Source organism: Electrophorus electricus, chromosome 3 (genome assembly GCF_013358815.1).
Source record: "Electrophorus electricus isolate fEleEle1 chromosome 3, fEleEle1.pri, whole genome shotgun sequence".
Lineage (NCBI taxonomy): Eukaryota > Metazoa > Chordata > Actinopteri > Gymnotiformes > Gymnotidae > Electrophorus > Electrophorus electricus.
The window spans coordinates 12,233,737-12,305,825 of NC_049537.1; the positions used below are offsets into that span (position 1 = coordinate 12,233,737).

General features: G+C 41.6%; 2 protein-coding genes across 7 annotated transcripts; one reads left to right on the forward strand and one right to left on the reverse strand.

Annotated features, from left to right (window-relative positions):
- Positions 1-13,794: 13,794 nt before the first annotated feature.
- Positions 13,795-39,200, reverse strand: LOC113577975 (R3H domain-containing protein 2). 6 transcript variants are annotated; one of them, XM_027010911.2, is made up of 25 exons: positions 39,006-39,200; positions 38,589-38,836; positions 37,025-37,066; positions 36,420-36,509; positions 36,164-36,287; positions 35,161-35,239; positions 34,491-34,550; positions 33,292-33,432; positions 32,804-32,912; positions 32,574-32,669; positions 31,639-31,670; positions 30,591-30,644; positions 22,533-22,765; positions 22,017-22,252; positions 21,678-21,779; positions 21,082-21,360; positions 19,439-19,568; positions 18,974-19,140; positions 18,324-18,481; positions 18,090-18,190; positions 16,904-17,049; positions 16,665-16,809; positions 16,303-16,403; positions 16,017-16,101; positions 13,795-15,130 (listed from the first exon to the last, which is right to left on the reverse strand). In XM_027010911.2, the coding sequence occupies exons 2-25, from the start codon at positions 38,751-38,753 to the stop codon at positions 14,790-14,792; spliced, it is 3,216 nt and encodes a 1,071-aa protein (XP_026866712.2). In that variant the 5' UTR covers positions 38,754-38,836; positions 39,006-39,200; the 3' UTR covers positions 13,795-14,789. The 6 variants fall into 6 exon arrangements, with proteins under 6 accessions (XP_026866712.2, XP_035379931.1, XP_035379933.1 ...); XM_035524038.1 differs by having other exon boundaries at positions 31,639-31,688; XM_035524042.1 differs by having other exon boundaries at positions 15,041-15,130; positions 16,021-16,101; positions 31,639-31,688.
- A 21,312-nt stretch (positions 39,201-60,512) lies between these two features.
- On the forward strand, positions 60,513-62,281 carry LOC113577990 (inhibin beta B chain). The gene is made up of 2 exons (XM_027010935.2): positions 60,513-60,927; positions 61,512-62,281. Exons 1-2 carry the CDS (start codon positions 60,513-60,515, stop codon positions 62,279-62,281), a joined length of 1,185 nt encoding a protein of 394 aa, XP_026866736.2.
- The last annotated feature ends 9,808 nt before the right edge of the window (positions 62,282-72,089 follow it).

Below are 72,089 nucleotides of genomic sequence, written 5' to 3' on the forward strand. Positions count from 1 at the left end.
GAAATAATACTTTGACAAAGTTGCAATTTTAAAGAATAATGTCTAAATTTAAAACTACATTCAAGAATGTAGCTTTTCAGATCCACTTGGAAAGTTCAGAAATGAGACAGCTTCAGTTCCAGCAGAGAAAAGGTTACAGAATGTACATGTAATGACAAAACCTTCATACTGATACAGGAGCCTTCGGCTATTACCTTTCACTTCCCGGACACACCAAGATTCTTCTAATTCTACCGTGACCGTACATCACCATACCTGGACCATACACGTGCATACAGTCTGCTTCCTGTTGTCAAAGAGATCCGAGTTCCTGAAGACTTAAATAACGGCTTCGCTGGACCAGATAAACTCAGTGGGAGGCTGAAGAGGAGGACTGTAGTCCTCAATAATAAAACATTAATAAAACAACTGAAGGGAAACAACCATTTTAATAAGGTCTGTGTTGGGGAGGTAAAAAAAAAAGAAGCCTATTCTTTAGGAATACTACAGTGATAAGCAGTTAAAATACATACATTATGGCACAAGAGTGAAAGGACAGAGACACACCAATGGTCTGGACTAATGACGAGGTACAAGGATATACAAAGATAAACAGATAAACATATTCTGTTATTTAGGAAACAACACCTGACTCTCTAAAGAAAGAGCATGAGAGAGAATATGTGTGTGTGTGTGTGTGTGAGAGAGAGAGAGAGAGAGAGAGAGAGAGAGAGAGAGAGAGAGAGAGAGAGAGAGAGAGAGAATGAATGGGTTCCATTGTGCAGGAAACCTCCAGGCCAGCCATTAAAGACAAGAGGCAATCACCATTTCATCAACACCCCCCCCCCCTTCTCTCTTTATCTCTCTATAGCTCAACGTATCTCTCCTCTCCATTTCTTTTCACAGCCTGTGCAGGTTTCCATGTCTCTATTTCATTAGCTCCATCCTCATCTACTAAATCTCTTCACTTCTTGTTTGAAATACAGTCAGAGTGAGTGTCTGTATCTCTGTGTAGGGGGTTGCCCAATCATCACTGAAGGCAAATGAATTATCTGCATAACCAAATGATCTCCTTTCATCTCTCTCACACGCAGACACACACTCACAGAGACGATGTTCTTATTCTGCTTCTAAAGCAAGTCTGACAGTGCCATCCTCCGCTCGCTCACACCTCTGTCTCCAGGGCTGACCACATTATGAAACAATTACCACTTTAATTGACACTTAATTAATCTAAAGCTAATTTAACCTTGACAGTCTAACCTTGAGATACACTTCAAGGGGGGAGAGAGAGAAAGAGAGAGAAAGAGAAAGAGAAAGAATGAGAGAGAAAGTATGTAAGGGAACAAATGATTAAATATTGTAATCTTTACATGTCTCTCGAAGAGTACTGAAATAACAGCCATATCTCCTCACTGATAGGTAGAAAGTGGAACAGACAAAGTGTGCGTGTGTGTTCAGCAGCCTCCTGTCTTTTTGTCCATATCATATTTAAATAAATCATATATGACCAGTTGGAATGAATTATATGTAATCATGTCAATGAGAAAATGACAAAGCCATTTCCTCCGCATCTTTGAACTTCTTTTCCCACATACAACTCAGAGAGCAGGGAAGTAAACAGAAGCTTGTTGAGTCCAGCATCACTCCTGGCTAAGCCATGTTGTGATCAAATCAAGCCAATTTCCAAAGTACACCCTAATAGCTTTGTTTACACGCCACACGGCCTTGCAGCTCCGACACCAGCCACAGTTGGAGCAGAAACACGAACGATGAAGAGGCCAGGGAAGCAACACTGCAGTCCAAAAGCCCCAGCTCCAGATGCTAAAATACGTGCCTCACACCCTTCTTTCTTTCTTTAAAACCCAATTTTCCCTATCTTATTTTCTCTCTCCTTTCTTTAAAAACACTATTTGCCCAGTATCATTAGCTCTCTCTTGCTTGTTTTTTCTTGCTCAGACAACGGGGGAGGAAAAAATGAACAATAATGTAGAGAAAGAGTAAGAGAACACACAGAAGTGAGAGGAAGCGAGAGAGAGAGAGAGAGAGAGAGCGCAGAAGTGAGAGGAAGCGAGAGAGAGAGAGAGAGAGAGAGAGAGAGCGCAGAAGTGAGAGGGAGAGAGCTGAGGATGCATTTGTCTCCTGTTTGTGTTTCCATGACGAGACAAAGCTCTGCCTTCACGCCCAGCCGAGTCGCAGTGATTAAAGAGACGACAACCAAAACCATCTGCCAGTCACAGGCATCCGTCATCGGTCCTGCACACCGTCAGCATCTCGCCATCACTCACACACTCACACTGACGGCGCATGGGGGGCGCAGAGGGGGCTAGAGCGGGGGTGGGGTACCACAAAGAGATGACAGAGAGTGTACCGGCACGCGCACTCCTGCACCGCATCCCCCGAGTACTGCCGGTCTTATGGCAGGCAGGGTATAGATGACACTTCTTTAGAGCTGGAGGAAGAAGTAAAGGCGATGAGTACAGAGACGGAGAAGTGCAAAACGGGTGTGTGTGTGTGGGGGGGGGGGGTTACTGAGGTTTAGTGTGTGTTGTATCAGCATGATCTAATGAAAGACAGCTGAAGTTGTCCTGGTTTTCTCAGCTAGATTACATGATGGTTTACCGCGAAAGGAGCAGACGGAATGCCTCCGTGCTCCAGCTGAGTAGATCACCGCACCAGCCAAAAAGCGCAGGGTGGGAAAAGGAGAGAAGAAAAGCTGACCTGTGTGGGGTGTGTGCTGACCTGCGTGTGGAGAGAGGTCTCCGCGGCTCTGCTTCCTCCCCGGTGTCCTGGTACAGCAGTTATCCTCTGCCTGTCTTTCCTTTCATGCTGTATTATTGCCCATCTCTCTCTCTCCCTCTCTCTCCCTCTCTCTCTCTCTCTCTCCCTCTCTCGCTCTCTCTCAAAAAAGAATGACCCAGTCAGCATGGGTATGCAGAGGTCCTGTGTGAATAAAGGAAACCCCACTCTCATCCTTCATCACAAAGTCCTGGCCAGTGTGCCCATCCCTTTGGCTCTATCGAGGCCTGAATATCGATTAAGCATGCAAAAAGAGTCTCTCAGCTTGAGTTCAGCCCCTTAGGATTCTTCAGTTCAAGGAATCGTGACTTCTGCACGGACCACAGAGCACCTCAGCAACTAGTGTACTTGCCAACTATTGTACTAACGAGTGCAAAGGAAAGAGGTCTCAATTCAACTTTTGGGGAGACACTGCTCACACCACCAAACCTAACACATATGAGTAGTGTGAGCAGGAATAGTTGGGGTGGACATGTGTGCACCCCCCCAGCAAGAAAATAAAAAACAAAACTACACCTAAGGTACTAAGAGTGCGCTTCTGAATCTAATGGATACCTAGTGCACTAACTAGATGTCAGAATCTATTGTGTTAACCTGAAGCATCTAGTTTAGGCTGCAAGCAAAAGGGTGTTTATGCATATAGCATTCAGTCCACAGGACACATCTTTTGTAATGACCATAGAAATAGCACAGCTGTTATGAGAAGACACATCTCATTCAACTTTGGGAATACTTGACTAATGGATGAAATTTAATCTCCACCCGTGACAGGGTGATCTTCACAAAGGCTTTGGCCCAGAGAGATGCTCCGTCTCATATGTTGGATCTGGTCAGCTTCACCAGTGAATTATCCATTTTGAGTCTTACACACCCTGAAGTGCAATTCCACAATTTACTTGACAAATACTGGAGATGATTTATAATATACGACAGGGGTGTGTGTGTGTGTGTGTGTGTGTGTGTGTGTGTGTGTGTGTGTGTGCGTGTGTGTGTGTGTGTGTGTGAGTGTGCGTGTGTGTGTGTGTGTGTGTCGTGTGTGTGTGTGTGTGTGTGTGCGTGTGTGTGTGAGTGAGTGAGAAGGGGGACAGAGAGAGAACGAGGAGTGGGGAAGAAAGAGAGAGTTAGAGAATAATGCTATGGTTTTTTATTACTTTATCAAAAGGAGGTATTCTTAAAACATTGTGCCTTATGATACATAATGTAATATTTTTCTGTATCATCTCTTATCCTGATGACTAGCCACTGTAAAACCAAACAGTCTCCAGCAGGGTTAGAGCAATGTTTGTGTGTGTTTGTGTGTGTGTGTGTGTGTGTGTGTGTGTGAGAGAGAGAGAGTCCAGGCAGAACATTCATTCACACACAGACCCTAACATGCCAAAAAGAGGCATAACTCATATACCTGCATGCAGAGACACACAACACAGAACATGAAAACATATAGAACAACAGTGAACTGAACTGGTACACACTGCACAGTACTGCATTTATGTATTAAAGTATCACACCGAAATAGATGCATATATTAAAAGTGGATCCAAGCAGTCATCTCATATCTTGATTTTTGGGCAGCGTACATAACATGAGTGATCCCAAACAAGTTTGATAAGAAATATAAAGATATGGACAAATATATTCAAACAGATGCAATCTTGCAGCCTTAGCTCACAGAGACATTACAACTCACAGTTGAGAAAATACAGTATTTTCACTGTGGTAGATTTAGTGAATGTCTTGACAGGTTACAAAGCGTGTGCGTATGTGCACGCACGCACACACACACACACACACACACACACACACACACACACACACACACACACACACACACACACACACACACACATACTCTCTCTTACTCTTACTCTCTCTCTCTCTCTCTCTCTCTCTCTCTCTCTCTCTCTCTCATTGTAATTCCTGAATTCTATTAGACCTGGCCCTGCAGTGAGCCTGTGCTTAGCGAATAAATAATGCTAATGATAACAATCGCTCACACTGTCACACAAACTCTCACCGACACTCCCCAGGGGCACAGAGCCACACTGTGGGCAGGTGTGTGGGTGTGTGTGTGTGTGGGTGTGTGTGTGAGTGCGTGCGTGCAGCACTGTCTGTGTGGGTGAGCATGTGCGACTCCGATACCCTTAATTGCTCCCAACCCTGCAGCTTTCTCTGCAGGCCTGCATCCCTACAGGCAATGTGTGTGTAGCAACTCTTCTCCTCACCCGTACACTTTCCTCCTTCTCTTGCATTCACACACGCATACTGACATCTGCATGTCGTAATTGAGACTATATTGATCATATTAGTGACATAAATAAAGCTTATTTAAACGTGTAGAAGTGTGTAGAAGTGTGTGCTAGTGGAAATCGGGGGGGGGGGGGGGGGGTGAACCAGAGAGACAAAAAAGAGACAGATAAGACACAGACAGACAGGAGAGTGCAAGCCAGGGTGAGAAGTGAGACAGCCTCCCCTTTGTCTCTGAGCCTCGAGTGGAGTGGCAGGCTGTCACGCTTCGGCTGCACTGAGTGTCAGCGCACAAGTACAGGTGGGTCCCATCACAGCTGTCGGAACGGAGTGGGTTAGAACAACCCAGCCCACACCATCTCTCTCTCTCTCTCTCTCTCTCTCTCTCTCTCTCTCTCTCTCTCTCTCTCGCTCTCAGGTCATCTAACGAATTTCAGTTTCATTGCCTCTCCCCCATGAAAACATGGAAATATTGTTAACTTGCCTGCATTTGCAAGGCCACTCTGAATCTATGAATAATGGAGATTAATAAGCATACAAATCATATTAGATAATTGAATTCAGTCGCAGTGAAAAATGAGATGGAATAAGAATAGTTATTCTTCAACAATTTCCCAAAGAGCCATGTCAGAGATTTAATATTTCGCCTCATAGATTTAGCCCAGACTGGGCTTGGTAAAGCAGACCCGGAAAAGCAAATATGAAAGATTGAGAAAATATATGTGTGTGTGTGTGTGTGTATGTGTGTGTGTGTGAGAAAGACAGACGAGAAGAGGGAGACAAAGATAGAGGACATTAGACACACATACTTACTTGCACAATGATAATGCAATATATCTTCAATGAGGGGAAAAACATGTAAAAATAACAGATTCCGTTCTCTAATGCCGTAATGTGGTTTGGTGGCTTTGAGGGACTGGGAAGAGAAACATTAATGGAGCGGACGAGAGTGTCTGAAACAATGTGTTAAAATCAATAGTGGCTCGATCTTGCACATTGCCGTGGGAAATACTTTTATTCTATTAGCCTAGTTTCTAAACACATTTGCAGCATTTTTCAAAGTCTAAAAGTAGCTCAAAGCATAGATGGATGGATTTTCTTTAGACCCTTAATATGATTTGAAGCACCAATGGATGGACAGGCCCTTGAATGCAATCAGATGTTTTGAGTGTAAAAATGCATTACCCATAAGGCACCTGTTCTGATCTCCCCTACCTAAAACATAAGACACAAAACAGCACTTGGACCCCAGAGTTACAATGACCAGAAATAATTATAACAGGAATACACTTCCGTGGAGAAACGTGCCAATAAACATAGCAGGCTCATTTATTAATGTTTTCACTGAAGTTCTGTAGTATTCTTCAGATCCCAAAAACTGAAAACAGCTCATGGCATGGCTGACATTCCACCTTACGTGCAGCAGGAAGGCTCATTTCAGTACTGGTGTGTAGTTTTTATTCCAACACTAACAGCTCCTGATATTTTGCCTAAAAAATATCATTACCTGTAGCTCTGATGCTGGAGGGAAATAATTGATTGCCCTAATAGGAACCTCTCATGTTTGTAGAGAAATCGTACAGAAAAGTACAATCTGGGATTTTAAAAAACTGTTTCCATTTCTTTCTTTTTACTGAACATCGCCACTAATTATTGAAGATCTTTCTGAGCCGTCTCATCTGCCGACTACAATTATCGCACTCCGCGGTTAGCTAGAACATGTCGTGTTGATTCCGTTGCTTATAAACAACTGTTGTTTTTGCCCCCGGAGATCGGAAATTCTGGGGTGGTGGAAGGACTTCCATGCTTTCATTTGTGTGGTTAAAAAAGGAGAGCTAGCACATATAAGTCAGAAGGTGAACAGGTAAAACTCTACCTAGTCCCAGGAACATAATGTAAACTGTTAAAATGTTTGTATTTTTATATATAATATAATATAATATATAACCATTTAGATGAAAGAAAAAGACCCTCATAAAAACCCTGCCTAAAACAAACAAAATCTGTTAAATCGCCGTTTAACCATGAAGGCGTGAAGTAATGTAATAAGCAGGCTTGACTGACATTCCTTTCTCCAATGCTTCAAGTTTATACCTACAGAAGAAGTGCTGCTTCGGCTTTACGCAGGGGCTCAATCGGACATTGTTTTGATTATAGTAGGAATCAGATTGTCGTAAGATGTAGAGTGCTGGGATAACTTTAGCTCAGTTGTTATCTTTCGCCCTCCAGTTTGGAAGGACTTCAAGCGCGCAGTTTTGTTAAACGCGACGCGACAAGCGACGTAAGTTTTGTGATTGAGCAGGATAAAACTCATTCTAGATTTAACCAAAATTATGAGCACTCAGTTTAAATCAGATGGGGAGAAATTCTGGGGAAGATCATGTCGACATTGGACAATTAAAATTATTAATATTTTGTACATATTGTGCGCTCACAAGACCGGCATTAATCTATTTACAAAGCACACGGATTTGGGTACTTTGGACTCTAATATCTCATCATCTGTGCCACCTAAACATTAATAAATGTATATTTGTCCAAATCTAATTTTAGAGTAAGGGAGCGGGAAAAAAAAACATCAGAAGTGCACTTGTCCTGTTCTCCTAAAACCCACATTAACGGCTTTTCACAGAAGCTGAGCAAATAGATTATAGATTTGGCCTCGGAATGAAATGATGACGGGAGACACGGTTCGAGCCCGCACAAAAGCGGCAGTGGAGGTACTGATACGGAGAGGCCGGATGAGGGAGCAGGCTCAAGGATGAAGAGCTGCGAGGTGGCGAACAAGACGCGTCAGCGACATCTGGTGTTTAAAAATATGCATTTGGCCTTACGCGTCTGTAAGAGATGGAGAGCTGGAGAAAGATGGAGAAAGACAAAAGAGAAATAAAACCAAGCACGCATCCATGCATTTGATGCATCGGAAATACAGACCATTTTCAGTCAGGAACTAAGAGCATGAATTATATGCAGTGTCCTCCATCTTATGTCTTTACTGGCAGAAGAGGCCAAAGGTCAACTATGACAAGGTAGATCTGATGCAACCCTGGCCTGTCCTCAGCATTGCTGCCAAGTGCCGTGAAGCCAGCTATCAAGAGGAAGTCACCCATATCTGACAGAGGCTACTTTCAGCCAATCAGGTGACTACTGAAGCTTAATCGTTACCTGTAAAGCTTCACGCTCGACAGCTAGAGTTGTGTGTTTGTAAGTGTCTCCATATATAAGCATACCTGAATTTTACGAGTAATTATGACTAATGCACACTTCAACCTGTAGGCACAAATAACATGGAAGAGAGGAAAGGTGTGAGAGTGAGAAATGGATACCTAGACACGCGCCCACACACAGTGAGAGAGGGAGAGCTGTAGTCTGGTATGTGTGTTTCAAATGGCTGTGAATTTTTTTGTTTTTTTTTCTCTTTAACATACTCAGACTAACAACTAAAACGTTTTCATTTACACAGCTGCTTTATGTATTTATGTGTTCTAACTGCATTGTGTGCCTTATTCAATATAAACAAAGATGAGGAATGCGAAAAGTATAAGGCCTTTTTTTCCTTTTAAAACCACGTTGGACTCGGCCAAACAAGAAATACCTGAAAAAGCATTCCATAGTATTGTGGTACACTTAATTTGTAGATGTGCTGGGGCAGTTGTGCACATGCATGCTTACACACACCTGCACACGTTCTGTTTCACCATGTGAGCATGCTCTTTTTGTTACCCACACAAACACACATTCATACACACACAAGCAGAGACAGATAACTCGGCTCTCTCAGAAGATGTCTGTAGGAAAAAAGCCAGATCACAGGTGTGCGCAGACATGCATTTAGACACAAGAAACTGTCACACACAAATGCATATGTTTAATTATAGCAGGTGCTGCAAACATTTATTATAAAATGTCGATATTTAAAAAAAAAAGCTTAATCGTGCATTCTAACAAACACAGATACATTACTGTACTCTTATTTATGTGTGAGCGTGAGTGCTGTGCTTGTGTGTAAGAGCATGTTTTGAACCTGGTCTTTCTTCCGTGTGATTTGGCCCATCTCATGCTTGCCCACGAGTCACCTTGCACACTCATGATGAACACACATGATGTAGTTTGGCAGGAAGAGGCCACATCTCTTTACCCTCCGACAGTTCACATCACTAAATATCCTCCTCACTCCAGCTTAGAGGCAGTTACTCCAGTCCCATTCTGGAATGCATGATTAAAGGCAATTTTATTTCTTTCTTCTTTTCCTTTTAATCTGCTTATCGTATTTTTGCTACATTCCAAAACGGGACTGCAAAAGAATTCATTTGCCCTGAACCAAATTGCATGCATTGTATATAAGCTCATGTACAATAGAAGTGTTCAACCCTGTGAAATGCTCACTATCTGCCACTGTAACATGATCTCATGGACTGGAACATAAACATACACACGGAGTTAAACAGGGACTGACATAGGAGGGAGAGGGACAGGGATAGGGAGAGAGGGAGGGAGAGAGAGAGAGAGAGAGAGAGAGAGAGAGAGAGAGAGAGAGAGAGAGAGTAGTGGGACTGTGAGAAGAGTACCAGTTTACCTCACTGAGCTGACCTCACCTGCATCAAGAGTGACAGATCACTGTTTGGATCATGGTCAGATTAATTACATACCTGATCCAAGACAGTTGTTTAAAGGTATGTACAGCGCTTCAGCAAACATCCCTACATCACCATCAGCATGTAGACCCATACCTGGCCATGTGCTCCTGCTTAACCACTTCCTTCCCTAGCTCTGCGCTCAGAGTGCTTTTACAACTACTGTGTTTTCCTTTGTGGTTATATTGTCTGCTGTCATGTTCAGTTATCTCTTACTTTCCTTTTGTGCACCTTCTCCAGATTTAGGCTTTGAATTCTGTTCTTCCATCATCATCATCTTTATCTTCATCATCTATATGAGTGAAAAAGTTCAAAAGGAAATGGTGAAGCAAGGAATGCTTTCACTACTGGCTTATGTCAGTGGAACACCTGATAAGTAAGAGATAGAACTTCTTTGACCGCATGAGATGTTGTGGCAACAGGAACTGTTGCACATAGTTCAATAGTCTCATGGATTCAGTCTACCTCACTATTTCTACATCCTGACAATTAATATTGACTTGTGGCAGAGGGGGCCTAGACCTCCAGAAGCTCACCACCATCTCCTGGACAAAATGTATATATTTGTTTTTTGTTTTTTTCTATTTGGACCACCAGCTCCTGAACCTCCAGAAGCTCACCACCATCTCCCGGACCTACAGAAGCCCACCACCAGCTTCTTGGTTTTGTTGATATGTTGTTGTTGTTTTTTTACACCACTCAACAAAGTTATCAGTGTGCTTGTGGTAGAGGATAACATTCTCTAAATAGCTTAAATGTATTTGTCTTCTTATCTTACTCTCACTTTTGCAACCTTAATCTGTTTATCCTCCGACAGCTTTTTACCCTCCTTGTTGGCTATGGCTCCGATAAGTAGTGTCGCCAACACCAGGTTAGTCTAATGAGACTGGACTAGAGACAGACAGAAAAATACAATACATTTCAAGAATATTGTACACGATGATCCATAGGCCTGCCTGGGAGGGTTTGAAATGACTCAGACCTGGCTTCAGAGGGCATCATTAGGGCTGGCGAAGTATTGAGGATATAAACAACTAACAGAAGGGAATCAACTCTAACTGTGGCATTCTGGTGATGGAGGAGAGCTGTATGGCTGCATGTCTGTCTAAAACCAGCATACTTAATATGCTCTAAAAGATGTACATGTAATCAGAATACAGACATTGCAACATTTCATATAATGCAGCATAATGTACAACATAGGCAGTATTAGAACACAGCCTACCATTTCACCAAACCACCACCAATGTAGCAATGTGTCTTGCAATTTATATACGCCTCAGTGCAAACTTGTTATAGACAGCAAAGCAAAACCAATAAGACAAGAACAGACAGCATTTGGGCCTCCTAAAATGAAGGAAAACAAGCACACCATGGTGTTGGTCTCTCACAGGCCAGCACACAATTATGTACAAACACACGTCACAGAACTTGGGCTTCTTGTAGTGGGTTTTAAACTTGTCAGGCTCGACAGTCTCAGGTGCAGGGGGTCCTCTTTCTTCTCCTTACACACACACACACACAGATGTGGAGGCTTGACACATTCCTCTGACACTTGCGTCAATGTGATGAAAACCGGGTCCCACACATGCAGCATTACCACCGTATTGTGTTAACACAAAGGTGCTCATTATTGGACAAAGTCTGGCTGCTTAGTTGTCTTAAGGGGAAAGGAGAAACGTGGAGACAAAACATCTAGCAATAATGTGAGGGAGTTCCCGCAGTGTGAACAGACAGCTCTACAGTTTCATCCTGTAGGAGAAGAGCTAGGCCCAGCACTAAAGGATTCATGACAACACCTCTTATACCACTTGGTATCAGTGAAAACTTTCATATCTTCTTCACATCCAAGCGGTGTGTTTGGAATTGGGTGGCAGGACATTTAAGGACATCAACAGGATCTTTATATTTGACATGTTTCTTTCTGACACCTAACTTGTCAGGGGGCAGGGGTGTGTCTGGACTCAACAGCTCTCAACAGGAACATTGCTGTAATACTGATGCTCGGCCTAATCCCCAGAATCCCTCAGGACTGTCCGATGTCTGAAGGTGCTGCTGCGCGCAGTGGGTGAGCCATTATGCCTCCCAGTGCTCGAGCAGGCACTGCCTGATGCTTCCTCACACCCTCCTCATCAGATACAGCATGCATCTAAAGCACACACCACACGGGTCTCAGAATGCCTAACTGCGACCAGTAACACTCTCACCAGAGATTACAGGAACTTGGCATGGCTCCTATATTCCTATTCATACATATTTAACAGCAAAGAGAACAACCAATCAGATACAACCAGTTGCCTCCTCATTGCGGCTTCGGGAGCAAGCGGCATTCCATTAAGCACGGAAGGTTCTAACTATATGAGCTGACATCGTGGAAGAGGAATTGGCCTGTGGGGCTCTGTGGGAGTTTTGTGTGTGAGGTTAGAGACATAGCGGAGCATCAGGGACCAAAAGCACAGTGCATTCTCCTCCTTTGTGGTATCAGATGTGCGAGGGAGGTGGTGGAAGACCAGGGAGTCCTTGGCCGCTGAGGCCAAGTGAACAACACAAGTGGAACATGTTATTGCGTAGAGTGGAGGCTTAACTCAAGAGCTGGATTTACATATAGCACTGAAGGGGTGTCGATTTATGGTCTGGCTTTAACAACCTCCTTTAAAAAGAGTAAAATGGCAGGACTCAAAAGTCTCATACTGGGTCATAGGTTATTGTGGAGGAGCAGCAGAACTTTTTTTTTTATATATAGCACCAATAGAGGGTGCTATAGGCATAAAAACTAAGTAAGATGGATTTATCATGTAAGGTATATGATGTAACTATGTTTCAAATTACATTTAGCTCAAATGTGCAGTTTCATTTTAAATCTTACTAATAAGATACATGGTATGTTTAGAACACTGCTTGAAACTAGGCATACTTCATGAGATTGGAAATTACCAAAATTCTTCTTAAAACATTCATAATTTGACTAACACCTGGCAAATGTTAAACATCGCAAAGAAACACTTGAAATATGTGTAATAGATTCTGTTCAATTTTACCAAACAATGATTGAATTCAGTTCAGATTTTGAGGCAATCTCCTTTGGCTTTATTCTTGGACTTGGAACTACAAGTCCCAGAATAAGAACACCACACTACAATCACCTCATTTCATTTTCCACATAATTAAATTTTCTGTAAATTATGCCATGAGGAAACACTTCATTCCACATCGGTGTGAGGAAACCCTCCTTTGCAAGTCAGCATGACTGAAGGTGCGTTTCCATTAGTATATTTATCAAATGGGTACCACGTCTTTAGAGCACAAATAGACATTATCAAAGTCCTCCAAAACAGATGACAAATCCTTGTCCTAATTATTCCAAGAACCCCACTCCACATATATTCATCTTTCTTCCGGTTCTGGGAAACCAGTCATGTGATTCTCACACTGTGCCAGTAGAGAACTCCATGGTCATGCTGTCTTGCCATACTACACAGCCATGCTCTGATTCTACACTAGCTGCAATTTCAGGGTTCAAAGTGGTCTTCAGAATTCAGCCTAAAGCCTCTTACCCACCCCCAACAGATGGGGCACTTGGGGAGCACCCTTCACATTTGGGGGTGTGGGTGGAACATGAAGAGAATTTTAAACAGCTGCACCTGTCAGACATTTACAGTGGCCTGACAGAAATGTACAAGCCACATGGAAGACATCTTCCAAATAATCTGACTTACCAGCCTAAATAAGGCATCACTTGGGAGACCTGATCAAGCACAAGAGGTGCTACCAGAAACATCCATACTACTGAAGTCAGCAAATTAGCCATGGCCATATGGAAGGCCACTCTCAGCATACAGCCACTAAGATGGGTAGGGCAAAAAAGTGGTTTATGTTATGTTAGCATTGTAATGTTTGTTGTGCCCAGTCTTAAATTAGGTGGGCTACAGGGACTGTCAACTGCAGTTATCAACAGCAAGTTACACAAACAAATCTCCAAAAAATGTACGATTTATGCACAAGTGACAAAGTGAATTTGATATTTATATAACTGCATCTAATCCTATTAACAGCTCACTTTTGCTCCAGGTTGTCTGCTTGCTTTCTTACTCACACCAATGGTTGCACCCGCCCCTCCGCAAAACAGACAAACACAAACCGATTTTGTCATATTTTATATTTTTAAAAACAAAAAACAAAAAAACAAAAAAACAGATTAAATGGAATTTACAGTAGACATTTGCAATCATTGTGCACTTTTACATACCTCAGAAAACTTCCTGCACAACTCAAAAAAACAAAACAAACAAAAACAAAACAAAACAAAAAAAACGCAAGAGAAACAATTAAGGAGGCAGAGGAGGGAAGGAGGTATGGTGGGGAGAGGGAGAAGGAGAGGAGTGAGGGTCAGGGAGGTAAGGAGCTTTAACTTATCCACTTGGGGGGGGAGGGGGGAGAATCACTGAATATATAGATTTCTTATAATCCTTACATCACTTATATAAATATATCGAACCGAAAAAAGGAACATTATTTCATCTGAGAGAGAGAGAGAGAGAGAGAGAGAGAGAGAGAGGAAAACAGCGCAATACAGAAGTCCACAACAGCATTAAGGCAAACAGAAAGCAAGAGAAACAGTAGAAAGAGAAAGTGCGTGAGAGATGGCTAGAGCATCATAAGAAAGAGGGAGGAGAGGAAGAGTGAAAGGTCAGCAGAGAGAGAGAGCACACAAGAGGAGCTGCATATGAAGACTGGTGAGAAATGGAGGGACAGAATAAAAGGACAAGAAAAAGAAGGGGAGAGGGTAGGGGTTCTTCCAAGTTCCTCTGTCCAGAACATTATGTGCTAACGCTGCATTTACCACTTTATGGCCTTGTGTGTATGTGTGTGTGTAAGGACATATACAGCAAAAGAGTTACACATGCTCACATCTTATGTGCTCTTCAAGTAATTCTCAAAAAAATAAATTAAATTAAAATTACAAGGAAAAAAACCAAAACAACTGAATCACCAGATCTCTTCCCTTGTAATCTCCTCGGCTTCCTCTCAAACACCAGCCGCAGATCCATATTCCCCCTCTCCACTCTCCTTCCCCAATCTTCTCCCTCTTCCTCGCTCCATTCCTAGCTCCCTCCCTCCCTTGTTCCTTTCCTCCCCTCACTGTGAGCTTGCTCTCTCCAGCACACGCAGGTCATAGTTCTTTTTGGCAGCGCGAAGTTTGAACAGGCTCCCTCCGCTGTTGTTCAGCTTGAAGGAAGCGCTCTGGGCGGCCATGGTGTTGGGGAACACCGCCACAACGGTGTAGAGGTGCGCTGGGTCGTGGGCCTCGCTCTTGCCCACTCCACTTCCTACCCCACTGGAGGGGCCCCGGGGCACCTGGGGGTCCTTGAGCCACTGGATCTTGGCGCCACAGAGCGAGAGCTGGTTGAAGAGTTTCTCGGCCTCGGGGCGAGAGATGCCTTCGGGCAGGTCCGTCACTTCTAGCACACGATTCACCACTGCAGCGAGAAACAAGTTGTACTTATTCTCTCATCGACTCTCTGCAGATTCCTAATCAATACTCAAGTCCTGAAGCGAGTCTACACTCATTGTTAAAAGATAGGCAAAGATGGCAGAGAAAGTCAGCATCGATTTCCATTGGGAGAAATGAATGTGCAGGACACTGGATGAGGCAGGACTAAAAGATGTCCTAACCACTGTTGGTCAGCAGAAGGCTAGTGCGCAAGTAGTCTGTAGTTTCTGTGGCTGCAACATGCAAGAGTTAAAAGTATTTTACTGCAGTGCAACAAGCGCTACTCCACCACGCTTACTGTTTCACACCAGATGCAACTCACTGCAGTATTTTGCATGTACAGGGACACAATGAAAAATATTTAACCTGTGACGATGGGAATGGGGATGACCTTTACGGTGCTCGCATGGGAATAATGATAGATATTTTAGTTCATTTATTATCAACCTTTCCCACATAATTTAATCTAAAACAGCTTCTGTTCTGAGATGGTCAGTTTTTACGATTGAAAAGATCAAATACAGTTAAGAAAAGTTAACTGTAGTCTAGACTTTTCTTGATGTCTGTATTAATGCTGCTGAGTAAAAATAGAGCACAAGGCCAGCGATTTTACAGCAAGAATACTTGATTTTTACCATTTCAGGGAAGAAACTGCTGGCTTTCCGAGAGCAGCAAACAGCAGAAATAGAACCAAACCACATCTTTGCACTTGCTGTGAACTTTACCACTGCGCTGCCGTGTGCTGCACACAGCCAGTCTAAAAGATTACTCTGCAAGCTTAACATAATAGCATATTGCTCGCTATGGGTCTAGCGTAAAATGGACTTGCATGTGTGTCTCTGTGTGTACATAAATGCGTGCGCGCGTCTTACCCACATCAGTAGTTCCCAAGTCGGTAGAGGCAGATTTGAGTGTCTGTTTCTTCCCTCTAGCTCCATGCTTCATTACTCCTGGACCCTACGGATACACACAGAGCCAACTCAGCAGTTTCATACGGCTCACATGGAGAAGAGAGAAAAAAACAAACAAACAAAAAAAAACAACAACTGAAGAGGCAGTGCGAGAGCGCCATAAACAGTAAACTAAGTGAGCTTGCTTCATTAGAATTGAGGCCCACTGATAAAAGCCTGAGGCACAACCTGCCCACCCATGCTTCACCTGGTGGGAGCTATAGGAGGACTGGTTGGGGTTGTGCATGATGGGCGGAGGACACAGGCTGTACTGCAAAGGCTGTCCCAGTAAGGAATACCGTCCATCTCCTGTAACATAAACCCAGAGCAAAGGATTCAGTACTGGAGAAGAGACAGCGGCAAGGAGGAGATCAGAACACACTACATCAGTAGGGCAGTTGGGGAAGAAAGAACAGAGTGCATGGTTTTCAACAATCTGTAGTAGAAAATCTAATCAGGCCTCTGCTGGCAGGCAGTGAGACAGCTGCACATCTTGTGCTATGCATACACACTAGTACCATATTGTACAGACACACACACACACACAGGAACGTATGCATGCGCAGGTACCTTGTGCTGGTCCACCAGGCCGAGGAAACTGGGAAATGAGCGGCAGTGGGCCGAGCCCAGGACAAACACTGTTCCCACTGCTGGATGGAGAGGGAGTGGGGGACTGGGTAGGAGATGCCAGAGGACTGCTCAACTGAGTACTGACCTACAGAGAGACAGACAAAAAGAGAGAGAGAGAGATTAGATAGTATGATAATATAGCAAACACAGGAGCCAGAGATGTAAGCACATGTGTATACCTGTGGCTCAGGCTTGCTGGGCCTTTGCTCCATGCTGTAATACTTGCAGGGATTCCACTGCACCATTGGAGGATTCTGAGTAGGCTGTGGCCCATTTGGAACACTCAACTGCATCACCATGACACCTGGGCCAGGGGGTGGCACTCCTACACGCACGCACGCACACGCACACACACACACACACACACACACACACACACACACACACTTAATCTTTGTACATTAGTCTACTTATATATGCCCTAATTCAATCACACTGGCCTTTATAGCATATGCTATAGGAAGCTGCAGATATTCACCCAAAATCATGTGAATAATACTCATATGTTTGATCACTCATTTGATCACCTACGCACCGCTCCTGCACTTGTAAAGCTATTAACATAAAAATCTGCTGTAGATTCTCACAATATTTTGGTAAAGGCAAATGCAATGAGACAGCAGACCCCACACTGTCCACTGCCACATGGCATCATGGGAAGGCACATCCATGACATCAGTCACACAAGACTAAATCAGGTAAAAGGTGAGAGTGAGGATTTGGGGAAAAGGTCATGCCAATAAGCACTGTTACCTCATTCACCCCAGAAGGTCAAGAGTTCACAGCACGAGGCTGTACAAACAATTTACACTGGGACTACAGCTGCCAGCTGTCAATGCAGTTTACAGATTTAGATCTTTCTGGGAATGTTTCACAGTTTCACTGACTTGTTTGCAGTAAATTGTCATGTTAATGGTATTTGGGCTGTAGCATCAGAAGCAAAAATGGGTCTCAATAGACCGATTTCAAGTTTCATTCTCAAATAAATGGCCTAATATATTTGACCACTGTCTAAGATAAACAGATGAATATTTTATTATCCATGTTCATTTACTGGCCAATGCTTTGTTTATGCTTTGGAACAGATCACTTTGACAAAGCTGATTCCACAGAAACATTCTATGATCATATTTTGTTCAGTTACATAATACATATTAATTTTTAATCAGCAGACCCATTCTCATCAAAGCTGGGTGCTTTGAGTAGATGTTTTGCTGTAGTATAGTCCTTCTGTGTTGTTTGTGGCCCACAACTCTGATGCAGTGTCTAATTAAGAACAGACTGAAATCACCACTACATCAACTCACAGTTAGAAAATGGTGTGGTGAAAGTGTAATGTGCTTGCGTGCAAGACTGCTGGAGAACCTGAATACTGCTGCTGCATTTGCTGAGGGCTGCATGGGGAAGGAGACTGGGTCATCTGGTATTGATCAGAACTGGGAGGCTGCAGGTAGCTTACGGACGGGCTAACACACATACAAAATAAATAAATCAGTACATCACCCAGTTCTGCTTTGCGAGTAGATGCATCTACAGAAAAGTCTTGTGTACATGTTATAAGCGTACGTTGTGTATGCTTATTTTGGTGGCAATGTGTACCTTGTGCTGTTCTGTTGTGTGGGGGTCAGGACACTGTAGTAGAGTGGCATGGGTGCAGCAGCTGGCATAGCACCCTGTACAGACTGGCTGACGGGTACCATGACGGGCTGCTGGTATTGCTGCTGCACCACAGGCTGACTTTCATTAGCTACAGGCACCTGGGGTGAGCACAGGAGCGTTACAAACACACAGAGACTGAAAACGACATATATATATATGTGCGCGCGCGCACACACTTACATTTTATATACATACATATTGTTCTTTGTAAAAGGTATCTAAACCTCTTAAAAGACATCAGATTTGTCTGAATTACAAATGACACTTTGATACAGTACTCAACCCCTGTGCTGTAGACGATCCAAGTTAACACCAATGAAAGACACTACCCTAACGAGAACACAGTTGGCTTACTGTTGTCCTATTTCTGTGGGTTCAAGGAGCATTGGTCAGACCATGAATCTGACAGATGGGGACAGGCGGGCAAATAAAACCAAAGCGGTTAAGGGCGCTAAATACTTCTGAAAAGCACTGTACACAGTGACACACACAGTGACACACACAGTGACACACACAGTGACACACACAGTGACACACACAGTGACACACACAGTGACACACACAGTGACACACACAGTGACACACACAACCTGATAAGAGGGCATAGGCGTGTACTGGACCATCATGCCCTGCATCTGTCCACTCATGCCTGTACGTTGGGAGTTCATTATACTGGCACTCTGGGGCTGCTGAACACCCATCATGCCCTGGTATGCTGGCTGTTGACTGGCCATCAGAGGAGATGGCTGGAGAGGAGCTGATTGGACAAAGATGATAAGCAAAAGATTAAAGTTCCCTCATACGTGTCTGAGTTTAAGCATGTATGGCAAATGTCTGACAATACAGTATTCAGAGCTGAACATCATGAGCAGATATATAATGATACTTTATACAGACCTAATTAAACACAAACAAAAATAAGTTAAAAAAAAGAACTAAAAAAGGGTAAGTGATTGAAGACAAATCTTAATGTTCTCCTCTTCAAAGTTGTTTACAATGGAAATTTTTATTGAGAGGGAAGGGGAAAAAAAAAAAAAAAAAAAGTTAGAACAGACCAGAGGGCTGTGTTGGTGGGGGGAGAGGTTGAGAGCGTTGAGCTGGGTACGACACCTGGTGGGAAATGGACCGGTACTGCTGCCCTGAACTTGGGTACTGCCCACCAGCTGAGTAAAACTGCACCTGGATCTGGGAGAGAGACACACAGAGATTAGGACTGGCCCATGCTTGTCTGTAACCACTCACCCACCCCCTCACATGCGGAGATCGATCTCGCTCTCTCTCCATTCTAAAACAAGATATTTCTTTAGCACCGCGAATATTGCAGATGCTCATGTTTACAGATAGAAAGCTCACCGTGACTCATTCTGCAAGACTGCTACTGATTTACAATGTCCACCTCCAGAGCACACAGGCATGCACACACGTACACACACGTACACACACAACCGCGCACAACACACTGTGTACATCCTTCGTCTTTTTTCCTTTTGGAATGTAATCATCTTATACAGAAGGCTTGGAACTCACTCCCTCATGTTTATCAGAGCTAAACCTCTCCACAACTGTGAACTGTTAGCACTGAAGGAGCTTGTGTGTGCATCATTGAAAGGGAGTACAATGGCATGAACCCACACCAGCAGGACAATCACCAGGAAAAAATAAACAAAGAATAAAAGTACTTGAGGAAAAACCTCAATGGCTCCATTTTAACACCTTTTTAAAACACACACAAACTACTCACACCTCTAAGCTGAAGCCACCTCTACACTTGGTGCATACACACACACCCAACAACTCTCACCGGAATCACACTATTGATTGTTCCCACATGCACTTAATTATCTAACAAACCATTTCTGAGACTCCATGTTCTCAGTTCTTCCTCTTTCCTGTTAAAGTGTAAAACAGATATTTTGGGTGACAATTAGCCTAGCCAAAAGGAAAGGCAACCGTTTCCCTTCCTCAGAATGACCAGTCCTTTCTGAGGCTTTTAAACAGCCATGCATTCTGTCTGACCTCACTGTCTGCCTGCACTTGCTTTTCTGGCAGACTGCCTAGTGGCCTAGAAGAGGCATTTTCAGCCAGTGACTGACGGCTCTTCTTTGCGGAAGCATGCATGCGTAAATGGCTGTAGTGCAGCCGTTCCGTAGCTAGCTAGATATCCAGAAATGTTAGCTGTTAGCAGACAGCAATAAACATCTTTTTGCCTATAAAAATAGACTGTTGTTCTCCCACTGTGCACATAATTAGATGTATGGGAGTACTGATTGTAAGAATTAACATTCTAGCTAACTTTTTAGTAACATGGGATGTTCGTGACTACTAAAGACAGATAGAATTGTTTCTTTAGAGATTTCAGATATATTGTTGATACCCATGTGAAATATGCTGTGCAGTGGAAACTAGACAATGCTTAGGGAGAACTCACCCACTCACTCACCCACTCACTCACCCACTCACTCACCCACTCACTCACCCACTCACTCACTCACCCACTCACCCACTCACTCACCCACTCACTCACCCACTCACTCACCCACTCACCCACTCGCTCACCCACTCGCTCACCCACTCGCTCACTCACCCGCTCACTCACCCACTCACTCTAGGTATACCAATCAGATAAACAAATAATCCAGCCAGAGAAGTCGGACTAACTGCAGGTATGAAAGTGAAGTGGAGATGGGCTGTGTGGTACCTGCTGAGGTGGTGGTGGAGGCTGCATGTAGCCCTGTGCAGGTGGAGCTGTCTGCAGCACAGGCTGGGTGGGGGGAGGAGGGGGTGGAGGGGGGTGAGGATGGGGTGTGGGAGGCTGGTACCCGGAGGGTGGAGGGGGCATGATGTAGCCCGCCTGAGGCGGGGGGTGCTGGGACAGGACAGCAGGGGGAGGCTGGTAGAGGCCGGGGGCCTCCGGAGCTTCGCTGGAGCCCTGGCGGCTCAGCGACATCTGGCCGAAGGCTGGAGTCAGCTCATCAGCCTGGGACAAACGGAGAGAGAGACGCATGGGAGCGGATTAAAGACACACTAGTACATGTTGGTACTGTCTGCACAGGGGTCTGGATTACCACAGAATGATGTTACAGAGAAGCAGATGTAGGCTTAGCATCATGTTACAGAATCTGTTAAGTATGAAAGCCACATTCCCATTTTCCCCCATTAGCCATTACAGACGGACAGAGTCCTGATGACGAGCAAAAAGCTGCGCTGTCTGAGAACCTGCCAGCATCGTATGACTGAGGAAACGAGAGACGACGTCAGGGAGATGTGAAGGGGAACAGGACAGGGTGGTAGTACCATGTTATACTGCTGAGAAGGAGAAACGGGCAGGATGACCTGAGGGCAGGAGGGGCTGGAGTATGAGACAGGCTGCGGAGAGGGTTGCAGAGACGCCACCGGCTATAGAGAGAGGGGGCAGACGGAGAATGCAAAAGAAAGCAGGGAGAGAGGAAAAAAAAATGGATGTTAGAGGTGGGAACACCAAAGGAGTAGATATAGTTGAGAAAGTAGGGAACAGATCATGAAACATTGTGTGCGAAAGATCCACTATTAGACAGGTGTAATACAGAATGAACCAAAAAGATTAAGACATCTGAGTCGACTGTAGTCTAGGGTTGCTGTAATAAGCCCACTCACCTGGGGCAGCATGTGGTTGTGGTTGTGACTGTGGCTGTGGCTGCTGATGGGGTGCGGTGGATGGGTGTGGGTGTGCGTAGGGGTGGGTAGCAGGGCAGTCTGTGGAGGTGGAGGCGGGACTTGGCTCTGGGGCTGTGGGGCGTTGGAGGGGCAGTTGGAAGGGCAGGGCAGGAGACTGCGTCCCTGCTGGGGCGGCTGAGGCTGTGGGCACGTGTCCGTGGTGGTAAGAGGAAGACCTGCAAAAGTGAGGTCAGAGGTCACCCAGGCCTTTCTATTTGTATGAAAAGCAAAATCGTGATGAATTATAATGTTTGCTTACTGTGGCATTGAAGAATATTCTTCCTTGTGTATAGACAAAATACATATCTTTAAATCATATACAGGCTTGTGACTTGGCAGCTCGAGTACTAAATTGTGTGGAAGAAAGATTTCTACAGCAATCACCAGCTCAAACCACCAGCCGCCTAAGATTTGGCTGTGTTTATGTGTGGCTTGCAGACCCACATGTGCACATACCTGTGCGTGAGCCTCTGGCGCTGCCCTGTGAGCCCTTACTGCCCAGGCTGTCCCCGCGTGTCAGGATAGAGATGCCACTGAAGCTACTGGCCTTGGTAACGGGGGGCCTCAGTGTGCGGTTGGAGCTGTCCGAATCCGTGCTACTCCACGGACGCGGCTCCAGGCTCTTCATGTCGCTGTCTGTGCTGCTCTGCCGACTGCTGGAGGCCCTACTTGAGCTCTCCTTATTCCCCCTGGAGGCAGGAAGGGCAGGGTGGAGAGGGAACCAGAAGGGAAGAGGAGAGGAAGAGCAGAGTGGATCTTATTTACAAAGGGCCAATGAGGAATTCAAGCACATCTCATCTCCAGAATGGTACATTCAGATCACAAATCTCATTTTGCATGTGTTTAAATGAGGAAGGGAAAAAAAGAAAAAAAAAGAGAGTTAAACACATACATTTACATACAAATCTTCAGACACACCACCCCCCACTGCACATCCCAAAAAATAAGTGGTAAGACATCAGAAAGGTATCTCAAAGAAAACTCTGAAACCAACAAGATTAACACGACAAGGCCCCAGTCACACAAAACACACAAGATGCACACTTGGAATATGCCTCAAGTATTGGTACAGCAAGCAAAACGCAAACAAGACAACATGAAATAAACAAATAGAACTTACAAACATGGAGACAAAACCTCTAAACATCAATTCATGCCCTTTTGACAAACAGCAAAATGCAAACAACTAAATACACTCACGCGCACACCAACACTACCATTTTGTTTAACTGTTAGCATACACACTCATTTTCTGTGTGCTACGCTGTCCCTCCGGACAGGAGCAGCTGCCAAGAAAATCAATAACCAATCAATCATGTCATTTTTATGTCGTCATTTTCATAATCCAAAATTTCCTTTAGTGACATTCCACATGTAACACTTAAACTTAAAGTACTATCTGGAAAAGCAGATGTGCCAATTGCATATTTAGCAGTTGTTTTTTTCCACAGGTTAGGGATTAATATAAAACCTTCACAGTATCAAAGCCAGACAGCTGGATTTCATGTTCTAAGCCTACCAGCTTCTAGATGGTTTATTTTCTGGGTATGCTGCATAAATCACGTAGCTCAATTAAACAAGTAAAACTGACATTTTGCTAGTTTAATTGGACAGTGAGACTTTGCAAAATCCCTTACCAGTTCTCACAGACAACACTCTGAAACCCCCTAAAAGGCAGCTTACATACAAATCAAAACAAACACTTACCTGAGAACACATGATTAAACTTGGCTTGTCTTTATCTGAGAGCTATAATTTGCTATGAAACAGACAATCTACAGTACCCACTGAACACAAGCCATGTCCAAATCGGTGACGACGGTGTACAACGCAGGAATAGTGGGACTAACTAGAACTTGAGTGTTCTGGTATGGACCCTACGGCATCTGTGGTGATTGGCGTGCCAGCCAACTTTCTATACTGAAGAAAGCCAAAAGCTGCCCTATGCAAAGGAACAGCATAATACCAAAACAGCAACTTTCTCCATGAGCATATTCTATGTGCATGCAGTTTCTGGCACAGAAACAAGCACACGTTTGACACCAAGTGCCAAATGGTTGTCCATCTTTTTCTACCTACCAGGACACTGATGGGTGTTTTTGCTTGCTGTTTTTTTAATGAGGTTTGACCGTGTACACACAGCAGGATATACCACAAAGTAGTTGCAAACTTACATAAGGTAACAGTGTTCCATACAATTGAGCTTTATTAGTGAAATTTATTCATTATACCCAGTTCAATAAAACAAATCATTACTACTACACATTGTAGGTGGTTCTCCTCGTTTTCCACATGACCAAATTTTCACACTTTCCTTTTGCTCTTTGTAATCTGAGTAACAAATATTCTAACTGCAGGAAATTAAAAATGGTCAATGATTTTTTAAACAATAGTATTTTGCATAACAAATGTTTTAACTTTAAATATCTTTTCATACTATGGTGATTTTCCTTTAATAAAGTGCTAGCTATGCTGATGAAAACAACCTAACAAAACTAAGAATGTTTGGAACAGGAAGCATCATAATTTATCAAGTTAACAGATTAATGCCATTATGGTTTAAATCAAGGTAAATTTATTCAAGGTAAACTTAGATTGAGGAAGAGAGATTGGTTTAGGATAAAACCTGCCTGATGATAACATTGCTAGCAAAAGTCGCTCAGTTGCTTCAGTTCCCAACCTCTTTTTAAACACACTGCCCTGCAAGTCTGCAAGGTTTGCCTGATCTAAATTCAAATTAATATTATCTTTGCAAACCTGGTCCAGTTCATGATAGTGTTGGTAAGCTGGAGGATGCATGTTGGGGCAAGAAAATTTTGAAAATGTACAGGAGAGTGGGTCACCACTAAAGTTCAAAAGAAGTTGCAAGATCAATTAAAAATAATATTAGCTTTACCTTGGGTTAACATGCCCAATTCCGTTACCAGCCTGTAAATGTAAACATTCCAGGCTCTAAATATTATGAAGGCCTTGTTTAACTGGATCAGATGTGATGTTCCCAACTCTAATCCAAGTTAAACTATGCTGGACCTAATTAAATCTCCCATAAATTAACAAATGTTTCATAAACAATCAAAATAACTTTTTTAAACCTATTTATTAATAACTACATACAAAACACAAAAAGAACAAAACAGTAAGAACTCCATGAAAATCTGTAGAGAACGCAAAAGAAATCAGTTAATTTAAGTATGATATTTATGATAACTTGGATCCAAGTTCTGTGATGATTTCACTAATGTTAAGCAATTATGTAAAATTACAACAGGGTTGCCAGCTAGAACATTATAATTAAACACAAATATTCAATAACAAATCACAAACAAGAAAATATTAGCAGTGACAATATAAATGAGTAATATTTATTTTTAAAGAAAAAATATGCCTAGAAACAAAATATTCAACTTAGAATTTGAAATATGTACATACCTATAGGGCTAAATTTGGTGTACAGATCATCATAATGCATAATCCATAATGTATAGATTCCTGTTGCATGTCACCGTCTTCTGCAGACCTCAGCTTTCATATTCAGTCTTTCGGATCAAAATTCCACCAATCAGGGCAGGTAATCAATTTCGGACCAACTGCACAAGCACTACACTGACACTGTGTTGAAATACAAGTGACTGGAGTTTATGGAACACAGTTACCTTACAATAAAACAATAGTCTCACACACATGCACGCACGCACGCAATCCAGATAACCACCAGACATACCGAAGCACCGTGAACACTCATGTGCCTACACAGGGACAGACCGTCGTGCCATTTATCAATAGGACAGTGATATCAACACTGCTCAGAACGTGTCCTCCAAAATTCTTTTTGCATATACAATGAAAGTGTAGTGATGTGTTTTGCACAGAACTGCAGTTAAATGAATAACTCATTCTATTTTCACTAATACTGACTGACAAAAATGACTTATTATTATTATTAATTTATTATTTTTTTAAATTAAAGTGCATGACTAATATCAAAGAGGTTACAAGGAGCAGGACTTACCCAAGATGAAATAGAGGTACTCTCTGGAAGGACTAATAAACATGAGGAAATGCTACACTGACTTTATAAAACTGGGAAAAATGTACAAAAGGAAAGCAACAGATGAAAGGTGATATTGAAAACCTTTTTTTTTTTAATATCAGCTGGGATATGGACATACTCTGGTTAGACTCAGAAGCTACAAATTCCACTATGATGCAGCAGAATGTATTTTGAGCCTTTGCCAACAAACAAGAAACTTTATTACTCTTACTAAAGCAGCTAAATAACTGGTCCATCCGACACGCCAACAGATAAAGACAGGACACAACAAGGAACATCCGTGTCCTGCGAATGGAAGAAATCCTGGGTTGGACAACAATATGATGGCAGATTCATCAGGCCTCCACCACAAACACCTCAAAACACAGTGGGGTCACACACACTCACCCGTGCTTCTGGTGTAACTGTCAGTAGAAATACAAGTACTGGTGAAATCTGTTTAGGATCTGGCTGCATCGGGGGCTTAAACTTCAGCACAAAAGGATGTAATAAGATGCTGACATATTGACAGAATCAAGACCATTTGTGCAAAAGGAGAAGCTCTTTGCCCTTATGCTCCCTTAATGATCGATATGGAAGAAGCAGGAGATGTGGGGCCAGTATTCCCTCATGTCAGCGGCAGGTGAACAGCACTCAACCAGTTGATTGCGTTGATTCTAATGCAACCAAAACAAGTAGTGACACTTTTCTGCGCAAGAGTTTCAAACCCAAATAGAACAGATCATGCCTCCAAGGAATTATCGATGCACCAACATATAATCTTCATCTAACTGTACAGCAGGCTACTGGTTGTGTGTCATGTGAAATTAAAGGCATTTTAGGAACAAATTGGGCATGTACATATCCTGGATTAGGTGAAATCCACCATCTTTCTTGATAACCAAAGAGTAAACTGAGTAGAACCTACTGGACAGATCAGATCTCCAGAATCACACCTATATGAAGAACGAAATGATTAACAGAGACTGGCTCCAAAACAACTGGAGACCTTGTCACTATTGTCAAGAACACTACAACTGTTGTCATGACAACCCAATGATTTGCCCTTGCTCTTTGGTACCAGTGCTTTCATGAATGAGCAAACCAACAATAGGCAGGTGAGCGTTCCTGATCATGGCCATGCTGACAGAAGTTGTAAGAGACTATTAGCTGGTGGTGAAGGGGCCCTGAATTTAGGAGGCTGTGCAGAAACATGCCAACCATGCCAACAAAGCCAGCACATGCTGTTCCAGTGCTTTTTTAGTAGCAGCACTGAACAGTTGTCCAGATAACATGGGTAGATGTCCAAAGCTACTCTTTCTGGCCTCAGGAAGTAGGCACAGGGTCAATCTTACTGTACATTCACATTTTATGCTTTTAGCAGACACTCTTATCCAAAGCAACTGGATATCAAATCATGTTATCAAATGTAGTGAAGTGTAAGGTCATAAGTCTTGCCCAAGGACTCTTACTGGTATAGCATAGAGCACTTGCCTCAATAGGGATTGAACCCCTGTCCCCACAGAAGAGGCAACATCGTTACCCATTAAACAATACCAACCACATTGTGACAGGCACAAGGCGGCTTTGCATTAGCCCCAATCTAATGCTTTGCTTATGGTTCAACACATCTGCACTCCACATTTATATCTACAAGAGATATACACATGGGACATGTAGCTGCGGAATGTATGTACAAGCACAGAGAATTCAAAGTCAGCACAGAAATTCTGCAGACTGCTCTAAACCAATGAAAAAACACACTAGTCTCAAACTGGAAGTTTGAGAGGGAAGGTAATTTAGATCCAAACGAGTCAAAGTCTATTTAATAGTTACCAGCAAGGCAAATGCTCTACTAGACAGTAGAAGTGTAGACAAAAAGCATTTTAAGCCATGCAATGCAGGGCAAGAAGCAGAGTCTGGTATTCTAAACAAGGATTGACTTAAGAAATCAGTTTATAAAGTGCATCAGTAGACAAGAGATCTCTATCAGGAGAATAAAAAGGCCATCTGGCTGAAATCAAGGCATACTGTGGGACTCCTTTCTGGAGATGGAAAAAAAACATTAGCAGAGGCAGCAGAATCTGGCAGATGTGCCAAACAGAAAAGACTTTATTTGATCCATGTCCAATGATGAACTTACATGGCAGTAAGGTGCCATGCTGGGCATTTCGTTCAGTAAGGTTTATCAGAATGGGAAAAATTTGAATTGATTTTCAAAATCAGTCTCATGGCATCGTAATGCACCACGTTCCATACAAGAGTCAGATAAAACTTTAGAGCTTGTGGCCATCATAGGGTTTTACTGCCTTAGGCACAGTTTCCAGTGAGCCACATGAGGAACTAACAGCTAATATGAACAGATTTGCAGGAAAGTTTCAACTAAGGAATGGAAAACTAGTACTAGGTCAAAATCACAGCCACAGACTGAGCTGAAGAAAAGCAGCAATTAGCTTCGATGCTAATGTGCAAGAAGCTAACGCGACAGGGAAACCAAAGCCCCATGGAGCCTTCCAGCCAGAATGTGTGTCAGGACCGTACAACAAGGTAGTCTCCGTAACATGCTGGCAAAACCAGCAGGATTCACAGCAAGCAAGGGAGTTTCACATTGGAATGAACCAGTGGCAGCACTATCCAACATGAGCGCAAATGAGAGCTTCAATACTCACCCACAGACAAGTCGACATCTGCCCTCAGCCTGTGAAGGACAAGACAGGTTCCTGAAAGTGAGATGAAGTCACTGGACTGCACACTACGCAACCACACAAAACAATCTAATCTACTGACCTGTGCTACATAAGAAGAGGAAGAATATACGTGTTCTGGGTAAGGAGTGTGTTTATATTGCTTGTTGCATCACACACACCATGTCACTGCATGTTTTCTCAGCTAGTGTGCAGGTGCAGAAAGAGTATACAGTGGGTTTCGCATAGTCATCCTCATACTTGCTACGAATTACTTTGCTTCCGTAGAACTAGTCTGCTTCACAGTCTATTGATAAATGGTGAGATATTCCATCGCATGGTTCAATGTGACTGATTAAAACATTCAAAAGAAGTGTTAACATTTTTTTAAATAACTTACTGCCGTCTTGTTAAAACTAAAGAATATTTTATGAATCTAAAAACACTTATTTCACTGGAAATCCACTGAATTAGTCAGCACCTTCCAGTGTATACGTTATCTTTCTTTCTGTTTGATACTGACTGTGGACTTGTATTAAGTCTATTTTAGAACTCTGAAAGGCGCAATCAGCCAACACAGTTGTATGCCATGTTATCCAAACAGTACATATCTAAAAATTCTTATAGGATGTTTATCAGGAGATTGATTTCCACTGTCAATTTGTTAAACCTGCCCTCTCTGATCAATGTCCTAATCTCTGAGAAACCTATATTCCTCAATTTTGAAGAAAAAGAACAAACACTTTCCCCCCCTAACACACACACACGCGCGCGCGCACGCACACACACACACACACACACACAGTTGAAACAAATGGTGTAATCAATTTTGAGATCTCGACTACAGGAGACTTTTCTAGTCGTTGTGTAACTAGGAATGCAACATGGCTAATGCTACCCTGGATACATTTTTTAAAGAAAAAAAAAACAAAAAAAAAAAACAAAATTTTGTGTAAGGATATGAAAGATTATATTCAGATCAACGTATTGCAGTCTGTTCTTACCAACAGAGAAATTGTACGATATACTTAACAGAAATCATGAGGGTGGAATCAACACTAGTTTAGAGACAATATAGGCTGTTAGCAGTGCATTTTCAAAAATAGATAGGCCAGCTGTGTGGTACAAAAAAGGCAAACCTACAGCGTGTGTGTGTGTTTTTTTTTTTAAAGTTGGCATAGTGCAGTGAGTATTTTTGTGTTATTAATGGATAAGCTATTTTAGACTTGCTGCTTGCACAACCCATTGCTGAGATTCACTTCCAGGAGACAGAGAGAGCCAGGGAGAGTACCCGACATTTTCCCTCTATTCTCTCATTCTGCCATGCTCTCTCTGAACAACAAACTAAAGTAGTAATTACAAATGGGTCATTTGCCTAACAATTCACAACAGAAATTTGAACAGCACATTACTGGCAAACTTATGAGAATGACAAGAAGACAACAAACTGCAATAACTCAAACATGCGTTAATTAGGGAGAAGACTGTTGCATCACCATACAGAAAATGACAATTCCAGAACATTCCCCACTGCAACCATAGCAACCAGGCTCAGCCTTGCACCCCCCCCCCCCCCAGACACACACACACACCAAAGTGCAGGTGCATACCAGAAAACATGTGCAAAAATGGTTGTGTTTTGAACAACCCCATCCCACCCCTTTAAAGAGATTTGGTTCAAATTCACATAGCAGCCATGCACGGGCCACACAGAGCAACCCCCACAGAGCACCGAGCTGATGCCAAGCAACACACGGTCACCACGGAGATGCGCATGGTAACATACAGCACACTCAGTACCTAAAGATTTGCCTCCTCTTATGAGAGGAAGAGGAGTGGACTTCAGTGGACAGTCTGTAGGGTCACATCGGGGGGGGGGGGGGAAAGGCTGCAAGTTACGATGTGTGTGTTTTAGAAGGAATGAGTTAATATGCGTGCTTGTGATCAGCTTTAAAAGCAGGTACTACAACTTTATAAACTAAAAGTGGCATGGAACCCACAGGACAAAATTAAAGCCTGCTTCACACATCCAGAGAGACCACAACTTATGAAGCAAAGAGGATTCAGAATTTGTCTGATATGGACCTGGACCAGTGACTATGTGTCAGGGGGGCGGAGGAGGGAACATAAATAAATAAATAAATAAATAAATAAATAAATAAATAAATAAACAAACAAACACACAAATAATTTAGGGGAAAAAAACAAAAAACAAAACAACAACAGTATCTCCTCACAAGCCCATCAGTCTTTACCTCTTTCAGCACTCCAACCTCACCCTCTTCTCATATCAGCAAAATCCTCAACCATTACACCATCCCATGTGCTCTATATTTCTGTAAAAATTCTGATATGCAGAACATGCATTTAAGGCACCTCTAAAATAAGGTATACTAATATAAGAAGTTGATAAAGTCTTATTATAATTTATATGAGGGATATAACTTGTTTGTTGTTGTAACGAATTTGATGTAATAGTTTTAGTACAAAAGAAGCGGGAGTCCTAATTTACAGATGGAACAGGGGTCTTACTTACAGCTAGAACTCTGTACTATACTCATTTTCATTTGCAGCTTTATCCACACATCTCAACATTATAAGGTGGGCAAACATTAGGCCAGTGACACACCAGCAATTTACTGCTAGTGGGCAATGCTGGTTGGAGGTAGAGGCAATGAGGGAACCATAACAACCTGCCAGAAAGAAACCCATTACATAAAAATCCCACTGTCAGTACTATACTGGTTCAGCTAGCTACATTGCCAGTGCATCATTAGCTTTAGACTTGTCCCCAAAAAAAACACAATGACTCAAACCAGCATTACTCCCCAGTGTAGGTGCATCTTACCTGTTGTCATTGATGTATCCGTTTTGAGAAGACTGTGAAGAAAAAAACACCTGCATATTATGAAGTGTTTCACATCTGTGCTCAATCCCCAAACACTTGTTTGCAAATATAAAGGTTAGCATACAGTTGTCTGATTCAGTGAAATTGTCAAAAATATTTTAAAGTCTTCAATCAAACGAAATAAATCTAACGACTTTTTTTTTTTTAAATTCAAAGCAGATACCCGTGTTAAAACAAATATAAAATGAAAAAGCAAATATGGCAAACTGCTGATTGAAGGCTCCTATTTAAAGCTTTCTGGGCATGTCAAATGCATTACACTTCAGGCTAGCAATCTGAGTCAGTGTGGTCACCTTTTTTTACCCTTGTTAGACAGAATGATAATATAGGAAATCATAAAATATATTCTGAAACACCTCGCTGGCAATATACAGTATCAGTCAAATGTATGGCCATACCCTTTCTACTCATTTTAGAACAGTGAACCAATCAAAGCCATAAAAGAGTACACAATTTTGCAGTGAACATTGACGTGTCAGACAATTAAAAACTTTTAAAAACCTATACATTAGACTCTTCAAAGGAGCCACCTATTGCCTTTAAAATAGCGCTGCACACTCTTTGCATTATCTTAACAAGCTTTCTCAAGTCAACAGAAAGTTTCCACATTTGCTAACCACTTGTTGACTACAGTTTCAAATGAAAACTGTGTGCATAAAAACATAATAACCTGTGGTTCTGAAAATAACATTTACACATGGACATCAACCACACCATTTATATTTGTCTCAGAAGCAAACTGATCATGTGTGTCCAATCTTCTGAGTGCATAACTTTGGTTTGCTGCACAACTGCAACATTGCCGAGCAGTTTTAAGTGGAACGGAGGTCTGTGGTACCTCCATGCTGCTTGTGCCACAGCGCCAGCGTACTTACTTCTCGAGCAAAGATCCGATCTCGCACCCTCTGATACTCCTCCTCCCTCTCCTCAATGGACTTACTGCGACGCCCATCCTGGAGGGGAACACGGATCTGGGATAGAAAGGTGGAAAAGCACAGAACGTGTACTTGGGTTCGAAGAAAGTGGAGTACAAGGAGGGGAAAACTGCACTGCACCATGCAAATCTACAAAGCAGCAAAATCATATGCAGGATTGAAATGTTCACCTGGTTATCATCTTTGTCCATGCTGGCATCGTCCCTCTTCAGGATAAATTTCTTCTGGAAATCCATGTTCCTCTCATCCTTAATGTGCTCTGAAAATCTCTGCTCTGGGCTGAGAGATAGAGAGAGAGAGAGAGAGAGAGAGAGAGAGAGAGAGAGGGGCTGATTAAGGCAAGGTGAAGCACTGATATTTTAATCTTGTAGCACACTTGTGTTAGCATGCAACCATAAGCATATAACTGCATATTGGTTATAGTCCCTCGTTCTATCAGGATATACACACGATGGTCAACAAGACTTGCTTAGAAAAGTACTCAACATTGATAACAGTGGGCAGTTATTTCGAAAATAAGGACACATGGCAACAGATTTATTAGCTACTTGGTTTTAAAATATGGGATGGCTATACCAGCTTGAGGAAGTGTGGAGTGAAACAAGGGATTAATAAGAAGCTGTGACCCATTTCCCAGCACTGTGTGAAAGCCCCTTACATGCGCGTGTTGCTTGTCTTGTTGATGATGACTGCTTTGCCAGTTTGGTCCACGTTGTGATCCATGCCAAAATAAGCTGCTACTCTGTGTAGCAACATGCGATGGTACGAGGTCATCTGAGGGAACTTCTTATACTGGTTACTGGGGGGGAAAAAAAGCAAAAAGATGTATGCATAAGTCATTATTCCATTTGATTGGTGAGTAGAAATTCATTGGGTCACTATAAGAAGACATTGATTACTTAAATGTTTTTTAAAAATTGACAAAAACCCCCCCAAAAAAACCCAACAACCTCTAAAAACATTACTGCCAGCAATGCAAAGCTTCAAGCCACCAGCAGGGGGCCATATGCAATGCATTCAAGCAGCCCCCATGCACATCTTCCACAGACATAACCCCCCGTCTTATCCTCCAGGGTTTCAAACCTTGTTTCTATGTGAATTTACAAATCCTGTCAATTCTGCTTGCTCACCATTTTGTAAAAACACCTTTCCATTTAGGATATGCTAAATGCTGAGTAAACAGCCAAATTACATTAGAACACTTTCCCCCAATGAAAATATCCAGAAAGATTAACCTCGCTATCCCCCCTCATTTACTTCCTGAAATGCACCATTACTGAAATTACTATGCTCAATACTGAAAATATAGCACCATTTTAGAAGCACAGTAGATCAGAATGTCATATTGTTCATGTTCAGTTTCTAAAAACAGCTACTCAACAGAGATTACAGGAACATTTCTTTCACATCCAATCTGTATGAAATATTCCTCTACACCATGTACAGCTTGCTAAGGCACATCCAGAGCAGTTGCGGATGTATTTTAGTGCACAGGGAGAAACGGTGGCAGTGAATCTGGCAGGAGCATGCTTTTAGTCCTGTCAAATAAATCACAGCTCAGTGAATATAGAAAAGCCCTGTTTGGTACATCCATATAGGCCAATATGGACAGAACTATTTATAAACAGGTTTATCTGAATGTTGCAAATTTAAATTTTTTTTTAAAAACATTTATGAATAAAGTATACCTTGCTACATGCAAACATCTGATAAACAAGATGCATTTGCTGGACCGTCAACACCATCTCACTGGTGATTTCCTGACGGCTAATGATTTAAAGATCGCTAAATAAGACTAAGATCACAAGGCTCTAGGAGAAATCTGGACTCCAAGTGAATAAGGTGAAACACACTCACTTGTCATCATTAATGAACTCCAGTATATCCTGTTCCAGCTTCAGCAGCATCATTCTGTCCCTGACACAGAGGGCAGAGCATAAAATGAGAGCAGAAAGAAGAGTTCCGCTGACGACCAACAACAGTAGCCTCTCAAGAGCTGTCAGATAAAGTTAATAAGAAAAGTACAAAAGTCTACAGTGGTAAACTACATGGGTAAAACGCTGAACAGCTGGAGCCATCAATCTGCATAAACCTAAATCTTATCGATATTATTGTCATTGAGGTACAAGAATCTACAATGGGGGTGGGTTATAGAGCAAAAATCTAAAAATTATATATTATTTAGTTATCATTTTTATATTTTTGTTCTATAACCAACCCCCCTTGTAGATGTTCATGATAAACACAGGGTGGGATTACTTTTAAAAAATGGGAGTACGGCCACTCTTATGACTACCCTTACATCACCAGCACCACAGATGCATGTTTTATGTGGTGTGACCACAAAGTTTTAACTTGCTACATTATACCTATATTATTGTCTGATATGTAAACAGTGAATCATGATGAGAATACCCACAGCTTCAGTTAAACAATATATGCAGGGAAGCTGAAGATGCAGTAACATGGTTTGGGCCATCAAATGCGGTCATGCATCATCACTGTGTGTGCGCTGAATCATTTTTACCTGGGGTTGTTTTTCAGTGTGTTCACCAAGAATTCGTGCACATCGATGCCTGTGGAGTCTGTGTACTCCTGACTGGAGTCTGCAGTAGGGAGGCAAACAACAGCAAGTCCCCATAATTCCAACCATCCCCAGTTTCTGAGGGCAATGTGGATTCAATTCAGTTTCATAGCATATTTTACAGAGGCACTGGTTGTGTGCACTGCTCAAAGCAAGTAGGCAGTAAAGCCACATCTCATCTCACGTCGGTGGCCATTTCACTGACAGTAAGTACATTTGGATGACCCTTCCCTCCACCCACACAGCAACAGAGAGAGCACTGGAGCAGGGTGTCCAGGTTCCTGTGGCCTTGGATATGCATGGAGCACAAAGTGGCCAAAGTGAAGTCTTTCCTCAGCACTGTGCCAATATGCAGTAGCAGCACTAGCACTTAATGCTGGTACTGTTGGCCAAAACTACCTATTCATCTGCATCCCCTGTTAAGCTCTCCTTTATTAAACCTGAAAAGCACATCTACCATGCAATTTTAGCCTGCTGTAACCTTCACATTTTTCCAAAAAGAAAAAATAAATAAATAAAAAAACAAATAAACAAAAAAACAAACTATATAAATTTGATCTTTATATATCAAGCACCTAGCTGAACCTCCCTTTCTGTATTAAGTCTATTATTAATTCATTAGGAAAACTAAGACTGCCTGGAAGTGGTTAGCTACTAATGGCACAGTGCTTGCTGCCAGTCTGCCCTGTGTCAAGAAGACCCAAGTACTGACAAACATGGAGGCCATTCTGGATATACTGAGGAGTGGTTTAAAAAAAAAAAAAAAAAAAAAAAAAAAAGAGGGGCAGACAGCAGATCAGACCTCAGCCTTAACTTAACGACCAAGGGGCCACAACCGCTTGTTGCAGTGAGCGCAGAGGAAGCAGGTGTGGAAGGCTGAAGGAAGATCTGAGGAAGGAGCAGTTGTTCCCAGGGAAAGTACAGGTGGTGACCGATTGTGTCGTACCCCGAGAAAGCATCTTGCGTGGAGCTTTGTCCTTCTTCTCTCGCTCCTCACTCTCATATTCGTCTTTCGAGGACTTCTCCTCCTCTTTGTCTGATGGGCAGCTGATGTGGAGCTGAATAATGTCCTGGAGGTTTCAGAATCATATGAGCATCTGGGAACTTCAGTAAACAATTATGCAGGGCTCAAGAAATGAATATACTTGGTAAACCTTGAACTATTAACCGTGGAGCAGAAATAGGAAGGTGTGCTACAGTACCTGGGATTCTGGGGATCCATCAGTGGAGAACAGGCCCAAAGACTCCTCACATACTGCTAGACTCCTCACCAGCTTCAGCTTGGCATTGGACTGAGAGAGAGAGAGAGAGAGAGAGAGAGAGATAGAGACAGAACACATCAGCAAGGCTGATCAAATCAAAAGACTTAGAATAAAAATTTTTTTAGATATTAAACGCTCTATCAATATTTCAAATAAATACTAAAATTCATAAAATTTAACTGGATTTCTCAAAGCACTGATTGAATGATATTATATGAAAAGAGAACTCAATCAAAACTAACTTCTATAAGACCATGCTGCTGATTCTGTGTGCGAATAAAAGAAAACAACAACAACAACAACAACAACAACAACAAAAGCAGATGGCAGAGAGCTTCACAAAGACAGGAGAGCACTCAACATGCACACAGAGCTGGAATACACATGCCATTGCAGTGCTCACGCTCCACTCGTGTTCTACAGCCTCGATCATAACTGATTAAAATGTGTGCACATTTACATGCTCACTCCTCCGTGAAGCTTAGCACTCGAGTGGGAGAAGAACATGCAGACCTAATGGGACATTGCAGCCCTGCCTTGTTTACCTTGGCTCTTTTCCTTGTATGGCCATGGTTCTGACTACGCTTCTGAAGCACAGTGAGGAAAAGAAGAAAAAATGAGCGCACACATACTTCATAAATAATTCAATACTCAAACAATGGGTTTTCTGAATGCCACACATTTTTTGGAGATGTGCTGTGGGTTAATAGAAATATAGGAGAACAGCAAGCATCAGAACAGTGTGAGGGATCAGTGTCTGAGGGTGAGATGCATTTCTTGACCTTCATGGCTTTTGGTATAATCACATAAAAGTAAGAGCTATAACAAAACAATATTAAACCCCTGCCAAAACTGGCAAGCCTGTTTGATCTGTTCTCAAAAGATTTTGAGAAATGTAAAAAACCTATAATGCAAGTCTCAACATTGGTACAGGAATATGTGACAACATAATCCCTTTGTGTGGCCATGCCATTAGAGCTTTTTTTTGCTAATGGACAGTGATGAGGTTCTTTATACTTTGGAGACAGCTCCTAATTTAACCTCAGCAGTACACATACACTGAATGACCACTTTTAGTGAAACCTGACCTTTCATGATTGGAGCTTCCATGTATGGAAATTATATGGGAGCGCAACATAACATTTTTTGAGATTGAGGAAAAACATCCAACAAAAATGGATCCTGTAGACAAACAACTTGTCTATGAAATGGGTCAGAGAAGGATGTCAAGACTCGTTCTGATGAGCAGGAGGTGCAGTCAAGCAAATTGCAAATATAATGCTGGTGCTTCAACTACCCTGTCCAGACCAAACATTCCTTGGCATGGATGGGATATAACAGCAGACAACCAGTTCAAGTGCCAGGCAAAGAGAAAGGAAAGACTCCAGTAGACAAACAAGTACAAAAATTGGATCACTTAGCAGTGGAAAAAGGTTGCCAGGTCAGATGACTGCAGATTTCTGTTGCAGCATGCTGATGGAAGGGTCAGAATTTGGTGAAAGCAGCATGAATTGATGAGCCCTTCCTGTCAGATGTCAACAGTTCAGGCTTGTGCAGGTGGAATAATTGTATGGGGAATGTTTTCTTGGCACACTCTGGTCCTCTGATACCTGTGGATGGACATTTGGACAGTAGAGTTTACCTAAGCATTGTGGCCTTCAAAGTTAACCCCTTTATGGCAGCTGTTTACCTTATGGCAGAACTTTCAGCAGGGCAGTGCACCATGTCACAAACATCATATACTCATGGATGGATTCCAGGAACATGACAGCAAGTGTTTCTTGCTTCGCTGGCCAACACAGTCCCTAAATCATAATCTTATAGATTGCCTCTGGGATGAAGTAGAGCAGACCTTTCGGACAATGTCAATACTTCCATATAATTTGCGATAGCTGGGAGAAGCCATCCTGTCCACATGGGCCAAGATTTATGCAAAAATGATTTCAATACCTAGTGGAATCTATGGCCCGATAAATTGCTGCAGTTCTGAAGGCCAAAAGACGTCCAACGTGGGTGTGTCTAATAAAGTGGCCATTCAGTGTACATCACTGCACAACTCATCCCTCAAAGTCTCTTATTTAACTGGATGGTTCATGGCGAGGGTGTTACCTGTGTGTCTTGCAAGACATTATCGTCGGGATCGGGGCCGTTATCGGAGGCTGCGTCCTTGCCGGGCGTAGTGCTGGCTCCTTTACCACGGGTGCTAGCGAGGGCCTCAGAAGCTGGCACACTCTCCCCCTCTCTCATCCCATCCAGGGGCAACACCACAGACATGGTCGCTCAGGCAGGGGGCCAGAACCCAACTCTCACGTGCGCACGCACGCACACACACACACCTTGTGCACACACACAGATGGCTGAGAGGATAAGAGGACAGAAAGCAAGGGGAGAAAGAGAGAAATTGGCTCTAGTGCATGCACCCACTCTTATCTTTCCAATAACCTGATAAAGCCAACTCATCGGGGGGGAAGCACCATATCATACTTTAATAACATACATATGGTATTCTGTAACATTCAAAAGTACCTGGGGGCTGTAGTGTGTTGGTGTGTGTGCGCTGGGTGGGGCTCCACTCTGAAGCCCCAGCGACAAGTTGTAGGGAGGATGGTGCTCAAACAGGGAAAGGAGTTGGCGAGCATGCCATGGCGAGAGTGGGTGTGTCTCCTCACTGTTCCTGCATCCTGCACAACCTCCCCCCCCACACACACCCACACCCACACATCCACCCACCCACTCCTCCTGCTGGAGAGAGAATGGGAAAACACTGAATCAGCCAGAGAAAAGGAAAAGCGGGTGAGTAGTAACATGTGAAATGACAGAACAACTAAGTATTTCTACAGGAAAAAGTGAGCATTGTGTGAATGAGTTTGTGATGTAACAAGAGTTATATCTTGTGCAGCAAAGCATTCAAAAACACAGATTCGCATACAACAAGCTGATTCAAGAGAACGTCACCCTCATGTACACAAACCTTACCCTTGTGTGTGTGTGTGTGTGTGTGTGTGTGTGTTTGGCTGGGAAACAGTATGATCACAAGGTGCCAGGATTGAGTAACCTGCCATCTGCCATAAAACTGAACAAACATGTATGTACACACAGAAAAGCAGAAATGAAAAATCACACAAACACGCGTCATTAAAAGTCATACAATTGCAAAGTTGCAGGGCACAGGCTGCACAAGCCAGGGGCTGTATGAGTGAAGGAAGTAGAGCAGTCTGTGCTGCCTGAAGGAAAAGAGAGGAACCTCCAAAGGTGACGTCATACTGCAGAGGGGGGGGGGGGGGATGGAGTGCGGACAAGTGGGTGAGCAATGGAGCAAGAGACAGCAAGAGCAGCACACACAAAATGAGAGAGAGACACACACACACACACACACACACACACACACACACACACACACACACAGAGAGACAATGGGGAGGAGAGAGAGAGAGAGAGAGAGAGGGCAGAGAGACAGACACACACAGACAGACAATGGGGAGGAGAGAGAGAGCAAGAGAGAGCGAGAGAGAGACACAGACACACAAAGACCAGGGATTCCCGACTGCAGTGAAGACGTCATCAGCAGTCCGTGACACTGCTGACCAGCCACCCACATACAACCCTTCACCACATGCTAGCAGGCACACACACACACACACACACAGACACAGACACAGACACAGACACAGACACAGACACAGACACAGACACAGACACAGACACACACACACACACACAGACACAGACACAGACACAGACACAGACACAGACACAGACACACCGCTTTGTAACAGCAACGCTTTTATGTTACAGCTTCGGTAATGGCAACAGAAGACTGTCACAAGATGACAGAAATCCAGTAAAAGTGAATGGGGGTGAAAATGTTCATGAATGAATGATCTCTCGCTCATTCCCCTTTCCCCCTCCCCCTTTCCCCTCTCCCCTCTCCCCCTCTTCTTGCGCTCTTTCTCCCTTTTTCACAGGCACGCTGGGTTGCCAAGGCGACGGTAACGTCACTCTCAGCTGCTGCCATTTATGCTAGTGAGAGAAGGGCAAAGTGAGGAATGAAATTAAAAATAAATATGAGGAGAGAGTGTGGGGGGAAACAGACACGGTGAAGGAGAGAGAGAGAGAGACAGACAGACAGAGTCATCTGTTTTCCAGACGGTGAAAGGCAAATACCACCTCCCACTGTGTTAAACAACGTGTTCATGGGCGGACTCTGGTAACCACGGAAACCACGTGCCCTTGTTCATGCTGTCCAATTCAAAAAGAATTCAACTATATTGGCCTGGGTGAGGACACACTTGTGCAGCATACACACAAACTACCAAATGCATGGGCAATATGAGGTCTGGTTTACACACACAGAAACGCACACAAAACGTAGTGTTCAAGACGTTTTTAAGGCGACCTTCAAATGTGTACGTGCACCGGTGAATGTGTACCGTCTGTGTGGGTGCACGCGCACATTTGTAAATCTGATATACTATCATTTTGGAACATTAAGCTGTATGTATTTTCGATGTGCCAGATTGACCATATATTAGACTTTGTGTTATATTTTAGAATAGCAGTGACAATCATACCTGCTGCCACTTCATCAGCATCTCACGAAACAGCCCCGATTATAATGGTCACAAAGGTAATCATAAATAGTACACAAAGTCTACTATTACTTTCTGGTCTACCTGCTTGTTTTGCATTTGAAGACATGAAACTGCTGTATACTTTTAGTATACAGCAGAACAAAACAAAAGTCATCAACGAGAAGCACCAATGCTAAACGTGGATGTTGAAAACAACAGCTGCAGCTAATCTCGGCGAAAGACGCACGGGTGTCGTCCACACACCACGTCACTCGCTCACATCGAAACAAGCGGGAGCGAGCTAGGGCGCGGTGGCGTCCGTGTCCCGCAAACAGGCCTATTTTTGACCGTTTTCGCCACATTGCCTCCCAGGACCGAAAGTTCCTAGTGTTTGTGCCGCAGACTCTGCGTTACAACTGGAAAGTCGAGCTGAAAAGTATTTCTAAAAGCGCAAGGCCAGCCGCAACTGCGGTGCATCACTAAACCATTTCTGCATACTCTGCACCGTGGAGACTCTGAGGAGACTCAGGAGTTCATCTCGAACACGAACGTGGCTTGTTACGGGCTAGCATGGCCAGGGCGGCCTGCCGTCCCCAGGCAAGGCCAGCACCACTATAGTGCTGTGATGAGAGCCTGCCCTCCTGATCACAGTCATCGTCACTGGAAGTCGTGACTGACCCACTGTTGAGGCAGTGCATCAAAATTTAAAATTTAAAAACATTCTGTGCTTGAGCTGAAGGTTAGTCAGGAGGGAGGGAACAGAGTGTGAGGAAATAAAGGCACAAAGAAAGCAAGGCATAGGGGAAGAGCGAGGAAACCCAATTCTTCTTTCGATTTATTCTTTCCATTCCCATTTTCTGCTGCAGTCTGCTGCATCTCTTTCTGTTGGCTTTGGCTCTGTCGAGTCCTGGCTGCGGGGAAGCCGCGCTCTCCCACACAGCCGACTTGGTCTGGCTGAGAGGATAATGAGTACCGCTGAATGAGAAGAATGGATGTGAAATTATTTTTTAGCATATGAATGTGGTGGTGGCAGGTGAACATTCATTGATATAAAGTTGGGATCCATTTAATAGAATGCATCGTGACTCGGCTTTAAGACTGCGCGTGTCCTCACATAGCAACACAGTCATGTGCAGAGATGTAGTGTGGATGTTTTAGCAAGGAACAGAACATCCTTTTGAGGAAGGGTGTTTGCAGAAAAGAAAATGTACAGGGGAGCGATGCAGCAGCAGACTGATAGAAGAGATGGATGGGAGAGAGAGAGAGAGACAAAGAAAGAAAGAAAGAAAGAAAGAAAGGGAAAGAGGGATGAGTCAGAGCTGTTCCCACTGGACCGAGTGGGCTGTGAGGGGGAGGATGGCGTCAGCAGACCTGACGGTTTACAAGGGAAAAGAGAGAAACATAAAACTACACTGTAGAGAATGAGAGAGAAGGAGGAGAGGCATGAGGGCAGCAGAGGGGATCCTCTCTGACGGAGGAGAGAAAGGGAGGGGGGGGGAAGGAGAGAGCGCACAAGGGAGAGGGACAGGCAGTGAGAGATGGAGGCAGGGGGGGGGGAGGGGGAGAGAGAGACAGATAGCATTAAACTGGTCAAACCTGATAATATGCAGGACGTCCATTTATCTAAGCACTCCTGCTGAACTGCAAGCATAACTCATATGACTGGTATACATGTGCCAGTCACCAAAAAGTGCTAAACTGTGTGCTAAGTGCTAAGTGTGTGTGTGGCAATTAGAATGGGCTGAAAACACCTGTCTCCTCAAATGTTTGATTCTCTAAAAAATAAGTCTCCTGGGGTAAAACATCGACCTGTTTTGACTTCCATTGTGCAACTGCTCTACTCTCTCCTGTCGGGTAAAGAAGCAAGGTGGGGTGGAAAGGGAAAACAGGTAAAGACTGAGATCATGCGCGCGCAACAGATCGAGCATGAGCCCAAGTTAGACTGAAAGAGAGAGGGAAAAAATTCTCAATGATGAAACAGTCTGTGCAGCATTGCTATTGGCTAAGGATTTCACCAATAGGAAAGGCAGCTCCATGGCAACAGGCTCTGTCACCAAGAGAGAACCGTCATCTCCCACAACCCCCATCCGGCTTACATCAACCCTGTCCCCCAAAGACACGCACGCACATGCGCACACAAACACCATGGTGAATCACCCCAATCAGAGAGTGAGACAGTAAACACACTTGCTCAATCTCTCCCTCTCACATTTAGGCTTTCTAATTTTCTTCTTCCGGGTACACAGACAGTAATGGCTTTGAATGACCATAGAGGCTCTATACCTAGTAACCGCATGTTGCATTTTTAGGCAACATGCAAAGGCTCATGAGACGAGGACCTGGAGAAGGCATGGCTCATCTGCCAGAGACATGTCTCGACCAAATTCAAAGACTGCATCATATACAGCGCTATCAGTCAAAGGCAATCCCTAGTTCTATAACGGACATCGGTTCCTGTAGCCGTCCTACTCTATCGTTACTGAACAACCGAACATGACATGCCCACAATAGCAGAGAAGAGAGTGATCTAGTGGCTTTAAAGGGGTTGGACATATAACCAAAACGAGTGTGCAGTGTTCTACAGTGAACACTTTCCCACAGTAAACTATAAATGCACCGCCAAGCTTTAATCAGAAATTACACGTGCTACATCCCACCCCCCTACCCCCCCAAAAAAGCTTAGTGCATCAAAAGTCAAGAACCAGCTGCATCCATCCAAGTCTCATGAGGCAAGTAAACCCACACGCTGCTTACTGGGGTTAAGTGTGTGTGTGTATTTAAGATTTAGTTTCTCTAAAGCTTTCTACATTCTGCATGCTGCATCATACCATACTTTTTTCTTTTTTTCCTCAGTTTGGACAGAGCACTCTCAACCATTTCACTGCGAGTTATACTGTGTATGACTATGTATGTGACAAATAAACCAAACTTGAAACTTGAAACTTTATGAAGATAGCAGCCCGTGCCTTTGAGGAGCAATGATGAAGCACCAGCATCCATAGGCAGCCAAACATGACTCTTCTGGCATGTCAGTTTGCTCAGGAGAGAAGTCACCCGTTTACACTCTCCAATGACTGACCACCCCCTCCAACCAAAACAAAATGCTATATAGACATGAGGACTGAGGACTTCACACTACATCACAGGAGTAGAAAAATGCACTGGTTAGTTGATCTGATGGTGACGATTGAAATGCATCAATTCTGGAATGTTATTTTGATTGTAATTTTCAATCAAAAATTTGCACTTATTTTGACCAAAAAAACAAAACAGGTATTCTGAAATGCAAAATTCCAGATGTAGCAGTGCATAGCAGCAGTGAACACACCCGTGTGTTGAAGGCACAGCGGTAAGAAGCACTCTAGTTATGGCTAACATTAGCTCTTCAGCATCGAGCAGTGTCAGAAATCATACCAAAATAATAGAATCAAATCTTGGTGAAAGTTGAGATTATGATGCACTGAAATATTTCCTGAAGAACTAAAATCTACTCTCTACATTCTTAACATTACCTATTAAATCCATAATAAGAAGCCAAAATCTAGTTGAATGTAGTAGGTTTGCATGGAGATTGCAGTAGCAATTCAGTGCGTCAGAATAGTAGAAGGGGTTGTGTCTACATCAGTCAGATCTGTTGAGTTCTGAAACGGCAAATGCAGAATCTGCCCTCATTAGATCCACTCAGAGTGCCCATTGGGGCACATGGCTCAGGCTAGAGTAACGCCCTGCATGGCACATATGCATAGCTCAATATAACTCAGACAAACACCTCCCACACCTCACATGCCTCTTGGGTTAGAGAATGGGGTGGAATTATACAAAGGCATGCTGGAGTAGAGAGAACCATTTACTGGACAATATGGACCATTTTGCCACAAAAAGATACCATCAAGACTCTCAGCAACAAATAACTCTGCATCATAACACCATTAGTGCAAATTCTTGCATCAGTACAAACTCCATGCAGTTCCACATTTGTGATACCATAGTTGGGTTATGAAAAAGGATATTAAAAATTAGAAATGTATTCTAACTAAACACAAAGCCTGCCCACTCAAAAATATGAAAATCATTAACACTCAACATCACACATGTGAAACCAAGACCTGCACAGATATTACGATCATAGTTTCACATTATTTTATTGTACAAGTTTTAAGAAAGTCTGCATTATAGGTCATATCCCAGTGAGTATTAAGCAAAATCAGTCTACATCACTTAGGCCTTCTTCACTAACGCCACCAGAGAAAACATGCAAATAAACTTGAACAAACACCACCAGCTGTAAGTCCAATATGCCAGTTTGAATAAAGTCATATTGTGCTATATTGCTAAACCTGCGTTTAAACAATCCAGTTACATGACTGTTTAGTAGCTGTCAAAGTCCATAGTGTAGTGAATGTGAAGAGATGCGAGAAGAGCACAAGCAAACAGTGACGTAGAACTGAAAGCTGTAAGGCTGGAGCCCTTGTGGGATGTCCGGCACTAAGGCCATTACATGCAATGGCAGGTCCACTTCTGCACTGGCTGTCCCATGCAGGCTATTCAACAGTCCTGTTCCATGGCTGAACCTAAGCACCTGCATCTTTCTCAGTGCAAATGAAATGGACTTTCTGCAATCTAAACAAACAAATTTTGTAGGTGATAATACCTTCCGGTACAACCAGCAAGCATTTTGGATTCTGGATACTAAACAGACAGGATGCTATAAACCAAAAGCAATAGGTTTAAAAACACTGCACTTTAATTTTAGACCCCATTATGGCCCAGCACTAATGCTCAGCTTGTTATCCTGGGCTTCTGATTATCTAGTATTTGAACACTCACTGGTGGCCCTGGCACTTTAGTGTTGCAGAGTTGGTGCAGCAGTCTTTTGTGACGTAAATGACCCGTCAGTGCTGGCGCTGCATCTCTCTCATACAGCCATGCCATCTGCTCAGGTACCACTCTCCTCCAAATGTGACAGGGGGAGGGGGGAAAAGAAAAATAAATAAACAAAAACAATAAAAAACAAACAAGTGAGGGGTATACACTCACTGTACCCCTCCCATAAGTGTCTGTCCTTTCACCATCTCCTTGTTACCAACCCCCCCCCCCCTTATGCGCAAAAGTGTTTCTATTTTCACCCAGTATTCCTGCTGCTTCAGCTGTAGCTTACTCTTGTGTTCTTGAAGAGAAAAGGCATGAAATATCCTTTGGTGAACCCAAAGAGTGAAATGAACAGCAGAGAAATTGGTACACATGCTATAACCTGGAACAACCTACAGTTGGCCACCGCCTGGCATGTGAGTGGTGGGCAGGTGGACTGGGCACACAGAGGGACCAAAGTACCCACAGAGGCTCAAACATGCATCACTCATTGGACACTCCTCCACAACAAGGCTGAAGAAATCCTCAGAATGCAGACACACATGGGCCACTACTGATTCATCTAGATCTCTTGAATGACTCTACGTGTGAGGTCATAGCATGATTCTAGCTGGCCTGCGACAACTCTTGACCAATAAACAAACAAACAAACAGACAAACACAACTGTTTCACTAGCAGGCATAAAGTGATGGATTCCAACACATGAGGCAGCCAAAGTACACTTGCCGCTTGAAATCCCACTCGGGACCTAAATGGAGTTCAAATCAGAATTGAAGCCTAACCTGTGAGAGTAGTCCTTCCAATGTCTTTGCTCAGAGGAGTTTGCACTGGGCTGTCAGGCAGCAGGTTGCTTGCTGCTGGGAAGAACACTGCAGTAGCTGAAACCTGGAAACTTTGTGAGCCAAGTCTGACTGCATGACTTGCCATAGTTAAGCATGTAGATGGCAGTTCAATTTATAATAGGACACTGTTCCATGTCTCATGTACTATACAGGGAGCAGGGAAACATGTACAGAGTTTCTAAAGAGGGCATGTCACAAGTATTCTGCTGACAAAATGCAAGTTCCACGATACTCTCACCAACAAAGGAATTACATGGGTAAGAAGCTGGCATATATAACTCAAGACAATCATCCAACCTCAAACTACATATCTACGGCATTTAAGCCAATAAAATACATAACTTATTAATAAATAAATATAATTTTTTTTATCCAACATTAGTTCTCAGACCATGCACCCAATATCCAAGGTTTAAAAAAAATATATAAAAAATAAAACTAATCCTGTAGAGGACCATTCACAGGAACACAAAGTCAGGTTTACTCCATCACCACTTCTTTCAGAGTGGTTTTGAGGCTGTCTATGCATTCGCAGGTCAATCACTGAGACAGGAAAAAGGTTCTTAGCCATGCTAAGATAAAACTGTTAATGACAGGGCAGGAAGATCTGTGGTGAAGGCAGAAAAGGGCGTGAGATGCAACATCCAGGAGGAGAACATCCGAACTTTATGACTGGGGTGTGCATTTGGTCTCCGAACTTGTGACCTCATTGACTTTAAAACCAATTACAGAGCTGGTCATCCCAGAGGTTAGTATTGATTGGATTTCCCCATCCACTCATGTCCTCATTTACTTGCAGTGAACAAACTCTACTCCCCCCGCCCCACTGTTGTTCATCGGCGATAGCAGCTAACCGACACGCACCCTCTCCACAACAAATGTAAATTCCATAATGACAACAAAGCTTCTTACTGCCAATATGTAATTAATGAAATAATTTCAGTCCCTGTAGCTAACTGAGAGAATGAAGCGTAACAGGGTGGACTGTTATTGTTAATTATACAGGCTAAACTTCAAACAATAAGGCAACAATTCAATTTAAAAAAATAATGCAACTAACTGATGGCCTTTGAATGTTGCTTGCAGCTTTTTTGCAATTGAAAGATCTGATGCATTTTGAATAACATTTTGAAAAACAAAACAAAAAACAAAACAGTGCCACGTGCATCCTCAGTGCAAGGGGAGATGGGAGAGAGAGAAAGCTTCAAGAGGAAACAGGTCTGAGAGACTGAAGGGAGGAGATGAAAAGGTAGTTTAAAAGGGGGGTGGGGGAAAAGAAACCCAAGAGTGTGTCGAGGCCATGAGGACTGCCCACTATTTATAGTAGCGGATTTTTTATTCGAGAAAGCGTCTCCGTGCTTTGCCTTTCTCCCTCTCGGTGTGCTTTATGCCCCCCCATTTCCTATTACCTCTTCGTTTCTCCCTCATTGTCCCTCTGCCTCTGTTCCAGTACACAGTGTTCAAAAATAACCTGTGTGAGTGTGTGTGCACGCGTGTGCTTGTTCATTCGCCTGTGCTAGGCTCAGGTGGAGGTGCAGAGAGAGATGTTGATGGCTGATGCTCTGCAGGGGTAGAGAGATATAGAAAGAGAAGGAAAGTCCAAATACAGACAGAAAGGGTAGACACAGCTACTGAGACAGGAACTGAGGGAGGCTGCTTTTATTTGTGCATTTGTGTGCAATTGTAAACGGGCTGAACAGGTCTTTGGAAAATTCCCTTATTGGCTCTCCATTCGCCACCCCCTGATATTGCTCTTAATTTATTCCTTCTCCAAGTTCTCAAGTCCTACACACTGTCTCACACACACACACACACCCACCCCCCTACCACTCTCCCTGCGACGATGTATATGACAATCGTACGGCAAGTTGACGCCTCTCTCTCTCTCTCTCTCTCCCCCTCTCTCCAGAGTGAGGACTGCAAAGATGCAGGAAAAGGGAATTCCTCATTACCTCAGCAAAGGCCCTGCCACCCTCCCCCATCTCTCTCACTGTGTGTGTGCACGCGTGCACACGCGAGAGCAAACGGGGCGAAAGCAAGTGCACAAGAACGTGAAAACGTGATGCCACACCACACGTTTTAAACTCTAGCGGCAAGATGACGGCTTTGGAAGGTGTCCGTTACGGTTATCCCATTACAAAATCATTCTACAAGCTGAACAGACCAAAAAGAAATAGCCAAACTATTCTATTTCATGCAGACAAGATACTTACACCCTGACAGGTCACCACCCACCTCAAGTTCAGAACACATGGTTTTGTGCACACACGTGCAAAACTCAGTACATACTGAAACTCAGATTCCACCAGAGCATTACGACCCTGACCCATTTTCTTCCCCGCTTCTTGCTCTAACTTGCACACAAGTTAGCTAATCACTAAATGTTCCAGAATGCATCTGCACCACTTGCTTAAAAGAGGCGATCAAACACAAACCACCATTGCTACATAACTAGCTCTATTTTTGAAATCATCTTTATTGAGCTGGCAGGAAAGCAAAACAGCAAAGCCACACTAAGCAACTCAGCAAATGATCATAGAGGTGAAACAGAGGCATGAACAGACAGGCTTGGAGTGAAGAGATGATGCGAGGCATTAACCACACTGCACAATAAGGTACCATTAAAGAGATATTTAGCATCCATGCATGTGTGCACCTGCACACGCATGCGCGCACACACACACACACACGCACGCACACACGCACACTCACAAAACACACACCTTACTGCGATGAGGGCTGTATTCGTTGGGGATCCCAGTGAGCGTCAGGTGCTCAGTGTGCTGAAGTGCTTTAGCGATAGCAGTGTGCGCGGTGGCGATTGCAAACCTGCAGGCACACAAGCACACGAATGCAACCCATGCCTGCAGAGAGAGGCAGACCTCCTCCCTTCTCCCTATTAGTCTGCTCTTCCTTCACTCCTCCTCCGCGCTCACCGCTATTTCTCCGTGAACGGAGGGCGCATCGATTCTGACGCCCCCCCTTCTTTTTCTGAATGAAGCGCAGGAGAAAAAGAGCTGCACTCGCTTCCTCTCCCTTTCTCTCACTCTCTGACATGTGAGCATGCGCTACTTCATTCTAACCCCACACCCATTGATTCTCTTTCTGAAATAGTGAGAGTGTAATTGCACTGATGAGCAGCCAAAGACCCAGAGATGGCCAGCTAACGACAAACATTTACACACTCTTGGAGCTCAGTTCTAAGCCAACTGCTTGGAGTAGTAAGATACATTATATTGTTACATCTCTCCAAAATACAAACAAATAAATAAAATAAACACTCCTATTTAAAGCTAAAACACTGGATTTTAACAAATCCACCCTTAGTAATTCAGATATCCAAATCTGTATAGGTGCCTTATAAAATCGTAGGAACTTTGACATACCAGGGAAGCCTTATGATGCTCCCAGATTGGGGAAATGGGCAATTATTAAATCAGCTTCCTGCTGTTTCAGCAAGCTCCCACCATTGCTAGCCCCACTATATACCTTTAATTCTGCAAAGTAACACTTCTGTGGTTAGTTGACTGACCAAATAATATCCTCTCAAAGCATGAGCATAAGCTTACTTTTAAAAATAAATAAATCTAAAAAGGGGGGGAAAAGCAAAACCAAGGATAAGAAAATCTACTATTTTAGCATTTTGAATATTTCCTTTATATATTTATCCCCCCCTTCCAAATTATAATTAAATTTAATTTTTTTTTAAATCACGTGTTAAATTTTGCATGCATGCTGCGCCAGCCTTAGTTTTAACATGTGACTGAGCATAAAGACCTGCACTAATAAAACCCAATACTGCAAGAGCTAAAAGAGGGACCCTTGCATGTGTTTGTATAGGCTGTGTGTATCTGTGTATATGAGAGAAATGAAAAAGAGAGAAAGTATACAAGGATATTTAGGTACAGAGGAATATGCAATGAAAGCATGTTTACCTATAAATTGACAAATTATCAAATACTAGGCCTAAATTTAATAATTACAGAAATTACACACATACACCCCTCACTCATAATTTAACTGCTTGGAGTACAAGCAAACAAATGACTATTCAGTAGCCAGACAGATGTGTTTTTTGGAAATCCCCAAACTGAATAATCAATATTTTCCAAATCTTGCATGACCAGATTTATTCAAACTGTACAAAAGTAGCCTATTGGAAAATGTCCATGCATAAGTAAACCCAGATGCTGTGATTCACTATGGGGCAGTGGAGAGAACTGTTAGCTTGAGTCGTGACTACTAGTACAGCACTTTGCCAATGAACGGTGGTGGTATGTTGCAATCAATAGGAACTGGAGATGTGTGTCTGTCTGTGTGTGTTTGTGCTGTCTGCTTTAGTAGGCTTTGCTGCCAATCTTCCAAAAGGCTTAAGAGTGAAACATGGGTTTTCTAGTCACATACACAAGGTTGGGAAAAACATTTGTGGATGGTTGTTGAGTTAGATACATGTTCTTTAGGTATGACCCTAGGTCATTTTCCCTAAACAGAATCAGGAGGGCCATCCTTCTGTCAGTCTGAGGACTTCCATGTACATGAAGCTGTGGCCAAATAAACCCTCAGCCATCAGGTTGCCACTAAAAGCCATTCCTGCGAAACAAGGCTGCAGTCTGTGCTCCTTTCAGCTTTTTTGCATTAGAATACCTTTCACTTCCCATTCTGAGTTTGTATGTAGTAAATTCACTGCCTGACAAGGCTCGTCTGTCCAATCAGAAACAAGATTCCTTGCTTGCCATGCCAGCAGTCCCCACCCTCCAGCTACCATCAATAATTCACATTCAGCAATCTACACAGAGCGAGCGCGCGCACGCAAGAGAGAGAAGGCAGAGGTGCAGGAGAAAGACGAAAATGAGGCAACAAGGCAAAATAAGAGAATGGAAGCATGTTGAAACAAGGGCAGTGGAAAGGACATGAAGAAAGAAAAGGTGGAAAAGCACCAAAGAAAGGAAGGAAATGGTCAGATGAAGGTATAAGAGAGGAGGAAGACAATTAACCTTATCAGGGTACTGAGCATGGGGAAAGTGTAATGGTGCATACGCATGTCAAAAAGAAAAAGAGCAAGAGCAAGAGAGGGAGAGCGAGAACAAGGCAGCAGCAGAGTGTGCTTGGTGCTCCAGTAGGGGTCTATAAATAGCACTTCAAATCTCTGAGAGGGGGGGGGGGGGCTATTCTGCTTCTGCTGCAAAGCCAGCATAAGACATGGAAAACAGGCAGTGAGAGAACACACACACACAAATACAGTATGTCTCCTTTCACATGAATTTCCATCATCTACTGCAGTGTATATGCAGCCAAAAGAACAACATTTGACACAGTACCAACCCCAAAAACACGCTGTGTGCAAAACACACTGAGACGTAATATTGTGGATTCTCCCTCATCAATATTCAAGCAGCGCTTTCTGCTAAACATGAGCCTGAATCACCGACATCTATGACTCATTGCTGTACGTGGGAGGACGACACCAAATAAAGCTTCACATGGTTATAACAAACATGAAGACATGGCCAAATATCGAACAAAAGAGCAGACCAATCATGACCAATTCTGGACAAGATTAGCCTGATGCAGATCAAATTGAGGTAGGAGGAATTGAATTAAACTGCATTCTTAAGTGTAATCCATATTCAAAATCCCTAGTCCAAAAGATGGCTTCATCTATGCAAGAATGAAAGTTAAATAGCCTATAACCTGCATAAGGCTAATTCACAAATCATTTGATCATAGTCCTTAGTTGCCATGTTATAAAAGTTTACGAGTGTTGAGAAATCCTAAAATGTCAGATGATGTTACCAAATTTCTCTAAATTTATCCTTTTGACAGGAAAAAAAACAACAAAAATATGACAATTGCTTTTAAATCTAACAATAGCCACATCCACATAACTGGCTACACCAATACACCATATCAGTCATTAAGTCAAAACTGGTCTACAGGGTACGATGCTCACAAAAAAAAAAAAAAAAAAAGTTACTGCACTCCATGTTGTAAGGACACTGAACATTACAGTTACAAGGCATTCCTAGACAGACTACAGGAGCCCTGCTCAGCAAATAAGCATGTCTACCAATCAGAAAGTCTCTCCAAATGTTCTGCAACAGAATTCTACAAGTGCCATGACGATTCATAGCCATTTCCATGGTCTGTCAAATTTAGAATTATTTTGTCAAAACCATGTAGTGCAGCCTTTAACCAGGTCAGAAGAAAAAGGTGTTCACAGTGTATTTTATGAAGTCACGTTCCAACATGTGTCACCAGCAGTGTAAGTGTAATACAATATTATGTCTATGGTGCGAAGTCCCTGATCCCAGCCCACACACCAAGCAAAAGGCTGAGTCTTGAAAAGTGCCCACATATGAGAAAGGAGACTCAATGATTTAACAAACTGGTGGATATACGGGACAATCAATTTGTCCTAAATTATTCATGATTGTGGTGCATGTAAGTACAGAAAGACTTAATTATTAGCATTTTTTTTACTGGTGTGGGTAAGAAATCTCTGTCTTCTACAAATATTAAGGTATATTGGAGTCCTTATGACTGCTTGAGCTTAGAGATATGAGAAGTCTTGTTTACAAGAGACTTTAGTTTGTCTACTTGGCTTGTTTTAGAATTTGATTATACATCTGCAAAAATATTTTCCTCAAGTAGACCAATCTGATTAATTGTAATGATTATTCACTTTGAAAAGTGAAAAATAACAGGCGCTCCAAAGGGTACCCTGGGTAACCTAGCAACCCGGGTGCCGTTTTGTGTCCAGCTCAGTAGCCTTTTTACCAAGGGAAAGGCTTCACTGACACTGGCATAAGCCAGTAAGCTTATGCCATACAATCTTGCATTTTCTTAACAAAGTAATAGAAAATTGAACATGGAATAGAATCAAACAGAGCAATAGGTTTGGCTTATTTTAGTTTATCATTTGGTATAGACAAAATCTCACTTTGCAATTTTGCTAAATGATGCGAGTGCAATATGATTTATGTTAGGGTAGGAAATCTGTCAATACATAACACTGGAAAACCAAAGACTGTTATGGAATTCTGAAGACTATAATACAGTCGAGTGCTAAAGAGCTAAAGTTAATTCTTAGAGGGGCAAAGCAGTCTACAGTTTAGCACTTTTCCTGCTGTAGTACATGAGATTCAGCTCATTAAAGACAATACAATTTAAAATGATAAATAGAACTGGGTGTGTTAGAAATGAAAATGATTGCTGTTCACATACTACACAAGTCATTAACCCAAATTACATGAAGGACCATTTTCTTCCTTTGCAACTAATAAAAATAATTATAAAAGACTGTTCAGCCAACATGATCAACAGAATTTTGAAGCTGTATTTTTTCAGAAAGATGTTATGATTAGCTAAGATGGAATATGGAGAGCTGCTGTTAGTAACTCTGCAGACTGCAATTAATAACAATGTAGCCTACACTAGAAAATGGTACGTGTGACTTAGCCTGTAGGAATGCAGTAAATTTTACCAACTTTTATTCATTTGCATACAACCATAATTAATAAAGTCAGAATGGAGGAAAACACTTAAACTTGGCACAGATCCAAGTGTATTTCTCAAAAATAAATCGGTAACAATTACAATGTGTTTTTGAATTTAGTCAGCAATAGAAAAGCAAGATGAAAAGCTTACTTTTAATCTTTAGTGACTGATGTTGACAAATCCAGCATCCTCTACCACCAATACACATTTCAGTCTATCTAAAGATAGTCTGGAATTTTCCTCTACACATCTCGACTCCAGGAATGTCTCATGTTGTACATGTCAGAGTCTATGCACAGACTACTTGGAAAGCGCCAAGAGGTTTCTGACATCAGACATCAACCGTAATGTCCGAATGTTTAGTCGACTTATGTCTAAAACCAAAACATCTCCTATCGAAACACAAATCTATTAAATATGTATTAAGGGTTGTTGTAATACAGGCTACTTCGGCCAAAGTTTGCAACTTTGTATTTGTTAGATAAGGACTAAAACAGTTTACTTTAATTAACTCTTCAGTTAATGAGGTGGACCCTAAAGGAACATAAACTAGCTGACTTCACCTCTCCCCACCTCAAATAATGTAACATTACGGAACCAAACGCGGCTCGCTAGTCGTCCTGGTTAGCTGGACCCAATGCAGTCAGCAAACCAGCTAGCTAACGTTGCTAATCTTGCACAGAACATATATGATCTAAAATATGTTTATTTTTTAAAGAATAGGAAGGGATGATGTTAGTAACCAATCTAACTAGCGAACCTACACTGCAAAGTAGTTAGTTAGGTAAAGGCTGACCTTTACTCTCGCCATATAAGCCAGCGGGGATTGCTATGAAAGCTCGCTTAGCTAGTTAGCTAGCTAGACAGCTAACGTTAACTAATTAGCTTACGTTTAATACTACCGTTTGCAAGTGGTGCTTCAAGGCGCCTGCGGCTGGATAACTAGCTAGCTGTAGCCGAGCTAACATTAGACCAGCTAGGACATCCAAATTTGTTAGAATGGATATATTTAACCAGATTTCATGACCAATGTCTTTCTGCCGTTACGCGCGTGTTAAACACGTCAATTGGTATTATATTTGAGCAACTTACCGTCTTTATGTATTCATTCAAAGCAGAAACGACGACAAAAGTCCACTGTTACCTACGAACATCCGACTCAGAATAAGGTTAGCTAGCTAGCTAGCTATATTTGTACAGCAAATATCTATATTTGTAGTACCCTGGTAGCGATCTTGATTGCGTATACAGCTAAAGTTACCCAACTCTAGCCCGCTAACGAATTTACCACACAAGTTATAGCAACACTGATAAATTTAACGTTAGCCTACTGTAATTAGCTAGTCTACATAAGGATAAATGGCTGGTCTGTGTCTTGTATTCATACAGCTAAAAGCGTTTGCTATTTAACGGTATACATGTATATCTTGCTTAAATAAATACTGCCAACATTCGATAGTTACTCCAGCACAGTAGACCCTGTCCCAATATCCAATTTGCTGTCTCTCGTCAGTTAAAATACATCGGCTTTCAAATGTTAGTTAAGTGTGGTTAATGTAACCTAGGTTAGCTAGAGTGCTATTATCTAGCTAGCTAGCTAGCGTTTTTGCTTACGACCCCCGACTGTTAAATGCGCTCTATGGTCAAACTAGCTTTGTGGGCGGGACGGGGAACCTAAGAGCAATTTAAAGCAAGTCTTACAAATACAATGAAATGAATGTCAGTGTTAATATTGTGTACAAATATTAGCTAAGGTTGGCTGTATTACATTTAAAGTAAAATAAGAGAAAACACAAATAGATCTGTTTGCTTTGTGTCACTTTTATGTACTCTTTTAACAGTGTCGTGTGATTTCTTGTTTTTTTTCTTCTTCTTTTTAATTATTCATATGATCTGTTTTAAGCAGATACATTTGCAATTAAGACACCTTTAAACACTGACAATAATAATACCCAATTCATTGATAATACCCAAATCAATGAAACAATGACTAGGCTTAAGTACAGAATGCAAGCTTTAATTTGAATTATGGACTTAGCCAATCAGACAAACCCTGTCTCTGCATTATTCTCATTATCAGCCCCACAATAGCCTGTTTTACTGATACTGATTCGTAAAACAGAAGACCCTTATTTGGTCCTTGTGGTAAAAGAAAACATCAACAAACTGTTGTCTCTCCAACAGATGCTACACCTAGAATTAACTTTAGACCCTTTGTTTTCTCTTAATGTAATGCCACACCTGTCTAAGAAACAAGTGATCTGCTAGCAGTTATTTATAGTCCCCTGAAATGGGAGTTTGCAAAAATTGGCTGCAATTCATATGCATTTCATCCAACATGTAAGTATTCTTATACTGAAGCTAACATTCTGCATGATGTAGGACACAAAGTTTCTTGAGAAACTGAATGTTTTGAACAGAAAGCACTATTTATTGTTCTCTCTTGGTATCTGATTTCATTGTGGGGATAGGTGAATTGATTTGAGGTAATTTTATAACCTCTGAGTGGGTACAAACTTACATGATATGCTTTTGACCTGAAGGAGAAAGCTAAGATGATGCTATACTTTTAAATTCACAGATGTATAACATATGTCAAAACACCAAAGTTTTCTTCCCAACTAAATTTTTGTAGTTTTGTTTTCTTTATTTATAAGCAGAATCACAATCTATTATTATTTCAATCTATCATAACTTCATTCATTCATCAGAAATTAGCTCATGGTGGAATAAAGATTTATTTTAATAAAGGTTTCTTGATGCATCTGAAAATAATTCTTATGCTCAATTAAGTCAATTCAATTAAAATGTCTTTCAAAGTTATACCATAGATTTAAACAGGCTATGTAAAGTGTCAGACACTTTTTCTACAGTGGAAAAAGTTTTCATTTTAAAAGATCATTACAACAACACACAGCCATTTATGTTTGATGTTTGACCAGATCCCTTAGCCAAATCCTATTACTAACCATTAAATGACAAACTACAAAATTTTTAATTACATCTACTCCACAATTACATCTACTCCAGTTGTTATAATATAGGCATAAGACATACAAGAGTAGTCATATAGTACACTCGCAATGCATGCAAATTACACTTACTGAGTGACTTGCAACACATAGGCCACAATTCCAGTCAGATGGAAAGTTATTTAGTTTTAGGTGTGTGTTTGAGCCTTTCTTGCTGACTAAAGCAGCTCAACTTTTTTGCCCAGTAGATGGTACTGTGGCTCTTGGCTAAATGATGATTCTCAGCTATGCTTTAAAAACCTTGCATAAGGTGAGATAAGCCACTGTTTTCTTTATTTCCTTCATAATCATTTTTATGTTTTTTTTTAAATACAGTATGTAAAGTGATTATGATTGGTGATACGAAAAAAGAAACATTTGAAACTACATTTGTCATGTCTTGCTGTTGTCCAAAATGTTCTTTGTATCAATTTAACACTTCTGTCAAAATAATCAAATATATTTTTTAAATGCCTACATGGAATCTTGGATATCCCTTTGTCTCTCCTTTGTGGTTCTAAGACCTGTGATCAGTAATAGCATGCTCCAAGTCATTTGATAACTTGAAATGTTTTGAACCACATTTTGCCCTGTGCAGGAAAAAATGAATTGCATATTAGTGTTTTGGCCTCCTATAGCAGATGGCTCTCTTGCACAGCAAGTTTGATTCTTGTGTTGTAATGTACCTGTCACAACTCATAATCTAATGTAAGAGTGCTTCATCCAAAGGTAATTATCATCATTTTTGATGATCTGTACAGTACAGTGGATCTCCAGGTATGTTATTTGACACCTATGCAACATGGAGTAAATGTAACCAAAATAACAGAAAAAAATAAAATATAAATAATTGTTTTAATTATTGTTTTACTGTTCATTGTAACATAAAATTGTTGACATCAAAAAGGGCATCCAAATTTCTGATATTTTCCATTTTTGATTAAAAAATACCCCCACAAACATAAAACATAAGTCATGTTATATCATCATATTATCAGTGATTTATCAGAAGTATGTACTTTCACAATAAAATATTTATTGAAATAATAATATTAGTTCAGCTCAGTTGATCCAAGGGTCATCCAATGTGTTCTTGATATGCATTCCACATAAAGTGTACTCTTAAGCCTCACAAGGTCAACTCTGACATAATAATTGCCGTTAGTGACATCATATTTATTACATCAACCAGAAATATATAAGGACTTATGGTAAACTTACTTGGAAAGTTCATGTGACATGTTTTACAGTCAGCAGCAAGTGAGATCACCTATGAAACCAAGTTTGTTTCTCAGTTCAAAGTACAGATTCACTTCTTGTTGCATGGTAGAATGACATGATAATCCTGTTCTGTCCTCTAACAGTCAAAATCAAAAAGTGTCATTCTAATCAGGCAGGCTTACCACTTACCATTTACTTTGCTTTTACTTAGACGTAAGAGTTAAATCGTAATTCTATTTACGTCCACTAAATGGCTTTAAGATTACTAATAGGTTCTTATGAGCAAGCTGTTTAACAATACATGCAACAAACGATTTAACAACCGAAATAAGTTCTCAACTAGCACTACTGTTCCCGCTTTTATGCAGTGGCGTAAGTAGAGTCCTCCAGAGGGCGATCGAGTGGTTTTATACTATTGCTGACAAGTTTGCTACAGCTCAGGCTACTTAGAAATTATTCCAACTATATTACTAACAATTCTAAAACTAGCAGCTACTTGTCTCCCTGACTAACTTGTACTTAACTAACGTTTAGTCCATTGTATTTATCGATTTCGGACAATTTAGAAACAGTCGAAAAGGTTGGTAATTGCCATAAGGTATTTTACAGTAAATTTTAATTTGGAAGAGATACTATTTCCCCCGTCTCTGACGAATAGTCTGCAAACTCCGAGATATAGGTATGCCAGATATACTGCACTCAGCGTATCGCTGGTAGACGGTGACTACAAGCTGTGTGCGCAATATGGCTATCATTAGTTGTGAATGTAAATCAGCGGCGTTTATCAATATTTTGTTAATTCGATTAACTGACCGTCTTTAAAAACCACATACAGATTTAAGAACTGCATGTAAGATTGTTTAAACGTAAATTTAAAAAGGAGAAACAGTGAAATGTTCTTTTTTGTATTATTGGGTTTTTCGGGCAATGAGCGCTGCTATCCAGGGTGCCCAAAAACGGATGAGTTCCCTTTTGAGTCTTGTCCCTTGTCTTACGCATTGTAGGTCTATAGGTGGTTCCTGTAAAGCTTCGAGACTGTCTACTATTAAACGTGCTATATAAATACATTTATTCTTAAATGCTTAAATAAGCGCATTTAATTATTTACTTATAATAAACATTTAAACTCTGGTTTGCAGGGATAACATGCAAGTCTATGTAGTAACAGCGAACATTTCTATAGTGCCAGTGTGGAAAAACCGTTAGAATGTCCTATAAACAAACATCTAACGTGGGTATGGTGGCCTCCATTCCCCGACCCCGTCCATTAGTTTCTACTTTTCCCATGGAGGTGACTAGCCTAGATTGCATCATATTTACAATACACGTGTTGCCTTATGCTTTTCTGAGGTTGGTTGTTTGGTTTGGATCTGTGGAGGGATGGAGGTCACTGGGATAAAGATCAAGAGATCTGGACTTAGCTCTCGCGCTACCCATGATGCGCTGTCTATTCATCGAAACGGCGCCAGAATGCACGCATCCTGGCCTTTATATGTGGCTATTTGGCACGTACTGTATCGTCCTAACATTTATTTTTCTTTATATTTTGTGTGTTCTTGTGATACCGGATGTCTTCTTTCAATTTGTGTTTGTTCTGTTTTATTTAGGGCTGCAAATTTGCACAACTGAGTATGCTGAGGACATTGTCGAAGTTACATAGGCTACTGCACGTATCGCTCGCGTGTACCCATTGTGCTCTCTCTCTCTCTCTCTCTCTCTCTCTCTCTCTCTCTGTGTGTGTGTGTGTGTGTGTGTGTGTGTGTGTGTGTGTGTGTGTGTGTGTGTGTGTGTGTGTGTGTGTGTGTGTGTGTGTACTGATACGTCCATTGGTGCATCCCTTGAACGTGTCATAACTAACTTTTGGTGGATTACCCCAGTTTTGCCCTGCCTCTAGCACACGGCACTTGCACCGTCCACCTCAGTCGCTTCAGCAACCCGTCTCACCACTAGCTGGTTCTTCATCAAACCTGTACGTGCGTGTCTTGTGAATGAGAGATAGTTAAAGTGAAGAGGACAGCAACATGTTCTCACTCTCTGTCTCAGTCGTTTCTCTCTGTTCAACCACCTGGATTTACCTGTGTGCCGAACGTCCCCACGGCGGACTCCTGCCGACTCTTTTGTCTGTGTTGTTGTTGCTGAGCGCACTGGTGCTCGAAGGCATGGGAGCTGTCACAACAGCGGGAAGCACCGGCTGCGCAACGTGCCCGCTGCCCAAGGGCTCGGAGGAGCGCTTTCTGACCGAGATAGCAAAAAAGCAGATTCTAAGCAAACTTCACCTACGAGAGAGACCAAACATCACACAAACTGTGCCGCGTGCAGCGCTCTTGACAGCCCTTCGCAAACTTCACGCGGGCCGCGGCAGGCATGACGGCACATTGGAGCTGAACACAGATGCTAGAGACCAAGCATACGAGATAGTCAATTTCGCAGACATGGGTAAGAACGCGATCTGAGAGTCATAGGTTGAAACACGCAGTTTAGTCAATTTGAGGTATTTCTAGGTATTACACACTGTAAACATGAAAATATGTATGTCGATTTTATCATATCTAAAACTTTTAAAACCTTTCAGTCACTGGCAGTAATCTCGCACTACTCTGTATTAAATTTACACAGTAGTGCAAGAAACAACGGCAGGTAAAGAGCTACATATGAAAGTTGTGAATAGTGTTTGATTAGCCTATATTCACGTTATTTGGGGATCATATAGCATGCAAACCTTTGCTACTTTAATCTGCTTTAACTTTCTACGTGTATTGTGGCGGTCTACCATGAATCTAAAATCCAAATTTCTTTAGTTCTTTGCTTTTGATATAATTTAGCTATTTGCATGTATAGGTAATTAAAAATGTACTTGTTTGTTTGATGTCTCCAGTGTCATTTTTGCAGAGCAGATGTTTATCTATATGCCTTTCTCTTAGTTCTTTCTCAAAAATTCAACATCTCTCTCCCCTCTTCCATCGTAGAGCTACCAATTTGTTCCCATTTTTTAACAATGATTCTCTCTTGTTCCTTTCCAGATGATGTTGACTCCAGAGGCATTGATTCCAGCATGTCCTTCCAGTTCTTGCAGGAGCAGGGCCAGAGCATACAGGTGCTCCAATCCTCCCTGTGGCTGTACATCCACCCAGCCGATAGCCCCCACCCAGCTGCCCACATTCCCGCCCATGTCTACCTGTCGGGCACGGGCAGAGGCAACCGCACCCTGCTGCTCCAGCGCAATATAGAGGTTGTGCGGGGTGGCTGGCACACCTTCCCTCTCACCAACACCCTGCAGGCCTTCCTGGACGGTGACCAGCGGCACCTTCGGCTGGAGGTGCGCTGCGGCAATGGAGACCGCAACCTGTGCGACCGTGGCACAGCTGCTGACACTCCCCAGCAGCCCTTCCTGGTGGCACAGGTGCGTCTCCGTGACAACGACTCTAAGCACGCCCTGAGCAAGCGCTCACTGCGTTGCGGTGACGACGTCAGCGTTTGCTGCAAGAAGGACTTCTACATCAAGTTTCGTGACATCCAGTGGCAGGACTGGATCATCGCACCCGAGGGCTACCACATGAACTACTGTATAGGCCAGTGCCCGCAGCACCTGGCTGGCTCGCCGGGCATTGCTTCCTCCTTCCACGCCACCGTGTTCAGCCAGCTGAAAGCCAATGGCATCCACACGACCCTCTCCTCCTGCTGCGTGCCCATCCAGAGGCGGCCACTCTCCATGGTCTACTTCAACTCTCAGCACAGCATCGTAAAGACCGATGTCCCCGACATGATCGTGGAGTCCTGTGGGTGCACATAAACAGCAATGGCATGACAGAGTCACATCCATGTGAATCATGCAGAAAGCACTTTTACCATAAAGATTTCTGAGCTATATTATGTTCTGAGATATGTTTGTGATTATGACACACATGCATGCACCCAGATACATCATATGTTGTTATAGTATGAAGCAATGCTATTTATCAGTAGTTTAAAGTTTTAAGCCAAATTAAATTAAAACTATTGTAGTGATTATATGATATTTTCTGATTTTATATATATGATATATTAATCTCTGCCTTTACACTGTACCTCAGTTTTTGGCCGAGGTCACTGGCCTGACCTCTCTCTGGTTACCCAATGAGGTGGGTAAATATTTAGTTATTGCCACATGCTCAAGTGAAGGTCTAAAAAACGACATGATGGTAAATGAGAATATGTGACATGCTCATGTGTGATTGATTTTAAAGCTCTGGAGGAAGATAAATGACATTGTCTAAGCCTGCATATTCAAGCAAAACATGATGTACATCCCACTAAAATTATCAATGCTTTCACTGTTTTGTTTACATTTAGCAGTAGAAAACATAGAGTGTCTTTACGATCTTTACAATGCTGCGTTATTTTATTTAGGTGCATGTTAAGTTAAAGACTTTTTCTTTTAGACATGTTGCTTTTATTTAAAATAGTTTCTTTTTGGCGAAGGCAGTTTGCTCAGAATTTCTGCAAAACAAAAGCTTTATCATCAACACAGAAAGACCAACACTTCCCCAAGGTCCTCCCAAAGATATGTCTTTTGATTGACTGTTTCTTAAACACTTCCTTTGCTGAAATATATTATAACAAATTAAGACTGCACCCATATCAGGGATATGGCATCATAGTTTGCTTCATTTTCCACGTTTACAGTCTATTGATTTCAGGGTCATGGTCTCAGTAACAGAACAAAGTCTTTTAAAATGATGGGCTTTTATAATGCTTTATGATTTATCATCATGTGCTTTGGCAGCCTCCCTGTAGGATTTCTGGAAACTGAAATGTTTTCTATCACAGCCATAGACTCATGTTTGCAGCTGCACTTTACCTCTTATAAACTCATAATTTAATTATTATTATTTTTTTTTATGAAGTCATGCCAGCCTGACTTCTACACACACACACACACACACACACACACACACACACACACACACACACACACACACACATATATATACATATATAAAAGACTGTAAGTTCATGTTCTGAGAAATTAATTCATTTTAGAATGTAATTTGTTTAATTTTATACCAATACTATTTTCTTACAGTGTGATAGTTTGAATATCTTGTACTTTACATTTTGATTTTGTTGAAAGCATTTTTAAAAATAAATATGTATTTTACCTATTAAAGTTTCATCATGTTTTTCATCAAAACATTCATCTAAACACTAATAGAGATAAATATCATAACAGAAATAAAATATCATGAAAAAATCTACAACATATGTCAGCAAATTACACTAATGTGTATATGCATATATTGTGATGTAATCCACAAGATAATATAAGATTATATACGATAAAGCAAACTAATCTTTATGATGCCAAATGATTGATTGCACTGTTGATTTTGGGGACTTAAAATCAATGATGTCTGAAAGGCAAAGAGCGTGTTTGCTTGGGCAAACATTTCAATTGGTTTTTTTATGGGCCGTCTATATTTGTCAAGTAAACATTCATTACATTTTTCTGGCAAGGCCCAAACCCATTGTAGAATAAGATGAGTCCCATAACAAAGGAGTGTTGCTGAAAAATCCAATACTGTTATGCTAGAATATCAGATAAGCAAATGATCATTGATTGACTGATCAATGACTGAAGTATATACTGAAGTAACAAGTGTCATTCAAACAGAAGTAGACAGTAAAAACAGGCAGATGGCAAAAACAATATTATCTTAGTTATGTCAAATTTAAGATTATTTCAGTAAGCAATTGCTTAGTATGTATATATTTTGGATATAAAATATGTCTGTGGATCAGAAAAAAAGTACTTTCACCCAGTTATGCACTGATTTCCAGGTATTTTATAAAAAATTACATTTGTGTTTAACAAGTTTGGTTGCCAATATTTACTCACCCTGTCTCAATTGGCCCATAAAAACCTTCCCTTCAGTACTCCCTGTTTACATGATACCAAAACCTTTGCCATGTTGGAGTGTGCCCCTAAAAGGTTAGGCGCAAGGGGGAATTAGTCAGCATCATAAAACGTCTACTTTCATACACCATAATGCTTTAAAATAAGACAAAACAATACATAAAAGATGATCAAATATAAATTTTAAAATATAAAAATTTTAAATGGCTATAAATTTCTTGCTGTATGTTATGAGCATATAAATAATATCCTTCTTCCTTTGTAAACATTGTACATTCAAAGCATGACATATCAAATTGTAATCTATATTACATGTTTTGTTGTGCCTTGCATTTGAATATTCCTTACTCTTAAATACCCACCTCAACATTCTAATACCACTGTACTACTAGCAAGCCTGTATGCTTGTATGTCACCTGCTCTAACTTCGAGCAAATTTTTAAGGTCATTACTCCAATCAGCATACTGCTCTTCAGAGCTCACAAATACCTGCCAGCCACAAATACCCACCTTCATCCAAGTATCCCCACAGCCAAAACAACGTTTCAAGTATCGTATTTAGTTTCAATAACCATAAATTACTTCAGAAACCAGCCCATTACTGCTACTTTTACATTCGTTCTATTTTCTTTCTATTCTTTCTATTTTCTCAGTTTCTGGTATTTCATCAACTTCTTATATTCCTTCATTTTGCATGTCTTCATCACTTGGTATTGCCATATCTATAATCACTGCTGTTCTCTGCATCTTAACATCTCTGCATCTGGTTAGTTTGCTATTACTTGCTTGTCTATCCAGATCTGGAAGTCCCACAGGGTCTTAGGTTTGTGGTTTTCCACGACTCTCTGTGGATCTGTCTATTTGGACTTTGAGTGTCAAGCTCAAATGCTTTGCATATGTTTCTGTGCATAATCCATGGCACTTGGTTATGTTTCTCAGTGTATTATTATACACTGCTAATGAGGATTGATTTGTCTTAAGAGTTCATTTGAACAGGCTGCTTCTTGGGTCTTTCCTGACAAAATATATACAGGACAAAGGAAACTGAGCTACCACAAAGTCATATAACAGACCTGGAGGACAACTTAAAATGCCTGGGTATTCTTCACTCACATGGAAACCACAAGCTTGAAACCAGAAGGATGGTCAACATCCAAGTACCTCCACATGGTTTCGTTATTAAAGTAGAATAAAAAAAACCAAAAACGTTAGTATTAAAGTCATATAAAGAGCAGATCAACCAGCTCACAGAGCCCATGAAACTACTGGTATAACAGCTGACCACCTTTTTATCTACATTGGCTCCTATAAGGCTGGTAAACTCTATACTTCTTACTCAGTTACCCAAGAGATATAATGGACTTCTTTTACAGTTCTTCCTATACCTTGCCCAAGGTGATGTGTTGTTCACATCTGCTGTGCAAAAGTTGCATTTGTCAACTTGTTACTGTCTAGCAAAGCTAGTGGGTGATGATTTTGGAACAACTTCAGAAGACATGGTACTTAGATTGGTTTACTTCCTATGTTCTGTGTTTTACAATCCCACAAATAGTTTGAAATATGTTGATCAGCAGCTATGTAGACAGTTTTGGACAGGTTGGCCAGCAACTATTTGGTTACCTTCCAGACCAAGAGTTACAAAAAGAAGTGGAAACTTAGTGGTCATAATGTCTACCCTGTCCCTAGCTGTTTATATTCATTCCCCATATTTGAAACTGATAGTTGTGAAAATAAGCATACTTCTGCTTGATCAGTGATCAACTCAGAGGTAGTAGGTAGCTTCAATCTGCACCTGTTCCAATCCTTTCAGGTCCCCATCTTCAGAGCTCAGAAACACTGTCCATTTCAGCTTTGGACATTACAGTACAGAATGCATCAAAACACCCCATTGTACTTGGATTTCCATAGCATTCCCTATCCCATTGAACAACCAATTCTTAACAGAAGTGTTTAGCAAGGTCAAAGTCACAGAGCTGTAACCACTTCACCCCTGACACATGTTAGTAATGCATCAGCAGTACTGTCAAGATTACTGTAACACATTCTATCTCAATACTGAGAAATATTTACTCTCTGCGGTTCCATCTTATGTCAGTCACTGGAAGGTGTACATGTAGTTCACCCCATGACCATCAAGGAACTGCAATGATTCATGGGGTTTTCCATCTTCAACTGTACATATATTAGGAACTACAGCACTGCCTCTGCACCTCTAGATCACTCCTCAAGGCACTTCAAACAGACTCTCTTGGTCAGTGTCATTCATTGTCTGGAAACATCATTTTACCATGGCTCCACTTCTTTCCCATTTGTCATGGATGTGGATGCATCTCAAGATGAACTGAAGACAGCTGATCTATCACAGTGGTAAGGAGACCCAGCCCTGCTCCATTTGTGTGCTTTCTTATTCAAACGGCAAAGTACAGAGTGGAACAACAATGTCAGGTACTACAACATCCTTACCATCAAGCTGACCCTTTGGACACTGGCTGGAAGGTGTATTCCATTGCAGTGTATACTGACCACTTTCAAGCCAAACAGGATCACATTTTTATTTCCAGTTTGTGGTCCACAGACCCCAAAGAACAAAAACACCTTGCCCTCTCTGAAATTCATAAATGTCCCTCTGAACAGGACATTAAAAACCACCAGGATTACAGTGAGTGGTGCCCAGTTTGTACTCAAGTTTCCATGGTAGCTGCTACTATGAACTGCTTCGTTTTACTGCCTCCCAGCCCATGATTGCTGTGGTCCCATTTTCCAGTGGCCTTTGTGACAGACCTCCCAAAATCAGATGACATGACTACTGCACTGGATACAGTACCCAGTTTCAGGATTTCAAACTGCAGTCCAAACAGTTTTACAGGTACAAGATATCACAATACACTGTTAAGCAAGAGAAGACCAACATATAAATGTGAATGTCTACACAAGTAGGAAGAGTCTGATTTGTGTGGTTAATGGAAAGATGGTTTTGTTTCAAGGAAACCTAGTGACTCACTGATACACTGACATACTAACCTACAGACCCACTGATTTACCTAATCTAAACACGTGTCCTCACACACACACATAATCTTCAATCTCATTAATCTGTAATGGTGTAAAGTGTGAGACATGTTATGTACATACTAAACTAAAGAAAGACCCACTACTCTGGAAGAAAGCCAGAGTACAATGTCTAGGATTGTGTAGCTGCTCCTTGGAAATTCTTACATGGCAAAATTCTATATACAAAGGGAAAAATTATTTAAATATATGCAACTGTCACGGAACACTGGATTTAAAAATCACAAGACATATGTTAGCCACATTAACTTGGGAGCAGCACTACTTGTGCAAAAAATATTGCACACAAGTGAATATGTCAAGGCCTCACACATCTAAAACACAGTTATTTTTTAAAGAAAGTCTTAAACTAACATTACAGAGAAAACATTACAAGAAACAATCAAGCAATGGATCTATATGGCACAAAGGATTTTTTAAACCTTAATATTAGCTATGTTGTCCAAGGAAAGGGTTGAATGCCTTATTTAATCGTAAAATGAGAGACAGTGCAAAGGCAGGGATATTAGATCACTTAATCTTATTTCTGTTCTAGTACACCAAAGAGAGATTGGAACACTCTGTTCCAGTGCACTGTGAAAAGATGGACCCATGTTATTCATTAATGGCACTTTGTCCTCCTGATTTGCAGTGAAGCAAAATGTTACAAAATGTCCTCACATGTAGATACTACATCTAATGTGGTTAAACCAACCTTTCATTGTACAGCGGCACCAATAGCACCTTCATGCCAAGGTTCATTTACATATTACAATTCACAAAACATATTTCCACTACTCTTACAGGTTACTTGGACTGCAGGAAATAATGTGTTATTCTTGCTTAAAGGCTGTATAATCTTTTTAAATGTACCTCTCTGAAATGCCTTGATTTATCAGAATTCTTACAGAACTCTCATTAGAAACATGATACAGTTTTTAGTATTATCAGAACACAACCAACATTCATAGAGAGGACATAATAAAATGTTTACTGAACATGTGCCACTTCAACAATCATATATCATAACATCTCCAATCATTTATACAATCCTCAGGAGGTAGATGTAGATTGTTTGTGCTTGTATCTTCCCATAATGCAAAGCACAAGCCACTTCAAATAACTCACAAAGCCTTGTGCTGATCCCATTAGACTAGACCCAGTTACTTGATATATCCACTCAGTTACATCACAGTCACTCTTGCAAAACCAATAACTTTTCAACATCACCTCTTAGTCATCACAGAGAAGGATAGGACTACATTCAATTTGCAGGATGTTAAAGTGTATATTAGCATTTCATCATAAACCATTATGGTGCTTTAGAAAATTAATTTGATGATATTCTACATTTGTTTAGAAAATAAAACATTGTCATGAAAAGACAATCTTTGTTCATTTTGCACATCCTCACCTCCTAACACAGATGAACGCTTTAGTTCTAGTATCTAGATTTAATATATATTATAATCAAAGCTAGATGTTACCGGGCAAATAATTTTTTTAATGAAACAAAATGAATGCAAGTATTTCATTCCAGCCTGGGAGTCTCATGGGATTAAATTGGTAGTAAAGAAACAGAACCACCAACATAAGTGCAAATAGCTATGTGTAGAAAGCAGTTATTACTGCTATCTTGGATTTCATGTTGCACAAAGCAGTCCCATTTTTTAAAGAGTTGTTTTGGTTTGAATGAAAGACTTTTGGTTTGAAAATGTTGTCATGTGTATTTCTTTACAAATTTCTGCAGTAGAGTTCTGCAGTAATTTTTGCATTCAGAATCAAAGTACAAATGTCCAAAATTAAAAGTGTACAAAATTCAAGAAAAAAACTAATAATAAATATAAGATAATAAATATCAGACTGAAATATATTAGGTACCGCCTGCTCTGCCAGGAATCCCTCACTACAATGTGTACAGGGCCAGTCCTAGGTCTGTGAGGATTGGTGCAGTGAGTAACCACAGACACAAGCGTAAGAGGTTGCTTCAATATTTAGTACAGGATGTTCTGTGTACAAATCTCACAAAATGGAGTACAGTGGTTTAACATGCAATATTCAAGATAAAAACATATAACATCCAGTATTTGTACCTATTGTGGTGATCTTTCCAGGGTTTGCCAATCTGCTTTAGTTCAAGGTCTTGGTTTAAATACCTGTCTCAGTTTAATCTGGGTTTCAGTTAACCCTGACTAAATCCATTATTATTTACATCCAGTTATTAGTTAGTTTTAGGACTATGCCTATTTAATGTAATTATTCAGATTTATGATTTCTGCTCATTTCATGTAATCAAGTCTTCAGGTCTGTTTCAGTTCATGCTCAAGGTAAGTATATTTCTTGTACTAGTCTTATAGTTTATTATAATGATTGTAATAATTGCTTCCTTCATTAAAACTTGTATTGTGAATGCTAACCTCTTTTTACTTTGTTTTATCAGGCTATTAATACACAATGGCGCTAAAGATGAGAAGTAACCAAAAGTCACCCTAATTCAATTAACTCAATTCACTTCTATGAACACAAGAATGTGTACAATATAATGCACAATATAATACAATATGTACAAAGTAGCAATAAAAAGAAATAAAAAGAATATGTCTCTGCTCTTTCCTTCCTTGGTGTCCTTGGTAGGTTTATCTCTTACTGAGTAAGTCAGTTAGCTCTCTGAACAGTTCTACCCAGGAATACTCCGGATGTAGGTAAAAGGGGAAAAAAAGACGGGAAAAAAATCTTTCTCTCCTCAGAATTCTATTTCTTCCAACTTCTAAAAAATATAGCTCTATCTGAGCGATGTATACTTTGACTTGGTCCAATTCTACCATACCAGAGGAACAGGGTATCATACATCAGTAGTTAGGTAGGGTGTCCACGGGTTGGTTTGCCATCTTGTATCTGCGATGTTCGTCACTCATTCCTGTGTGAAACTCACACAATGGAATGAATCAAGGAAAGAAAAAGAGGGAAAAAACCCTGACCAAATCATTCAATGACTAATGAAGGCAGTTCGTCTTCAGTGTCAGTTACTTGCAATTTAGTTTTACAAGTACTTATGTTTGTTTTCTTCTCAAAAATATTCTCTTGTACTTTTTCCTCAGTTTTTCTCTTTTGTCTGACTCAAATGAAATACTTATTTGTTTGTTTATGTCAATTTTTTTCTAGTTCACAGAGCTAAAGGGACAGAACACTATTATTTTACACTGCATACAGTCTGAATAATGATTAAAGCTGCAATAATAACTAAATTCTCTGTCTGTCTTAAACCACTGAACAAGCAGCCACATTTTAACCTGGATTACATCCTACCCCCTTTACCCTATCCACATCCCTGTACATTGGCTAAACAAGTAGAACCATTGTTATGTTATGAGGTCTTGCTGTAGTGTGGTCTACAAGGGCACCTGTGATCACTGTGCTCAAACTTTGGAACAAAGATTGTACTACAATGACTAGTGGATTCCCTAAAGTTGGGTAAGTCAGGCTTATTGGGCCTTCAATATAGCTAGTAGGTGCTTTTACACAAGGTTCTTTTTCAGTCATATTATCCACATCTCCTTCTCTTTGCATTTCACTTCATATAGGGAATTCTGCATTCTGAGGTGCCTTCTCAGCAGGACTCAAGTATACCATCATCACTTCCGTCATCAACAGGGAACTCTTGTATCATATCAACCACAGGTGAGTAGCTAATCAGGTTTCTTTCATGTAGGTCTCTAACCATGGTCCTTGCTGGAGCATCCTCAGGAAAGACTCTGAATGCCTCTGAATGATCTGACTCCACAGAAGTGGTTCATGAGGGTGATTCATGTTCTGCTGTCCCTGTAGGAACATCACTGTACAGGACACATGGTCAAACCTTGGGGTCTCTTCTATACAGCTTGTGAAGTTATAGGAATTATCTAGGTTGTATTTATCTGAATCAGAAAATGATTCCTGTTCATCAGACTGAACTGAGCAAGACTTTCTGAAAGTATAATGAGTTCTTTGTTTGCATGGGTGTTCTCTTACATCCGTTTTGACTAGAGCTGCGAGAAGAAATCCACAAGGCAGTAGGAGGTCACGGTGAAGGGTCCTTGCTGGACCTTCTCCAGACTCAGGTTGCCCTGTATATACGGGCAAGGATCTGGGCTGACCTACAACCACATATTTAGCTGGTTCCCATCTATCAGCTAATTTATGTTTGCTTCTAAAAGGTACGTTTCTAACTAGAACTCTGTCTCCTTCCTTCAGGGAAGATGCAACAACATGCTTATTAAATCTAACCTCGTTATGGTGTGTTATTTTCTTGGCTTTCTCCCTTGCTATCTTGCTATGTCTCTGCTTCGTGAATTGACTTGAGTGTCTTCACATACTGTGAATGCGACTCTGGCTGGGATCTGAATGGCAGGCTAAAAGCCAGATCAATGGGGAGTCTTGGCTGTCTTCCAAACATGAGTTCATAAGGTGAAAATCCAGTTATTTCATTCTTAGTGCAATTATAGGCATGTACTAAGGGCTTGACAAAGTTATGCCATTTACTCCTTTTGTGGTTCTCTCAAGGTACATAACATGCTCAAGAGGGTTCGATTGAATCATTCAAAGGGGTTCAGTCGTGGATGTTAAAGGGTTGTTCTGGTACTTCTAAATTTGAAGTCTTGGCCTTGATCACTCCAGATCT

Bases quoted from the DNA above. Each gene is read 5' to 3' on its own strand.
- LOC113577975 (XM_035524038.1), bottom strand. From the start codon at position 38,753: ATGTCTGTGGTGTTGCCCCTGGATGGGATGAGAGAGGGGGAGAGTGTG. The intron at 33,433-34,490 runs GTGAGTGTGTTT...TTTCCCCCCCAG, and splicing joins GAGTTCATTAATGATGACAA to TAACCAGTATAAGAAGTTCC. The intron at 15,131-16,016 runs GTAAGACGCGCG...TTCTCGCTGCAG, and splicing joins CTTGGGAACTACTGATGTGG to TGGTGAATCGTGTGCTAGAA.
- LOC113577990 (XM_027010935.2), top strand. From the start codon at position 60,513: ATGTTCTCACTCTCTGTCTCAGTCGTTTCTCTCTGTTCAACCACCTGG. The intron at 60,928-61,511 runs GTAAGAACGCGA...GTTCCTTTCCAG, and splicing joins AGTCAATTTCGCAGACATGG to ATGATGTTGACTCCAGAGGC.